Source organism: Gossypium hirsutum, chromosome A09, assembly GCF_007990345.1.
Source record: "Gossypium hirsutum isolate 1008001.06 chromosome A09, Gossypium_hirsutum_v2.1, whole genome shotgun sequence".
NCBI lineage: Eukaryota > Viridiplantae > Streptophyta > Magnoliopsida > Malvales > Malvaceae > Gossypium > Gossypium hirsutum.
The window spans coordinates 4,572,615-4,640,630 of NC_053432.1; the positions used below are offsets into that span (position 1 = coordinate 4,572,615).

General features: G+C 34.3%; 3 protein-coding genes and 2 long non-coding RNA genes across 9 annotated transcripts; 1 reads left to right on the forward strand and 4 right to left on the reverse strand.

The window, feature by feature from the left end:
- Positions 1 to 18,175: 18,175 nt before the first annotated feature.
- On the reverse strand, positions 18,176 to 21,852 carry LOC107888606 (uncharacterized). Of its 4 annotated transcripts, none has more exons than XR_005901517.1 (6): positions 21,500 to 21,844; positions 20,695 to 20,752; positions 19,732 to 19,809; positions 18,944 to 19,052; positions 18,788 to 18,858; positions 18,176 to 18,678 (listed from the first exon to the last, which is right to left on the reverse strand). It is a non-coding gene; the product is annotated as an uncharacterized lncRNA (long non-coding RNA). The 4 variants fall into 4 exon arrangements; XR_005901516.1 differs by having other exon boundaries at positions 19,732 to 19,927; XR_005901515.1 differs by lacking the exon at positions 20,695 to 20,752 and having other exon boundaries at positions 21,500 to 21,852.
- Positions 21,853 to 27,770: 5,918 nt separating this feature from the next.
- On the reverse strand, positions 27,771 to 32,990 carry LOC107888607 (wall-associated receptor kinase-like 22). 2 transcript variants are annotated; one of them, XM_016812774.2, is made up of 3 exons: positions 30,687 to 30,887; positions 29,423 to 29,597; positions 27,771 to 29,126 (listed from the first exon to the last, which is right to left on the reverse strand). In XM_016812774.2, the coding sequence occupies exons 2-3, from the start codon at positions 29,595 to 29,597 to the stop codon at positions 27,934 to 27,936; spliced, it is 1,368 nt and encodes a 455-aa protein (XP_016668263.1). In that variant the 5' UTR covers positions 30,687 to 30,887; the 3' UTR covers positions 27,771 to 27,933. The 2 variants fall into 2 exon arrangements, with proteins under 2 accessions (XP_016668263.1, XP_016668262.1); XM_016812773.2 differs by lacking the exon at positions 27,771 to 29,126 and adding an exon at positions 32,032 to 32,990 and having other exon boundaries at positions 29,443 to 29,597; positions 30,687 to 31,490.
- Positions 32,991 to 43,002: 10,012 nt separating this feature from the next.
- On the forward strand, positions 43,003 to 46,513 carry LOC107888610 (uncharacterized). The gene is made up of 2 exons (XR_001681421.2): positions 43,003 to 43,459; positions 43,753 to 46,513. It is a non-coding gene; the product is annotated as an uncharacterized lncRNA (long non-coding RNA).
- Positions 46,514 to 47,982: 1,469 nt separating this feature from the next.
- On the reverse strand, positions 47,983 to 49,743 carry LOC107888608 (wall-associated receptor kinase-like 1). The gene has a single exon (XM_016812775.2). The coding sequence runs from the start codon at positions 49,637 to 49,639 to the stop codon at positions 48,509 to 48,511; it is 1,131 nt and encodes a 376-aa protein (XP_016668264.1). The 5' UTR covers positions 49,640 to 49,743; the 3' UTR covers positions 47,983 to 48,508.
- A 3,103-nt stretch (positions 49,744 to 52,846) lies between these two features.
- On the reverse strand, positions 52,847 to 53,656 carry LOC107888609 (wall-associated receptor kinase-like 17). The gene has a single exon (XM_016812777.2). The coding sequence runs from the start codon at positions 53,652 to 53,654 to the stop codon at positions 52,860 to 52,862; it is 795 nt and encodes a 264-aa protein (XP_016668266.1). The 5' UTR covers positions 53,655 to 53,656; the 3' UTR covers positions 52,847 to 52,859.
- Between the last annotated feature and the right edge of the window lie 14,360 nt (positions 53,657 to 68,016).

Below are 68,016 nucleotides of genomic sequence, written 5' to 3' on the forward strand. Positions count from 1 at the left end.
TTCACCTCAAACAATTTCATGCTTTATCTTTAATTATCCAAATAAATAAATATTTACTTAAAAAGTCATATGAAAAGTGTTACTCTAAGTAAATTTTTTAATTCAATAATTAATATAAATCTTATGGTTGAATTTGATGTGATTCAATATTTCTAATGAAAGATACTTGCCCTTCAAAAACCTTCAAGGTATAAGTTTTTTAAGTAAAAACTTTTAGGTATTAATTTAAGTTTTTGAAATACAAAACTTTTTAGGTATAAATTTTTGAAAAAGGAAAATATTAAAATACAAAATGAATGATTCTAAAGACTGATTTTAAACAATTAGCAAAATCTATACATTAACTGAATTAAAAGAAGAAAAATGAAAGCCAAGCAATTGAAATGGAAGCGCGTGACTGACCTTCGTTACCGCAATAGGTGGAATTCCAGTTGAGCGCGGCAGGAACATGCGTGGTTCCAATGTTGATGCCAGTGGGTAATGTGTAAGCATTAGGGGATAAGAACTTGTAAAAGAAGAAACCAGATGCGCATCTGTTGCTGTCAGGATACATGGCTGTCATGTTTACAGTATAGGAAGTGAAATTTCCCGTAATTTGAGTAAAGCAGCCAGATTCAGAAGCGCCATCGTCACACCTTGGTTGAACGCAGCCGCCAAGTGAATCAGCTTCGTTACGTAACATAGTAGCCAAATTTCCGCAACCTACTGACCCGTAAAAATTCATCTCACTTGAGAAGAAAAAGGGAGTGCCTGAGAGATTCACACTCACACTAGCCTCGTTTATATTATCACAATTAATGTGAGTAACTGGATTATGGATGACAATGGTGTCTAAGTTTACATATGCGGGTTGAACTACCTCCAGATCGATGCCATTTATGTTTATGAATGGCTTTTCCCCATTAGGGGTTGGTTTGCAAGTCAGTCTAAACCAAGGTTTAGTATATCAGCTTTTATTGATTGCAAAAGGGAGAAAAATTGTAACATTTCCGCATAATTCTTCTCCACAGGCAGGTTCTTGAGATTCTGCTGCTTGTAATATTGGGCATAAGAGGAAGAGGAGTAGGAGGATGAAGTGAAAACCCATTTCCGTTGTTTAAGGGAAATGAAAGAAGATTTAGATTGGGTTACTAAAGAAGTCAGATTTTAAAGAAACAGAAGCAGAGTTAAGTAGCATTTTCTTTTCTTTTTAAAAGTTTTCTTAAACGCGTACATATATATATATATATATTTTAATTTTTGATATGATGTAGGTTCCCAAACAAAAGTCCAACACTTTTATCAAATAATTGTCCACAAATATACATTTTCATTCATTTTATGATATAATATAAATTACAAATATCCTATACTTTATAATTCAATAAACAAATGAAACTCCAAAGACAAAAATATTTAATATTTAAAATTATTGCACAAGATACAAGAATATTAAATATTTATTAAATACTGCACATATCACAATGCACCATAAAATATTAATCCCATAGTACAAACAAAAGGTATTCATACTTTATAGCTCATCCTTTTTAATATTTGAGCCGTTTATGGACTGTAGTTGGCCATCACCATTTGGACAGCAACGTGTGAATATATTATGGATAAAGTATTCAATTTACTTATTTTTTTAACCACTATAAAAAATTACAAAATAATAATTCAATTATTAGTATTTTTTTATCATTTAATTATAAAAAATTATAAAATGGTCATTCAACTATTTTATTTCATTTTATTGTCACCAACCGGCTAACGTAAAACTAAAAACACCCAAAAATTAAAGATAGTTGGATGACCAAACAAAAACAAAATTGAATAATTTAGTGACTATTTTATATCTTTTTTAAGTTGGGTGAATAAAAAAAACTTCATAGTTGGGTGACAACTAATGTACTTTACTCATGTATTATATATAACGTGTAAAAGAACCCTATTTTCTAAGAGTCAATTTTTTTTTGTCCTCCATCCCCTCTATTAGGGGTGTAAATGAGATACTAATACTTGCAAGATTACTCGAGTTTGAATCGAAAAAATTCGAATTCGATTCAGTAATTATTTAGATGAGCTTGAGCTATCAGTCCAGCCAAATTCTAACTTAGCAATACTTGACTTAAATAGCTTGGGAGTCTTAACATGTTTTTCATATTTTTTTATATTATTAAGTTATGTTATTGCCCTTAATTATCGAGTCGAATTAGAGTACAAAAATTAATAAATAAACTTAATCGAGTTTGAGTTCAAATAGCTCAATTATATCTCAAGTGAACTCGAACTTAATAACAGGTGTTCGATTAAACTCAAACCAAATATCAGGTTCTAAATTTTAAGTTGAGCTTGAGAATATTCAAGTTCAATAGACCCCTACCCTCTACAAGCTAATCAGTATAACAAGTATCTGCCCCATAAATTGTGCAATGCACCTCATTTGCTCTCGTGACATCTTCTTTTCTAATTAAATATACATTAGAAATTTCCAAGAAAGATTTGCAGAGGAGGGCGATAAAATGAAATCTGAAGTTTATTGACTATTTCCTCACAAGCAAGCTAAAGTTTTCCAATTCAAAATCTCATCACATACAATCTTTATTATATGTAAGTTTTTTTTTCGATTTCAATTAATTTTGAAAAACCAGCAAGAACAATAAACAATATCAAATTTGTTCCCACGATATTTGTGGACCTGCTGCTGTAATTTCATCTTAAATGTTCAATATTTCTTGCTTAAAGTAATAATTAGGAGTTTTGTAATATTTATGATGGGAAACAACTCAGAAACCTTCTTTCAACTTAGTTTTTTTTTTTAAATAATGCACTTCAACAAAACCTAGTACATGATCCACGCTTTTTCACTTTTTAGCCAACTTACTTTTTTAGCTTTTAGATACCAACAAAACATGATTAATTGTTGTTAGTAACTGTATTATTGTGAATAACAAAGAACAAATGAGGAAATTGAAAATACTGAAATATTGCTTAGTATGTATTCTGCTTGGATAAGTACACAGATAGAATTTATATACTTGTATATGCCTAACCGCTGCTAACCATAATACTAACAGCATATTAGTCTGGATAACAAATTAGTAATAAACTAACAGACAGACTTTATACTCTAACATTCACCCAGCTTCTCAATAGGTAAGACCCGAAGTAACAGACTAACAGACTCTATACTCTACCTGGTCACAGGCCGGCACTTCGCCGACAACTAAGGAACCATTAGCCACCTTTTTGCGAACAAAAAATAAATCAAGCTCAACATGTTTGAATTTGGAGTGTAAGACCGGATTGGCGGCAACTGCTACTGCACTGAAATTGTCACACCAAACAGCAGGTGGATCGGTAGAACAAATTTGTAATTCCGTTAGCAAAGAGACTAACCAAGTAATATCACTGGTAGCTGCAGTTAAGCTCCGATATTCAACCTCAGTTGTCGTAGACCGGCAGTCATCAAAATCCAGTCCCCAGTTGGCATCAACATAACCAACTAAGGATAGGCTGTCGAATGGACGAAAAACTAGCCCATGATTAATAGTGCCATGTAAATACCACAAAATTCGTTTTAACGCTACCAGATGTACTATAGTAGGTGTATGCATGAATTGTCACACACGATTTACTGCATAAGCAATATCCGGCTGAGTTAAGACCACATATTGAAGAGCATCGGCAAGGCTTCTGTATTCAGTAAGATCAGCAAGACGATCTCCCTCATCTTTAGACAAAGTAAAGGAACTGACCATCGGCGTGTAAACACTTTTTGCATTAGCCAAGGAACTCCTATCAAGCAGATCTCGAATGTATTTGCGTTGGCATAAGTGGAGACTTCCAGTGGAAGACCGAGTGACTCTAATACCTAAAAAATAGTGAAGGCCGCCCATTTATTTAAGAGAAAACTCATTATGTAGTTGCTAAATAAAACTGTTTATTCCGTCAACCGAACTTCCAGTAACAATAATATCATCCACATAGACTAGAATATAAATGATGGATTTGGTCGTAACTCGAAAAAATAAGGACATATCAGGTTTAGATAAGATAAACCCAGTAGACACAAAGAACTATTTCAATTTGTCAAACCATGGGTATGGAGCTTGCCGTAATCAGTACGACACCTTTGTCAAACGACACACCAAGGGTTCGCCATTCAGTCAATACTGAACATAACCCAAAGGTTGCTGCGTGAACACTTCATTAGTGAGATCACCATTTAAAAAGGCATTATTCACATCGACCTGACGGAGTTGCCAACCGTTGGAGATAGCAACTGATAATATGGTTAGGATAGTAGCAGGTTTGACCATCAGACTAAATGTTTCCTTGAAGTCATACCCGAGTACCTGTGAACAATCTTTTGCCACCAACTGTGCCTTATGCCGAGCAATCGTCCCATCAGGATTCTTCTTGATTTTGAAAAGCCACTTGCACCTAATCATTTTTCGACTAAGAGGTAAAGTAACAAGCTCCGAAGTAGAGTTAGCCATTAAGGTATCAAATCCTGCTTGGACTGCTAAGTTCCACTCCTTGTTAACAAGTGCCTCCTTAATTGTGTGTGGCTCAAAGTCGACTGTCGAAACCATTTTAAATCGAGTTTTGGAAAATGGGAATCGACTTTAAAAAACGAAAACGGGAGTCGCCACCAATCTTTTTAGGTGTGATTGGATCACCTTTAAAATATATATTTTTTAAATCATTAGTTCTGGTCTACGAAACAAAAGAACGGGTTCGAGAGTCGGTTACGTAAAAGGAAGGATTAGCACCCTCGTAACGCCCAAAAATTGGTACCTAATTAATTATCAAATGTCTTTAAGGTCGGAAATTTAAAAATTTTAAGATACAATCCTCTTTAAAATATCTTGATTTTGAAAATTGAGATTCACTTGTATCAAACATTGACACTAAGTTAACCTTTTGGAAATCCCTATCTCGAAACGACAAATCGCCACATCCAATAAGTTAGGACACAACGCTTTGAAATTCCAAGACAGTTGCTAGTATTTCAGAAATCTTAAAAACTTAGAAGGGTACTTGACTATTCGAACTCAACGAGAAAAGTTGCAACCCAATAAGTTAAGGCACTACTTTTCTCGAAGCTTCCAAATACTAAGCATTGCCTTTTTTATTTTCGAAAACTTTGAAGTCTCTTTTCTAGAACCGATACATGATGGAACATATTATCATTATGGAATAGCGTATTGCAATAATGAGTGAATAAAACATGCATTTAAATGATACAATGGCAGTAATACAAAAATCATATACTAGATACATACATATTTAAGATTACATAACATCATATATACAAAGATATTCATAGCATATATTGAAGATGAATAAACACAACATACAAACATACATAGTAATAATTAAGAAATGATGCATGATACACAATTAAAAGGTAATATAATATCAATGTACATGTTCATAAAATATAACATCAAATTATAAAATAACATTTAATACATACATATATATACAAAATATATAAAAGAATTAGTATATATAAAAATATAAAATAAAGTGAGTAATTGTTAATGAAATATACAAATAAAAAATGGTAGTTAATAATAATTTTAAAATAGTATTTAATATACAATATATAATACATAATAACAAAAATTTATAAAAGGATAATAATTTTATAAAAAAATGTATTGGTTTAGAAAAATAATGTATAAAATACCTAATATGTAAAAGAATTTATATTTATAGTAAAATAATTATATAATATATATGAATATAAGTATAAAATAAGTAATTAATGATAAAATATATGTATTTTACCAATTATAATGTTATAATATTTTCAAAATATATAATAATAGAATATAAGTAAAGTAATTATTAATATATGAATAAAAATAAGTATATAATACAATTAAAACTTTTAATGATAATAACATATACATAAAATATTTTATAATGGTATAAAAAATGACATAATATAAAATAATAATAATTTATAATATGAAAGTGTATATATGTAAAAATAATATATAATATGTATAAATAATTAATAATTATACAATACAAGTAAAAAAATATAGATAATAATGTAAAATAATAATAATTTATAAAAAAATAATACATAATAAATAATAATAATATGAAATAAAATATTGTTACAATGTAAAACAATATAATAGTATAAAGATATATAAACATTATGTGATAAAAATATACTATATATTAAATAATAAGTAATGATATATGTTAAAATATATATTAATATAACAATGGAAAAAACATGAAGTAGTATAATATAATAGCATATAAGTAAATAATTACAAAATATATATATAATATGTATGCTTATATTAAAATAAAATAAGTTATAAATAAATTAAAATGGGTAAAAGGGACTAAAATATTACATAAACAAAAGTCAGTGGTTGATTTAATAAAAACTGAGATCGAGCCTAATTGAAACGGCTATTAAAAACCCAGGGACTCATCGAGAAATTTTCCCTTGTCCCTAAACGGCGACATTTTAATCCAAGACTTAAAACATTTACTACAAGGATTAAATTAAAACTGAAGCAAATATCAAGGCTAAATCCTAAATAAAATAAAACATAATTGTAAATAAAAAAAATGGAAGGATCAATTGGGTAATTAACCTGATCCTCAAAAACACGCAAATCCTCCCCGGGTAATCGGGTCAACGCGCGGATCCTGGGGCCTTAATATGACGTCGTTTTAAGCTTATTGGATTAAGCTAAAATGGCGTCGTTCAGTTAAGGCTATATAAGCCAAAACCTTTGGTTTTAAATCATTTTTAAATTTGTTCTAAAAAAAAAGAAAAGATTCTCTGAAAAAGAGTTAGGGAGGGGTGTTTGAAGGGTCATCAGACCTCCATCCAGGGGTCTACACACGCTCACGTGCCCCTGTCATCTCCATCGCGCACGGTGGTCTGAGGTTTAAAAACCTCCCCTTTCAACGCCGACTAAAGGTACCACTTTCTTTTTTTATTATTTGCAGTATATATATGTACATATATTTAAAAAAATTTCACCTTTGTATATTCAATCGATTGAGATGCTTGTTATGTATATGTGTGCGAGAACAAATTCTTTTGTTGAATCTCTAAATTTTTATTGATTCTCTCTGTGTGTATTTTTTCGTAATTCTTTACAGATTTGCGAAAGGCTTTATAACCTTAAACTACTGCCTATTTTGGAAAGAAATCGGAAGATTTTTTTCCATTTCCTGTTCTAGTATATCTGCTGCCTTTTTTTTTGCTTTGATTTCTTTCCTTTTCTTGCTCTGCTTTTTTTTGTGTATCTACTGTTTGTTTCCTTTTCTTGCAGGTGACTTGCGAAGATTTCGGTGGCTGGGCTTGCTGTCATGGATTCGAATCTCGGCAGATACCCATTTGTGCACTGATGACCATGAGATAGTCTCTTTTGCGGAGATTTCGGTGTCAATGGTGGTACCAAGGTCGGAGATGAGGCCTGAGATCACGGTGCTGGACGGTCGTGAGAGAGACAAGCTACTGGACAACGCATTGATGGTGCGTTAATGTGCATTGATGGCCTCGATTTGGGAAGTTTAACAGACGTTCCCCAAGGCTTCCAGAAGCTGCTGCGGCGTTGTAGTCTTCAAGAAACCCTAGGGTTTCCTGTTTCCTTAAAGTTACTTGGGCTTTTGGGCCGTTTTTGATTTGGGTTTGGTTTATTGGTATTCTGTTTGGGTTAAGGGTGCAAATGGGTCTGCTGGGTAGTTTTAGGCCTGCTGGGTAGTAACTGGGTACACGGGTAATGGGTCTGAGGTATTTAATTTTGGGCCTACTGTTTAGGCTTTGTAACCTGGACTTTGGACTGTTTAATAAATAATTATTTATTTATTTATCTATTTTTATTTGGTTTCAAGGCCCGGTTAAATTTGGGCTATTACATCGACAGTTTCAACAGAGGTTTAAAAATACTAGCCTTAGACTGAGTAACCATAGTGTGAGTATTCCCTAGAGGAACAGACAAAGTAGTTAAAGAAATTATGGTTGGACCGAACGGACTAGCCTCATCTGACGAGGTTAAGAGATGATGCTCTTTACGATCAGATCTTGATCTAGCCGGCGAATCAACTAAAACGAGCTATATGGGACTAAGGGTGAGCAAGATCTGATTTGATTCGAAAAACTCGATAAAAAATTCAAATTTTGAATTAAATAGTTTGAGTTATTTGAGTTAATCAAGTTATTCGGATCCACTCGAATAAAAAATTAAGTTTTTCGGTTTAACTCGAATATAAATTACACAATTCGAGTTATCCAAAAATCCGAATAAGAAAAGACAAAACTACGTAGTTTTGATAAATGTTTACTTTATTAAAAGTTAAAATTCAAAATAATTAAGTTAAAAGATAAAACTACGTCGTTTTGATAAATGTTTACTCATTAAGTTAAAAGACTAAATCATTATATTGTTCATTTAGTTAAATAATCTTGTACTTCGTCTACTAGTTAAATAATCAGTCCATCTAAACGCAACATTAAGTATAAATAATAGAATTCGTTAACTTGACTCGATTTGACTCGAAATTTTTTTACTCGATTCGATTCGATTCGAAAAAATCTCAAATTGAGTTCAGTTGCTAAAATCGGATTTGTCAACTCGACTAACTCAAAAATTTTTGACTCGATTCGACTCGACTCGATCGAATACTCACCCCTATATGGGACTACAAGTAACCGGTGACTCAACTGATACAGACTGCATGGGACTGCAATTCAGAGCAGAATGCGAATGCATAGTGGGGGAAGGAACAATTGTTCTACTGAGCGCTGCTGTGGATTGGGAAGATGAAGGCTGAACGATAGGAACATATGTGGTGATACACGAATGGGACTGAATGGTGTCCGAAGCAGACGAAGGAAACAAGAATCGACGTTCATAAAAAACATGACGAGAGACAATAACCTTACCATCTGGTGTGAGACAATGATAGCCCTTATGTTGTGAACTGTACCCCAAAAACGTACATGGTTATGAATGAAAATCCAACTTGTAATGCACAAACGGATACAAATACGGAAAACAACAACCAAACACCCTCAAATGATCATATGTAGGTTAACAACCATGAAAAACCTGATACGGGGATTGACCTTTCAGGACCGAAGTAGGAAGACAATTTATGAGATGAATGGCAATGCGGAACGCATAACCCCAGTAATCCATAGGTAGATTGGCTTGGGCCAAGAGTGTAAGACCGATCTCAACAATGTGTCTGTGTTTACGCTCAGCAACACCGTTTTGTTAGGACATATGTGGGTAGGAAAGACAATGAAGAATCCCATGACTAGTCAGAACTGATGCGAAGGCACAGAACTCACCACCCCAATCACTTTGAAATTTTTTATTATCCTTCCCAAACTGAGTTTTGACCATCTTCTGATACTGAAGAAAACACTCAACTGCTTGAGATTTACGTTTAATCAGATAAATCTAGGTAAACCAACTACACATGTTAATAAACGAAACATAATACAAATTACTCCCACAAAAAACAGAAGCTGGTCCTATAAATCAGAGACAACCAAGTCAAAAAATCCATATATTTATTAGTAGAGTGTGAAAAATGCAATTTATGTGATTTCCCTTTCTAACATGCAATACAAATATTATCAAGACATTTTTTATTGGAAACAATTTGACACCTATCAAGAACAAGTTTAACAACTGAGGCAGAAGGGTGACTAAGTCTTTATGCCACAATGTAAAAACATCATCATCTGTAGAGCAATCTTGGATCCTAGCGTTATGAATAGAAGGAGTTATATCAGATGGAGCAGACAGACCAGTTGAAAATTGATAGAGACCATTACGAGTTTGGCTCTGCAGTAGAATTTCTTGCGTTTGGATGTCCTTAATAACACAATAAGATGGATGCAATTCAAAAAAGACATTATTTTCATTATCAAACTGAGAGACAAGCATAAGATTTTTTCAAATACTCGACACGCACAAGACATTAGACAAATGTAATAACTTCTTCTTTGTAGGTAAAATAAAATTTCCAATAGACGAGGATTTAGTGGGGGGCCCATTACCCATTTAAAGAGAAGAAGTGCCTGAGTATGGAGTGACTCATTTAAACCAGAGGTATTCTAACAAACATGATGAGTAACCCCTGAATCTGGATACCACGACGATGTCCCTATTGTTACAAGAACATAAAAATTATTATTATCAAAATTGGACTCATACTGAGTGGTATTAGCATTGGACCCAGAAGCAGCCAAAAAATCAAACGCATGAAAATTAGGGATATGGGGTAGCCCAATACACGATGACTCAAAATCAATAACATGTGCTCGTAGTTTAGTCTGCTACGGAACTCTGGACCCATTATTTTGCATAGAAGATGTGCGACCAAAACCTTGGCCAGGTCCAAGAAAGTCCTCAAGACCAACATAGTTTGTAGTTGGCCAAAGAGAATTTGTCCAAGATTTGAATCAGCAGTGACTTGCCCACTAGGAGAAGACCCAATATTTTGGCCTGCATCAAGCGGCCTGTGAACACCAGCAAAAGGCCCAAGACGCTGGCCCAAATCGTGTTGCATGGGTTGTTTGCCATATGGACCATGATATAGACTTGGGCCACTAGCAGACCCAAACGTATCACCGTTTGGGCCACTAGCAGACCCAAACACATGACTAACCTCATCAACATTATTATAGGCGAAGGGATTTGAAGCCCTAGTTTGCGGCAGAGTGAGACCAAAATTCTGCAATGATGGGTACCCTCCCCACGATGAGCCACTAGGAAATTGCACCGATGCTGCCTCTGACGAGCCAGCATGCTACCCAGGCCCACCAAAACTAGCAGATCGACCAAACATATCATCGTGCGACCATTGCCCATCATGAGGAGAAGAGAATAGGGTCGTGGTCGGAGCAGATGGACCGCCATAGTCACAGTTGAAGCGGTAGAAGCAACGCTGCATCAGATGGCTATAACAGTAGCAGATCTGACACATTATTCAAGGTCGAAAACCATGCCCAACTGAACCAGATGCTGAACAACCACTACGATCAGACTCAGCCATCGTTGTAGTCGAAGGAACCTCAACCATATGGGCATGCAACGACACATCAAGTATCGTATGTGTCTATTAGAATATACCCCATACATTGCCCATACCTTTCCCATACCTACCCATACCTTGGAAAGGTCAAAGCTATGGACACCAAATATTTATTTAGTGTTGGGCATGGGATAATAGCAATTTTTGGTCCCTAAGTGAATAGGGACTTTGCAAGGTGGCCCTTGAACCTCAACTATAAATAGGCCAACCATTGCTCATTCTCATCATCCCACATTTTCCATTCTCTACTTAAGGCATTGTTCTCTCTCCCTATTTGTAAATTTTCACTTGTATTTTGGAGTGAAATATATTTGGTAGTGCTCGAGGACATAAACAAGATTTGCTGAACCTCGTTAAAATTCTGGTGTTCTTTACTATTTATTGTTCATATTTTGTGAGTGTGATTGTAGTGATTTATTGTGCTATTAAATTACGATAGAGGGATATTCTGGCTAGGAAAGACTTGATACTTAAGTGATCCTCGTGATCCACCTCTCTTTCCTGGGAATTGAACTTAGTGTGATTTTTTAGTACAATAATTTTACTCTTTCACACGCTTCCGCACAACAATTGGTATCAGAACCAGATTCGTACTTGGGGAATACGACCGTTTACGGTACTATTCACGTATACGACACTATTTACATATATGGCACTATTTATGTATACGGTACTATTCACGTATACAGTAGTTGGGATTGAGGAGAAAATGGCAGTAGCATCGTCATCAACAAGGACTACTGTGACAAATGCAAAATTTGAAGTAGAGAAATTTGATGGTACCAATAATTTTGGTATGTGGCAATGTGAGATCTTGGATGTTTTATGTCAGCAAGAGCTAGATATAGCTCTTAAAGAAAAACCTGACAAGATGGATGACAAGGAGTGGGCCAAGATCAATAGACAGGCGTGTGGTACAATCCGCCTATGTTTGGCCAAAGAGCAGAAGTACTCTGTCATGAGGGAGACATTAGCGAAGAAGCTATGGGATACACTGGAAGAAAAGTTTCTAACGAAAAGTCTTGAAAATAAGCTTTATATGAAAAAGAAACTTTATCGATTCACGTATGCACCCAGTATGTCGATGAATGACCATGTAAACTAATTCAATAAAATTTTAGCAGACTTGCTAAATTTGGATGAGAAATTTGAAGATGAAGACAAGGCATTATTGTTGTTGAATTCCCTTCCTGATGAATATGATCATTTTACCACCACATTACTTCATGGGAAGGACACGATCACATTTGATGCAGTCTGTAGTGCGTTGTATAGATCTGAGACTCGAAAGAAAGATAAAAGAGATCACAGAGATGCAACTGTAGAAGTCTTAACAGTAAGAGGTCGTTCACACAGCAGCAAATCTGGTAGAAGGGGAAAGTCCAAAAGGAGACCCACCAAAGATGAATGTGCCTTTTGCCGTGAAAAAGGGCATTGGAAAAAGAATTGTCCTAAGTTACAAAAGGGCAAGACTATTTCTAATGCATGTGTAGCGGAGCATGATGATGAGTCAGACTTTAGCTTGGTTGGCATGGCAATGGCATGTCAAACGAATGAGTGGATTTTGGATTCAGGATGTACTTACTATATTTGTCCTAATAAGGACTGGTTTTCTAGTCTTAAAGAGCTAGAAGGTGGAATTGTTCTTATGGGCAATGATAGTGCCTGTAAGACAATGGGAGTGGGTACAGTCCAATTGAAGAATCACGATGGCTCAATCCAAGTCTTGACATATGTTCGCTACGTACCTAACCTGAAGAAAAATCTCATCTCATTAGGGGCCCTAGAATCTAAAGGGCTCACAATCACTTTGAGAGATGATTACTAAAAGTAGTAGCTGGGCAATTGACGCTGATGAAAGGCACAAGAAGAAATAACTTGTACTTTTTAAATGGAAGTACAGTTATTGGATCAACATCAACAGTTTCTACAAAAGATGTAGATTCAGAGGCTACCAGATTATGGCATATGCGATTGGGACATGCTGGTGAAAAAGCTTTGCAGACATTGGCGATGCAAGGCTTGTTGAAAGGTGCAAATTCTTGCAAAATGGAATTCTGTGAACATTGTGTTCTGGGCAAGCAGAAGAGGGTAAAATTTGGTCTAGCAATTCACAATACGAAAGGAATTCTGGACTACGTTCACAGTGATATGTGGGGACCTACCAAAGTGGCTTCTTTGGGAGGTATGCACTATTTTGTTACTTTTGTTGATGATTATTCAAGAAAAGTATGGGTGTATCTAATGAAAAGAAAAAGTGAAGTTTTGGATGCGTTTCTAAAATGAAAGAAGATGGTGGAGACTCAGACTGGTCGAAAGGTCAAACGACTTCGATCAGATAATGGTACTGAGTACAAAAACGATCCATTTCTACAAGTATGCCAAGATTAGGGCATTGTGCGACACTTCACTGTTCGTGATACACCACAGCAGAATGGGGTGGCAGAATGCATGAATCGAACTATACTGGAGAAAGTTCGATGTATGTTGTCCAATGCTGGATTGGGCAAGAAATTTTGGGCTGAGGCAGTTATATATGCGTGCAATCTAATTAACTGTTTGCCATCAGCTGCAATAAATGGAAAAAATCTTATGGAGATGTGGACTGGTAAATCTGCTACTGATTATGATTCTTTACATGTATTTGGTTCCACTGCATATTATCATGTAAAAGGATCTAAGTTAGACCCAAGAGCAAAGAAAGCATTATTCTTGGGTATAACTGATGGAGTAAAATGATACCGTCTCTGGTGTCCTAATACAAGGAAGATTGTTTTCAGTAGAGATGTGACTTTTGATGAATCAACCATGTTGAAGTACAAGGATTCATAAAAGGATGACAAAACCAGTAGTACTTTGCAGCAGGTGGAGCTTGAAAAGGTTAATAATGATCCAGCTAATATTAGAGGGACAAATGATGAAGAGGTTCCTACCCAAGAACCTCTACAACAACAAGATTCAATTGCATATAGGAGGCCAAGAAGAGAGATTCGTAAGCCTGCTTGCTTTGATGATATAGTAGCCTATGCACTTCCAATTGTAGATGATGATGTTCCTTCTACTTACACAGAAGCAATAAGTAACCCTGATGGTGTAAAGTGGAAGCAAATAATGAATGAAGAAATGCAGTCTCTTCATAAAAATAGGACCTGGGAGTTGTTGACACTGCCCAAGGGAAAGAAGGCAATTGGTAGCAAAGGGTTACGCTCAGAAAGAAGGAATAGACTACAATGAAGTGTTTTCTCCAGTTGTGAAACATTCATCTATTCGGATTTTACTAGCCTTGGTTGCGCAATATGATCTTGAACTAGTTCAGCTTGATGTGAAGACCGCGTTTTTACACGGTGATTTGGAAGAGAAAATCTATATGACTCAGTCAGATGGATTCAAGATTGCTGGAAAAGAAAATTGGGTTTGCAAACTGACAAAGTCGCTTTATGGATTGGAGCAATCTCCGAGGCAGTGGTACAAGCGATTTGATCAGTTCATGAAAGGGCAGAGGTACACAAGAAGCAAATTTGATCATTGTGTGTATTTTCAGAAGCTACAAGATGGAACTTTCATATACTTGCTCTTATATGTTGATGATATGCTAATAGCATCTAAGAGCAGAGTTGAGATTGAAAGATTGAAGACTCAACTCAATCTCGAGTTTGAGATGAAAGATCTAGGGGAAGCTAAAAAGATTCTCGGCATGGAAAAATGGAGAGATAGAGCTCATGATAGAGTTAGCTTGTCTCAGAAGCAGTATTTGAAGAAGGTACTACAGCAGTTTGGCATGAACGAGCAGACAAAACCTGTAAGTACCCCGTTGGCTTCTCATTTCAAGCTTTCTGCACAACTATCTCCTTCGACGAATACGGAACAAGAATACATGTTGCAAGTTCCGTATTCTAATGCAGCGGGTAGCTTGATGTATACAATGGTGTGTACAAGACCCGACATTTCACAGGCAGTTAGTATAGTGAGCAGGTATATGCATAATCTTGGAAAAGGACATTGGCAAGCTGTGAAATAAATTCTACGGTATATTCAGAAGACCGTGGATGTTGGAGTACTGTTCAAGCAGGATAATACACTTGGTAAATGTGTTATTGGGTACGTTGATTCTGACTATGCCAGTGATTTGGACAAGCGAAGATCAACCACCGGTTATGTGTTTACACTTGCTGGAGGACCAATAAGTTGGAAGTCTACATTACAGTCTACAGTTGCGTTGTCAACCACAGAAGCCGAGTACATGGCTGTAACAGAGGCTGTAAAGGAGGCTATTTGGTTACAAGGTATGGCTAAAACCTTGGGGTTGGTTCAGGAGCATATTAACGTGTATTGTGATAGTCAAAGTGCTATTCATTTAGCAAAGAATCAAGTCTATCATGCACGTACAAAGCATATCGACGTACGATTCCATTTTGTGCGGGAAATTATTGAAGAGGGGAAAATTTGTCTTTAGAAAATCAAAACTGCAGATAATCTCGCAGATATGATGAACAAGGTGGTAACAGCAATCAAGTTTGAACATTGTTTGAACTTGATCAATATCCTGCAAGTTTAACAGTTGAAGAAGGCACTATCAAGTATTGTTGTCAAAGGCTGAAAGAATTGTGTGAAGATAAGATTATCCTAATCAAATCTTCAAGGTGGAGATTATTAGAATATACCCCATACCTTGCCCATACCTTTCCCATACCTACCCATACCTTGGAAAGGTCAAAGTTATGGGCACCAAATATTTATTTAGTGTTGGGCATGGGATAATAGCAATTTTTGGTCCCTAAGTGAATAGGGACTTTGCAAGGTGGCCCTTGAACCTCAACTATAAATAGGCCAACCATTGCTCATTCTCATTATCCCACATTTGCCATTCTCTACTTAAGGCATTGTTCTCTCTCCCTATTTGTAAAGTTTCACTTGTATTTTGGAGTGAAATATATTTGGTAGTGCCCGAGGACGTAAGCAAGATTTGCTGAACCTCGTTAAAATTCTGGTGTTTTTTACTATTTATTGTTCATATTTTGTGAGTGTGATTGTAGTGATTTATTGTGCTATTAAATTACGATAGAGGGATATTCTGGCTAGGAAAGACTTGGTACTTAAGTAATCTCTTTCCTGGAAATTGAACTTAGTGTGATTTTTTAGTACAATAATTTTACTCTTTCACACGCTTCCGCACAACAGTGTCTGACGGCTTTCGAACTCCAAGAGGACATCAACTATTTTCTGGAATGGAAAAGTTTTCGACGAGAATGACGCCAGAGTTAGCACCGCATCATAGTCCGACGAGAGACCGGCAAGAATGACCTCTACCTTTTCGACCTCCGAAACGATAGATCCAAATGCCTTGAGCAATACGCAGGTATTCTGAATCTTGGCAATATACTACTTGGCAGTTAACACTCCTTTTTTGATGGAGTGCAGTTCATGCTTAATACATGACAACTTAGCACTAGTGGCAGTGGAAAAAAGATAATTCGCAGTGCTCCAAACTTCACATGCCGTTTTAGCAGCTATAAAACAAGATAACAATGAAGCACTAATCATAGAAAGTAACCAAGAGGCGAGTAACTTGTTGAACAACCAAGGACGCGTCAAGATTCGGAGTCAAAACACCATCTGGAGAAGCCACAAATCTAGGCAGAGCAGGTAACGTACCCTCTAAAAAACCTTGCAACTCATATCCTTCAATGATTAATTGAACATGTTACTGCCATTGCACAAAATTTCCTTCATCTAACTTTACGGTGTCATGACAAGGAAATGACTGAACCAAATGCGAGCTGGAAAAAGGGAGTACTAGTATGACTAGCTGAAGTAGAATTTGTGGTCTATGGATCTGCAGAGGAAGCAAGCACCAAGAAATCAAGTGACTGATACCATGTTAGTGACCGTATTATTGTGAATAACAAAGAACAAATGAGGAAACTGAAAATACTGAAATATTGCTTAGTATGTATTCTGCTTGGATAAGTACACAAATAGAGTTTATATACTTGTATATGCCTAACTGCTGCTAACCATAATACTAACAACATACTAGTTTGGGTAACAGATTAGTAACAGACTAACAGACTCTATACTCTAACAATTGTTTCTTAAACTCGTCTAATTAAACGCGGTTTACACGATATGATAATAAAGAAATTCTCTAATTTGATCCACTTTTTTTTTGCTTTCTTTCTATGTAAAAAAAATAGTCAATATATTAAATTTCACCAAATTCCTATAAAATACCGCAACAGTTTATCGACAATTAAATTTTTTATAGCGAATTTCATATGGAAAATTCTAATTCAATACTTTTGAGAAGTCATTGCTGGGCTTTTGGTAGTTAATAGGTGGGCTTTATTAGTTAATAGGTTTTGAATGAGCTTGGGTTAAGTTGAAAAAGAGGAGAAATTGTGTTAATTGAGATTTTTGGACCAATTTGCAAAGGAGATATTCTCCATAATAGCCAAAATGTTACTTCATCTACCATGGATTGATAGCCAAAACTAGTGAGATATTAAGGGTTGTATTCCCGGTACATGGAGATAGTTGTTTCTTTTCTTTGGATTAAGTAGTTGAAAATTTTGTATTTACTCTACAAGCATCCACTACAGGAAAATAGACTTTTAACGGCGTTTTTTTTTTGCCTTTAGCAGCGCTTTCTCAAGCGCCGCAAAAAACGTCGCTATATGCAACACCGCAAAAATTAGTGGCATTTTTCCGAAAAAAATGCCGCTAAAGACCATGACCTTTAGCGGCGCTTTTTTGGCAAACGCCGCTAAAGACCACGACTTTTAGCGGCGCTTTTTTCACAAACGCCGCTAAAGATCATAAACTTTAGCGCCACTTTTTCGCCAAACGCCACTAAAGGTCATGAAATTTTAAAATATATATATTATAAAATATTATAAAGGTCATGAAAAATTAAAATTCATTATCAAATTAAATTTTCTATGAAAATTTTAACTTTAAAACTAAATATAAAATTTGATGAATTCAAATTTAGAATTTAAAATAATAAATTAATAACACAATTAAAATTTAAAAGTTAGAACTCAAGTTATTAAATATTAAAATAAAAATAAAAATATAAAATCAAAACTAAAATAAATAATAAAAATTAGATTAAATATAAAGATATAAATAAAATACAGCAAGTCCAAATACAGCATCTTATTTATTAATAAAAAAAACAAAACATCTAAACGTTGCAAGACAATTTACAATCAAATATTAAAGCTTTGTTTATTTTCTCAAGCTGTAGTCCGTGGGCTAGAAACACCTGTAGCAGAAATATGTTTAACGCAATGCCAAAAGTTTTTAAAAAAAAATCAACATAAGAAAAGGAATTAGGAAGCTTCTATAGCATTAGTGACAAGATCAACAGTTACATCATGCATGACCGACACATCACCTATTTAACCACCAATCAAATACACAATCAGAGATTTTAAATTTCCACTCCTCACTAAATTTAAGTAATTAACTCGATAATCACTAAATTCACACTCAAATTAAATTGCCTAACTAATAAACTCATACCGGTTCCATGAACTTTCGTGAAAACATTGATATCAAAACCACCGGAAAACCTTCCTCCCTTGCCTTCGTCAACCAATTAAAAAAAAAAAAACAAAAAACAGAAGTCAGCGAGCTAAATTCGAAGACTCAACATGCAATAAAATGATGATTCGATTAAAAACTCGAGACTCACCGTAAGAACAATAGCTTTAACATCGTTTCACCTCGTTGCCTCAGCGAATTTCTCCTTCAATCCATCAATGACTGCAAAATTCAAAAAAAAAATCAAATCACCGAATCATTAATAAAAAATAAAGAAATGAAAAAAAGGGTAAATCAAAAGCTTTACTTGGAATAGCTAGAACAACGGAATGTCTAGAACGATCACCTTATGACCTTTTATCCAAAGCTTGAAAATTTCTAAAAATATGCCAGAAGATATATAGGGAGCCAATAACCTACGAAAAGAAAATTAACCAAATTAAGGAATCAATACAATCCGCAATTTCAAGGCAAGGTAAATGACAGATATAACTTCCAACAGCCTTTAAATCGTTAAACACGGCAATCTAGTTTTAATTTTTAATTTTTAAGAAATTACAAGATAGTATAATGGTATAATTGCACTTTTTCCACTAAAATTTCCATTCATTTGTAACCCCTAAGATAATTTTTTGACTTTGCCTTTGGTATCAAGTATTTCTTTTTCCATTCAAAGCATGAACTTGTCTACATTCCATAGTCTTTGAGAAAAATCATTTGGAGGGATATACGCATCGAAAAGCAGGAAGACATCTAAATCATTTTTTTTAAGTTCACAAGTACAATTATAGTTATAAAATTATACATATCTGAATAGACTATAATCAAAATCAAGCATCACAAAGCACAATGAAAATAGTAATTAGAATTTATCTTGAACCAAATCTAAATAACTTTATAAAAAGGGCACAGAAAAAGATTTAAACCAAAATAAATTTGGTGAAAACACTATTAAACCTCATTGGCAAATCAAAAGCAATTTGAATACACCCAACTATGTGAAAAGAAAATCATAAAAGCAGCAATGAAAGGTTAGGAGAATCTTTGAAAGTACGAAAAGCAAATCTCTTTTAAACGTCAGCATATTTGTCATACCTCTTCTGAAATTGCTACGAAAGTTTCAGCTTCTCCATGACTATGACCAATAAGATCCTAAAGCAAATTCATCCATCTCTACACAAGGAACAGAAAGTCAATTATTAAAGCAATCTGGCAGTTCAAACTCATCCGGATGTCCAATTTGCTTCATCAACTTATTGAATGCATAGCCAATGTGACTGCAATCAGAACTCTGGTAAAGGGGAAAATCCAATAAGAAAATTCAACATATCTTGAAAAAATTCTACAGAATAGAATAACCGAAAACCAGATCACAAGCTTTCTTGACATTTTATCAAAAAACTATATAAGAAACAGGAAGGTCAACGAGAAAGTCTAAAGGTTAATAAACATATCCATACTTATATAAAAGATTAAAACCTTAATACAAGTTAGTACAACAAAAGGTTTTAATAAACAATCAATTTAATTGCATAAAAATCCAATAGAAAATTAGATATCACAGTAGAAAATGTACAGAACCACAATGTACTGACTAAGATTAATACAAGTAAACGTTGTAACTCTTACACAGCCAGGTAAGTTCTTCTTAACAATGACAAGGAAAAACAAAAATAAGTATCTAATCGAAGCACTTTCAATATCGCAAATCCCAAGAAAAACTGTAAAAAGTAAATCCACTAAAGTTTAAAACAAAAATTCAGAACCATTAGAGCAGGAAAAAGAAGAGAGATTTTTTAATACAATACATCTCAGACACCATAGGATCACATTCAAACTATTCTATTGCATTATAAAAACACTGACTAGTATATATTCAACAAGAGAAATATTCTTCTAAAGAAACAAAATTATTCAATGTAGACAAAATTTCATAGCACGCACCTCAAAAATTTTAACAAACAAAAAGAAAAACAATTAAAAAAAAGGAAAAAGAAAACCCTGAACTACTAGAATTAAAGAAACCTATAGCAGGCAGAAAAATGTAAAGCAAACTACTTTGTAGCAGGCATGGCCTCAAGTATTATAACCACAAAGAATATCTGACAACAATTGCCTACACCAAACCAACATGGAAATCAGTATTTGCAATTCCCACAACAAGTTGGGTTAATTTTATATGAAATAGTTTCCCTGCAGAAATCTAGCTTTTTGGACTTGTAAAACAACAAATCCAAACGAAATGACTTTAGTTTAAATTACGGCACTCTCCGCCATTCAGCCAATAGTGTTTTTTAAACATATACAAGTAAAGAAAAACAAACTGAATGAACAAGATAGGGAATGACAAAGCCCATGAGTAAAATAATGCAAAAAATAAAAATTCAGATAATAGTTGAAACAGAACTAACGGTTCTTGGATAAAATCTAGTTTGTTTTCTAAGCACAAAGATCCCTTAAGTTCCCAAATAAACACTTCAAAACCCTAATTCTACGTTTGTTTACCAAGCACATGCTTAAAATCTCACGATTCAGAAACTTAAAACTGAGATTTTGAAAAAAATACACTAAACCCACCATATCACTAAAACCAAGAGTTACCCAAAAGAACATGAGATCCCATAATTTCCCTTCAACTTTCTCACTAAACAAACAATAACCCATTTTTTGTTCTTTGAAAGGAAACAAGTAAACTTCCAAAACCCAGATCCAGAACAACCAAAATCGTTGAATTAAAAAAAGGAATCTATCATGAATACTAAAAAAAAATCGAATGCTTGAAAAAACAAATTGGGATCTTTAAGAAGAATCAACATAAAACTAAAAAAATGGTTTTAAATATAGCTTTTAAAAGAACTCAAACCTCAAGAAACCTCCGTTGTTAAGCTTTGGACTATGAGGAATAGTTTTTTCTGGTGACAAGAGACGAAAGCAAGAGGCGATAAACAAGCAGATCTATTCGGAGATGGGTATTTATGCTTAGATCAATTTTGATTGAAAGCTCTAAATCGAAGAGTGGGAAAGTGAATTCAGTGCAAAAATGAAAAGGAGTAGCTATGGTGGGTGAATTTAGTGCAGTGAAATGAAAAGGAAAAAGAAGTGTGATTGGTGTAGGTGTATTGAATTGGTGTTGCTGGAAATGGGATATTTGGGGGCAAATTTTAAGAGTAAAAGGAAATGAGAAGAAGATGAGAAGCGGGTAACCAAAAAATTGAGAGCGGGATTTTAAAAAAAGGATAAAAAATAATGGTCTTTTGTGGCGTTTTTACCAAAAACGCCATTATAGAGTTTAATTTTTTGTGGCGTTTTACCTAAAAACGCCACTATTGCTCAATTTTGATTTTTTTTCATTTTTAACATATTTTTTTTCTATTTTTTCTTTCAAAATTTTTGTGCTGAGATTATCATTTTTTGAATTTTTTTTAAATTCTGAATATTGAACTTTTTAACTGAAATATGGACTAAAATATTAAATATTAAATTTTTAAGCTTTTTATTTAATATATAAGAGATTATCTAAACCTTAAACCCTTACTTATAGTCTTCAAACCCTAAATCATAAAACATAAACCATCAACCTTAAAAGAATAAAAAACACTCTATAAAACAAGTTGGAACTAAAACAACACTTACTTAAAAACAAAAACAAAAAAAGGGTTGCAACTTTTTAATAAGAAGATTGATTTACGAATAAAGGAAAATTCACTATTTTATAAAAAGAAAATGAGTTACAATTAAAAAAATGTGGAGACACAAATGAGTGCAGAGGATTTTCGTTCGTATAAATAAATATATATTTAAATTAGTCAGTATAGATAAATATTAAAATCGTATAAACAAAAAACTATTAATAAAATTTAAAGGTAAACTTATCATTTAAAACGTTTTCCACAAAATATCCCTTCAATCCATTAAACAATATAACACCTTATTAATATATAAAAAATATTTATTTATCAAAATCAAGATATCTATTATCGATAACAATAATTAATTATAGGGTTTAAGATTTAATTATTGAATATGATTCACTTGAGATTAACATGTAAAATTGATTTTCGACGAAATGAAAAAGACATATATGGTAGAATCGTAACCATAGAATACGACCCTAATCGAAATGCATACATTTGTCTCATACACTATGGGGATGGTGAGAAGAGATATATTTTACATCCCAGAGGGGCTATAATTGGAGATACCATTGTTTCTGGTACAGAAGTTCCTATAAAAATGGGAAATGCCCTACCTTTGAGTGCGGTTTGAACTATTGATTTACGTAATTGGAAGGAACCAATTAGGTTTACGACGAACCATTAAACTTAAACCATAGAACCCTAAACCATAGACCTTAAACCTTAAATATTAAACCCTAAACCCAAAAATAAATTTAATCAATATTAAGTATTTCTTCCATAATTTATTATGAACATAAGCTTTTACATTAATATCAATGTATATACACATCAACATCCATATGATATTTTTTGGGGTTTAAGGTTTTAAAAGTTATAGTTTAAGGTTTAGGGTTTTTAAGGTTTAGAGGTTTAGTGCATTAGGGGTTATAGATTAATGTTTATGATTTTTTGGGGGTTTAGAGTTTTAGGCGTTATATGACTTTTAGCGGCGTTTTACCGAAAGCGCCGCTAATGCTCTGGTTTTTAGCGGCGTTTTACAGAAAGCGACGCTAATTCTCTGGTTTTTAGCGGCGTTTTACCGAAAGCGCCGCTAATGCTCTGGTTTTTAGCGGCGTTTTACCGCTATTGCTCTGTGTTTTACAATTTTTGCAGTGTTTTTTGATGAAACGCCGCTAAAGCCCTATTTTCCTGATCATGGCTGCTACAATGTTTACACCAATTAAAACATTGAAGATTAAGCACAAATTGCGGATTTTAGCTTTCACATACCGTTGATTCTATACTTGATGAGTAGTAAACTCTTGTATCATTTTTTTAAGAAAAAGATTTGTGTTTTTTTTTAAATAAACAATTTATTTTGGGAGAAGTCCAATGAAGTTAAATTTGCTAAATTACAAATTTCTTCAAGAATAGGATCTTTCAATAGATTTGAACCAAGGCTTATGTACTGCACCTTCGATAAACAACCAATACAAGAAGGGATTGTGCCACTTAATTTGTTTTGGGAGACTAAAATGTACTCCAATTTCATCGAATGACACGAAGCTAGAGGAATTTGACCAATGAGGGATAAAAGGTTGATGTTCTTCAAATCTTCAAAATTTCAAAATCTTGAGGGATTGAACCTTGAAGTTGGTTATAATAAAGGTACAAAGTTTCCAAATTGGTTAATTGGTATAGAGTAATGGGTATTGAATTGACAAGTCTATTGTCACAGAGATCCAAATTTCTCAAATATCCAATTTTTGAAAGGATAGATCTATTTATTTTGTTGCCCCAAAGAATTGAATATTGGAGATTGAATAATTGACCCAAAGCAAAAGGGATTGGACCAACAATTCCACATTGAGTTAAGTGTAAAGTCACAATACCTCTCAAATTCCACAAATTTTGAGGGATTATATTATTACCATCATCAATCTGATACCTATCCGAACGTAAATGCTTAAGACTGGTCAAAAGCCCAAGAAATGAAGGAATTTGTCCTGTAAGATTGGTCAAACTCAAATTTAAGCTAAAAAGTTTCTTTAGATTCCCTAGTTGTAGAGGGATGGAACAATTAATTTTATAATTAATATTATAATGATTGAAATGCTAAGGTAGTCTAATTAAGCTAGGTTTCCTAAAGGAGGAGGTAACTCACCGGATAAACCACATCTAGACAAGTCGAGTTATTTCAATTCGAATAGATCACTTATTTGATGCGGGATATTTCCATGAAATTGACAACCACTAAGATCAAGAAGGACAACATTTGGAAATGAAGGGAAATTTAATTTCCCAAATCTATCTCCAACCTCGGTAATGAACTCATAACATCTATTAATTTCGAAGGTGCTTCTAGCAGTGTTGCATGATATACCTGACAACTTGTAAGGTTGTGGAGCATTGCTGCCATAGGTACTCCACCACGCACTTTCTACCACAACCATCACTTCGGAGTCCAATGGCGACAAATATGCTGTTGACACAATTGCAACAAAGGAAATTAGAAGGATGGAGACCTGCAGCATCCCTAGAACAAGGGAAATGGTTAAGGGTGAGGCCATGTTTAAATTAGCTAAGCTTTTTCACCTGTTTTCCAATTTTTATTAGTCTTAGAATTTAGATGTTAGGTTTTTAATAGATTTAATTTTATTTTTTTGTATAAAATTTGGATTCCAAAGGTCTTTCAATTTATAGGTTTTAAATTTTCATTTTTCTATATTTTAGAATTTTTAAGTTCTTAAGGTTAGATTTTAAAATATTAGAATTTTAACTTTAATTCAGCTTTAGTTTAAGAATTTTACTTTTTTTTAGTTAACTTTGAAATTTAGACAATAATTGTAGAATTTTGAATTTTTTAGATATTTGGATATCTTCACAGTTTCCTCACAATCAAGCTAAAGTTTTCCAATTCAACTTTACTCACAATTTCCTCACAATCAAGCTAAAGTTTTCCAATTCAGAATCTTTTATGGAAAAATCAACTCTCCTCATCACATACAATCTTTATTATATGTAACCCCCTTTTTTTTTCAATATAATATATGTGATTTATGTTGAATATATTCAATATATTTTGAAATACCAGCAAGCTAATAACCATGTATACATCATTAGCAAGAAAAATAAACAATATCAAATTTGTTCCCACAGTATTTATGGACCTGCTATATGATGAGAAAGAACTCAGAAATCTTTTTTCAACTTAGTTTTTTTTAACAATAATAATACACTTTAGAATTATTTAGAAAACATCCAAGCAAAACTTAGTCCACGATCAATGCTTTTTCACTTGTTTTTTATTTTTTATTTTAGTCCTACATTTTAGATGTTAGGATGTTAATAGATTAATTTGATTTTAGTCTAAAATTTTGATCCAAAGGTCTTTCAATTTATAGGTTTTAAATTTTCATTTTTCTACATTTTAGAAATTTTAAGTTCTTAATGTTAGATTTTAAAATCCTAGAATTTTAAGTTTAATTCTGCTTCATTTTTAGAATTTTACACTTTTTTTTAGTTAACTTTGAAATTTAGACAATAATTATAGAATTTCGAGTTTCATTTAGTATTATATATTTGGAAATAATTTTTTCCTTTAGATTATAAGTTTATTGGGAGTCAATACTAGAATTTCAAAACCTTAAACACTAAGTTTTGTAGGATTATTTTCGAATAGGTTTTGTGAGGGTACTTTTATCTTTTCTACACGTAACTATACTCTTGAATCCAGATTTGATTATGAGATCGTTGCTTAGTTTTAAGATTTTCCCTTACATTTGTCTTAGGATTAACCTTAAAACTTTGGGTGATAGGTGACTAATCAACAAAACTTGAATTGCTTAATGCCAACTTCACTTTTTAGATTTTCATGTCTAGCTTGTTAAGTTCATCCTTAACATGTTATAACAACTTAGCGACTCCACTGTGGACTTTGGTTTCGAGAGTTGATCTACTTTAGGGCTTGACTTTAAGGTTTTTGTTGTAAGTTGTATATGTGACTTTATTGATCAATTGATGTGAATTTTTCTTTCTATTACTTGTGATTATATTTGCTGTAAATTGTCATTCACTTTACACATGAATTTGATTCTATTCCCTATATGTCCTATTAGGAAGAGAGGTCTCAAGCTTTCATGTGGTCATTTCCATACTATAAATTGTATTTTTAAATCGATAGTAAATTTACCATTTATTTATTTATTTCTTGAAGCATTTATACGTCTATATATATAATTCATTAAAAGTAAAATATATATATAGTCTTCAATGGTTCAAATATTTTTTTAAAAAATCAATAGTACAAAAATTATAATTCAATTTTGTTTAAATCATATTGGATTGTCCGGTTGGACTAGGAATTGATCAAGATATTGATTTGGAAAGGTAAAAAAAAATTATCTCATATGTAAACTGGGCTAAAAAAGTTGAACTAGTTGAATTGTATTTTATAATTATTAATGTTTTTATTTTTATGATTTTTAATAATTTACTTTATTTGAACCGAATATACTGCAAATCGATGGCCTAATTGATTCGATCACTGATCTGATAACAAAAACGTTGATATAATATTCAACTTGAATTGTAAGATTTTTTTTTTGTTAAATTAATTGTAAGCTTTTTGAAATTATGTTCAAATTTAATTTACTCCAATTTAATTTGGATTCTTCGACTTAAAAATAACCAAGCTTATTTAAGCTAAACCTAAGTAGTTTACGTCTCTAGTATTTAATATTATTAGCTTCTAATGTCACAAGTATTACATGTGATTTTACGGATTTAATATTTAATTAATTTTTAAAATATTTTATTATTAATTACATTAATTAACATAAAATCATATTTCTTATTTAAATTATTGGATATAATTAAAATATATTAAATTATTATAAAAAAATATATTTCTTAAATTATTTTTTGTTAATAACTTAATGTTACACAATTCTATATATATATATACACACACATATATGCCGGAAGTAATGGATGCTCAATTATCTGTCAATATGCAGCCTTGATTGGATTTGTGTTTTTGTGTGTTTCAAATATAATTTTTGTTGGTTTTTCTCTATTTGATGTTATTTTCTTATGGAATTGGATGTTTAATGCTCGTTTGTTTATTTGCAGGGGAAATCTGAAGAAGCATATGAACAATCAGAGGGGTTCCGAGGATAGGAGTTGAAATTGAAGGTTCGAGAGTTGTGGATAGAGTAGTAATGGCGTCGGAGAAAAATGGCTATAAGGGTATATTGGATTCTGTTAATATCCCTTGCTTTATTTACTTGTTCTCGCTCAATGAAGGCTTACTATTACTATGAAGAGTTAATCACCTCTTCTTATTTCATCTTCAGATATCAGAAGAAGAAGAAGAAGAAGGTCAATGATGAAGAAGAGCAAAAGGAGATGTGGATAATTAGGGTTACCTTTCTTTCGATGTATGGTATCCTTGGATTTTGTATCCCTGTTTGGAGGTCTTTTTTATTAATGAATTCATCGGCTTAGCAAAAGAAAAAGAAAACATATCAGAACTTGTATAATAAATACCTTCAAGAGGTCAAATAACATTGAGTGTAACAAGTATGAATTTTTGGGCACTCCACCAATGTGACAAATAGAGAAGCTAAAGGCTATCAATCAAGAGAACTTGTTTTAGGAGTTTTGGAAACTAGAAAGATTAATTTAATGGAAAAGTTACACTGTCGGTTGTAATTGTCCTAGACATTGAACAACTAGGATTGGTCTCCCCTGAATGGATCATGTCATCTATTTCAGATTCTTCATCACCACATTCTTCAATAACATTTCCACCTGAAGCTTTAACCAACTCTAGCTCCATTGCTACTTGTTTCATGGTGGGTCTTTTCTTTCCATTAAGATTCAAGCATCTTTTTGCTAGCAGAGCCACTACTATAATCTCCTGTTCTGGACCATCCTTTACTACCATTGGATCAATAATGTTAAACAAGGAATTCTCCTGCATTGAATCCAAAAAATAAGATACCAAGCTTCTCACTGGCTCTGATTGTTCTGCGGAGATGGGTTTTTGTCCTGTTAAAAGCTCAATAAGAACAACTCCAAAGCTATAAACATCACTCTTCTCTGTAAATTGACTTGATCGAAAATATTCGGGATCCATGTATCCAAAAGTTCCTTGCACCCGAGTGGTTAGATGCGTCTGTTCAAGTGTAACTGATCTTGAAGTTCCAAAATCTGATACTTTTGCCCTATATTTATCATCCAAAAGTATGTTACTAGATTTGATGTCTTGATGATAAATAGGAGCAGAAGCAGCTGAATGCAAATAGAACAAGGCATTGGCAATTTCGATCGTAATTCGTAAACGCATTTCCCATGTCAATGGTAATTCTTCATTTTGGTTACGAATGAGATCGTATAATGTACCATTTGGGATGAACTCATACACCAATAGAGGAACTTCAGCTTCTAAGCAACACCCTAAAAGCTTAAACACATTCCTGTGATTAATTTGAGATAAAATTATTACCTCGTTAATGAACTGTTCAACCTTCTTTTCAGCAAATTTCTTTCCTTCCACCATTTTGGATTTCTTAATAGCGACAATGCTTCCTTCTATTAGCATTCCTTTATAAACAGTTCCTTGACCTCCTTGACCAAGGATTCGATTCTCATTATAATTATCTGTCGCCTTTTCCATCTCTTTTGAAGTAAACAACTTAATTTTTTCAACATTACCTTCATTGCTAGACAAATGTTGTTGCAGTAACAAACCTCCATTCCTTTTGAAGTATTTCTGCTTCAACATGATTTTTTGTTTTCTTTTGAGGACTTTGTACATACTCCATGTTGCGAGTAGTAAAAATAGTGTACCAACACTAGTGCTGCAACCTATATAGATATAAAAGTTAAAGGTGAATTTGAAAATTAAAATACAGGCTAAAAAACCATGAAAATGTTTCAATAAAGTTTTACTCATATTTGATAGCCATTCATTTTAAATGAACAATGAGAGAACCTTATTACAGCATCCATTACTTTGATATTTAACTTTTACAAATTTAATGATAAATGATTGTTACTGTATCACACATTCAAAAGGAAATAAATCACTACTTTGAATTGACATAATCCAATAATCAAAATGATTCTACTTTAAAAATAAAATATGTAAATTCATCACGTACCTATGATAATGCTTTTCAAGCTACGAGTGTTTTGAGTCCGTATTTTGCGCTCACAATAAAATCCCGTACTATTGTATTTATAATGAGGAGGGCAAGATTCTGACAAGCAATAGTTGCTAGGGGTATTCAAACAAAGGAGTTCGCAAAGATAATGCTCACATTTCCCATCTGTCATCTATGAATTGAAAAAAAATGCTATAGTCATATAGTTCACTTAAAGTATCTGAACGGTCCTTATACTATATGGACTAGATTAAATTAGTCCTTCCATTATTAAATGAATTAATTTAATCTCTATACTATTAAAAGAAATTAAATAAGTTTAAGTTATAACAATGTTAACATTTACTATATAAAAATTCATTTAAATTTTTTTTTCAATTGCTATTGAATTTCAAACAAAATATTTCATTTACAAAACTATAAAAAATTTAAAAATAATTAACAAATGTTAACTCTATTCTTTGACTTTTTTTATTCTTTTTTACGGCACAGGGATTAGGTTAATTAATTTAATAGTAGAAGGATTAATTTAATCAAATCCCTACAATAGAGGGACTTTTAGATGCATTCACCCATATAATTCAATAGATATTAATTAAGTAATGCATGCAAAAATAGAAGTTATTTTGATATCTAATTTCATTTTCATTTTGTTGGTTCAAATTATGCTTAGGGGTATTCTAGCAATATGTATACAAAACCCTTATTTGAAAAAAACAAAATTTAACATATGAAAAAAAAAATTCATTGAGTTAAAATATTAGCTATCATGCTGCTTTGTTGAAACTTAGTTATATTCCATTTTTTTTAGATTTTACATAAAATATAAAATGACAAAATCTCTCATAATGATATTTGTTCTTTTATAAAAATAATAGATTTTCATAATTTCTTAACTGAGTCGAGACTTAGTTGACGAGTAATACCAACTCAATTAGCCCTTTAAAAAATAATACGAATTTAAGGCACACTCATGATGAGTGGAAAAAAGTTATGTAATAAACATATTTATTAAAAGCTTATATAAGTATCAAATGAATTCTTGGTTGAAATGATAAAGTTAAAATTTAAAATTTATTGTGTGAAAAGTTTCTCACCATGTTAGATTTATTATGGATATAATATAAAAATGTAAAAAAATCAAAATACCCTTAAAATAATATAACTTAATTTGTATATAAAAAAGATATTTTAATAAATTTTCAATTGAGATAATATGGATGTAAGAAAAAAAAGTTCTCTAAAAAAAGTTAACTCGTACCTTTGCATGACTTCAAATAACTGATATCATTGATAACCTTGCACGCACATAGATGATTAGAGCTCAACCTCGACCAACAATATTCACCATTGGATGTACAAGAAGTGTCTGAACTATCATTCAAATAGCACTCTCCAAACATTGGTGTGCCCCATTGCAGTTGCGTTGGGATATGCGTCCTTTTACTTATATCAAAATCATCTAACTTGGAGGTTAGATCAAAACTAAAAGAAATCAAGGAAGCAAATTCGCATGATCTTTTCCTCCTATAATCACTAGAATCAACCCTACTACTCATGTTTACAAAGAATGAACTGAGACCCTGAGGAATAGGAATAGAACAGCCAACAATAGAGGAAGTCTTGTTGTGAATCCTGCAACTTGGTTGCAAACATCCGCCTATAAGATTATTTGTTTCGTTGCCAAAAACAGTAACCAAATTACCGCAACCGGAAGACCAGAAGACATTGAAGAAATTTGAGTAGTAAAAGCCAGTGCCTGTTAAGTTGAGACTCATCCCACTGTGATGGTTTTTTGAACAGTTTAAGTAAGTTATTGGATGGTTGACCTTGACGATGCCATCCAGAAAACTAAAGTCAAGTATTTGCAGATTCATGCCATTTATGTTTAATAAAGGCACTTTTTCCCCATTGGCGGTTTTGTTGCAAATTACCTTAAACCCGTCATTGGAATTATCTTGGCCCTTCATTCTAAAAGGATAGAGAAACGTAACATTCCCACATGAATCTACATTGTAGGTGTTGATGTTGGTATGTCCTAATCTTGGTCTTCGTCTTGTGCATCCTGCGGGCTTAGCAAGAAGGAAGTAAATTGCAAAATCTACTAAATTTATGTACATCCAATTTTTGTAGGAAATAAAAGCAATGTGTCATTAAAAAAATTTATAATTATCTAAAAAGAAGGTACATATGCTAACAATCTATTCGCCTAATCACAAAAATATTATATTGTAGATATGAAAGTTTAGATTTCATCTCAAACAATTCCATTCTTTATCTCTAATTATCAAAATAAATAAATATTTACTTAAAAAGTCATATTTAAAGTGTTACAAATTTTAATAAAGGATTTCTTATTATCTTATGGTTGAATTTGATGTCATTCAATATTTCTAATTAAAGATACTTGCCCTTCAAAAACCTTGAAGGTATAAGTTTTTTATGTAAAAACTTTTAGGTATAAATTTTTGAAAAAGAAAAATATTAATATACAGAATGAATGATTGTAAAGATTGATTTTAAACAATTAGCAAAATCTATACATTAACTTAATTAAAAGAAGAAAAATGAAAGCCAAGCAATTGAAGTGACAACGCGTGACTGACCTGGGTCGCCGCAATAGGTGGAATTCCAGCTGAGCACGGCTGGAAAATGCGTGGTTCCAATATTGATGCCAGTGGGTAATGGGTAAGCAGGAGGGAAAAAGTTATTGTTAAAGATGAAAGCAGATGCGCATCTTTTGCTGTCAGGATACATAGCTGTCATGTTTACAGTATAGGAAGTGAAATTTCCAGTAAATTCAGTATAGCAGCCAGATTCAGAAGCATCATCGTCACACCTTGGTTGAACGCAGCCGGCAAGTGAATCAGATTCTTTACTTAAAATAGTAGCCAAATTTCCGCAACCTACTGACCCGAAATTATTCCTGTTACTTGAGAAGAAAAAGGGAGTGCCTGAGAGATCCATACTCACACTAGCCTCGTTTAGATGATCACAATTAATGTGAGTAACTGGATTACTGATGAGAACGGCGTCGGCGTCTGCGTCTGAATATGTGGAATCAAGTACCTCCAGCTCGATGCCATTTACGTTTATGAATGGCTTTTCCCCACCAGGGGTCGGTTTGCAAGTCACTCTAAACCAAGGTTTAGTATAGCAGCTTCTATTGATTCCAAAAGGGGAAAAAATTGTAACATTTCCGCACACTTCTTCTCCACAGGCAGGTTCTTGAGATTCTGCAGCTTGTAATATTGGGCATAACAGGAAAAGGAAGAGGAGTAGGAGGATGAAGTGAAAACCCATTTCCGTTGTTTGAGGGAAATGAAAGAAGATTTAGATTGGGTTACTGAAGAAGTCAGATTTTAAAGAAACAGAAGCAGAGTTAAGTAGCATTTTGTTTTCTTTTTTAAAATTAGCAGCACTACATCTGAAAATAAATTATAATTTTTTAGATGTAAAAATAAACAAATAATTCCCAAAACTGCTATCAAATAAATGTCCATACATCTTCATTTCAAGATATTATATAAATTACAAATATCCTATACTTTATAATTCAATACACAAATCAAACTCCATAGATAAGAATATTAAATACTAGCATTTAAATGCACAAGATACAAGAATATTAAATATTTAACAACATACTGCACATGTTACAATGCATTTAAATGTCACCATTAAACATTAATCTGAAAGTACAAACAAAGGTATTCATACTTTATAGCTCATCGATTTTATTGTTTGAGCCTTTTTTATGGATTGTAGTTGCCCAACACCATTTGGTCCGCAACATGTGAATATATTATGGATAAAGTATTGTAATGCTGATTAAATTACTCAATTTTTAAAAAATTACAAAATAGTCATTTAATTATTAGTAAATTTCTTTTTTGTTATTCAATTATGAAATGTTACAAAACGATCATTCAATTATTTAATTTTATCTTTTTGGTCGTCATCTGACTAATGTAAAACTAGAAACATCCAAAATTTTAAGATAGTTGGTTGACCAAACAAAAACAAAATTAAATATTTGAGGACCATTTTACATCTCTTTGAAGTTAGGTGAATAAAAAAAAAATCATAATTGGATGACAACTAATGAACTTTACTCATATATTATATTATATTATACATGTAAAATAACCTTATTTGCTAAGAGCCAAGTTTTTTTTGTCCTTCGTCCCTTCTATTAGGGGTGTAAATGAGACATTGATACTTGCAAGATTACTCAAGTTTGTGTTAGGTGTGGGTCCCACTATGTGGGAAACCCATATTTTCTGTCACAATGTTTTGCCTTCTTTTTTGATTTTGTCAAAAGCCAATTTTTTGGCCTTTTAACGTGGGAGTGGGCAGCATTCTTAATTGAGAGCAAAAATTCTCAATTACATCCAGAGAGAAACAGAGAGTGAGATTGAAGCTCGTTGGAGAAAAAGAGAGAATAGAAAAAAAATCAGTTTTTCAAGCTTGGTGCAGCAGTGATCAACTCCTCAAACGAAGGTCCATCCGTGGTTCGATTGAGCTGATTTTTGGACAACAGCTAGGTGATAAGGTGTTCTTGACTTTGTACGGTCGGATTTTTCATCAGAGACTTGTAGCGTCGGAAATACCCATTTTTCAGCAGCTACGTTTTTGGTGATGTTCTCTCATTTTTCTCTCTTTTGCTAAAGATTACATATTGTTAGCCTTGTCGGAGTTGAATGCTTGTTGTAGGCTTGATATTGTGATCTTGTAGTCGAACATTTGATGATAGTAGAGCTCTTTATCGGACTCTAAAGTCCCGTGGTTTTTACCCTTGATTTAGAGGGGTTTTCCACGTAAAAATATCGGTGTCTCTATTTATTTTTGTTGTGGTTGCATTAGTTGATTTGTGGTTGATTAAGGTTGCTAGAGAACATATCTTGTGCTATTGTGCTTGCCATAATTTTTGACAGGAGTTATAAGGAGAGAAAGAACATCGGTTGTGCTTTCGCTTTGTTTCGGTTGTTCAGTTTCTTCCCAACAAACTGGTACCAGAGCTTGGTTATTGTGTCAGGTAATTATGGAAATTAATACGAGCAAGATGATTATGTTGAATGGCACAAATTATCAACTTTGGCGTAATAAAATGAAGGACTTGTTGTTTGTGAAGGCTTTGCATCTTCCGGTCTTTACTACTCAAAAACCCGATTCGAAAAGTGATGAAGAATGGGAATTTGAGCATCAACAAGTGTGTGGCTTTATTCGGCAATTTGTTGAAGAAAATGTTTACAACCACATTGATCAGGAGACACATGCTCGAACATTGTGGGAGAAGCTTGAAAGCTTGTATGCTTCGAGGTCGGGCAATAACAAGTTATTTTTGCTGAAGAAAATGATGGCGCTGAAATATAAAGAAGGAATGTCTATAGCTGACCATGTTAGTGAATTTCAGAGTGTGATGAATCAGTTGCTTGGTATGGGTGTCAAATTTGATGACGAGATTTTAGGACTTTGGTTGTTTGCTACTCTACCAGACTCTTGGGAGACCTTTCGAGTCTCACTCATTAATTCTGCCCCACAGGGTATTATTACTTTGGATTTGGCTAAGAGTGGTGTGTTGAATGAAGAGGTTAGAAGAAGATCTCAGGGTTCTACATCACAGTCAGAGGTGTTGGTTATCGAGAACAGGGGGAGAAACAGAGACAAAGATGGAAAGGGTAGAGATAAAAGCCGAAGCAAGTCAAGATCGAGATACAAGAATCTTGAGTGTCATCATTGTGGTAAGAAAGGTCATATCGAGAAATATTGCTTCAAGTGGAAGAAAGAGAACAAAGGTGGTGGTGATAAACACGATCGAAATGACGATAAAAAATCTGAGCGTGTTGCTACTGTTACTCGTGAAGATCTGTTAGTTATTTGTGATGAGAATTTGGTCAACCTAGCATGCGACGAGACTAGTTGGGTGATTGATACTGGTGCATCACTTCATGCCACGTCGAGGAAGGAATTCTTCACATCTTATACTCCTGGTGATTTTTGGGTATTGAAGATGGGTAATGATGGTTTGGTTTCAGTTATTGGTATGGGAGATGTTAGCTTGGTAAGTAACAATGGAACAAAGTTAACTCTCAAGGATGTCAGACATGCACCGGATGTCCGTTTGAATTTGATTTCTGCAGGAAAACTTGATGATGAGGGATTCTGTAACACCTTCAGTGAAGGGCAGTGGAAGCTGACTAAAGGCTCATTGGTTGTGGCTCGAGGAAAGAAGAGCTCAAATTTGTACTTGATGCAAGCTTTGACTTCTCGAGAGACGGTGAATGTGACACTGAATGACAACTCAACTGAGTTGTGGCATAAACGACTCAGTCACATGAGTGAGAAGGGGCTTAGCTGTTTAGAGAAGAAGAATCAACTTTCGGGTTTAAAGAATGCTACACTGAAGAATTGTGCTCATTGTCTAGCAGGAAAGCAGAAAAGAGTTTCATTTAGAAGCCATCCTCCTCATAGGAAATCAGAGTTGCTAGAGTTGGTCCATTCAGATGTTTGTGGTCCGATAAAAGTAAGATAACATGGTGGTGCACTTTACTTTGTGACTTTCATTGATGATTGTTCAAGAAAGCTATGGGTTTACACTTTGAAGTTTAAAAATCAAGTCTTTGAGGTGTTTAAACAGTTTCAAGCATCAATTGAAAGGGAAACTGGGAAGAAGTTGAAGTGCATTCGTACTGATAATGGTGGCGAGTACACAGGGTCATTTCATGAGTATTGTCTACGACAGGGAATCAGACATCAGAGAACACCACCAAAGACTCTACAGTTAAATGGGTTAGCTGAAAGAATGAACCGAACATTGATTGAGAGAGTCAGATGTTTGTTGTCAGATGCAAAGTTACCAAGATCATTTTGGGCTGAAGCTTTGAATACAGTGACACATGTGATAAATCTGTCTCCTAGTGTTCCTTTGAAAGGTGATGTGCCAGATAGAGTTTGGTTTGGTAAAGACGTGTCATATGATCACCTACGTGTGTTCGGTTGTAAAGCATTTGTTCATGTTCCAAAGGATGAAAGATCCAAGTTGGATGCCAAGGCTCGACAATGCATTTTTATTGGTTATGGTCTAGATGGTGAGTTTGGTTATAGACTCTATGATCCAGTTCAGAAGAAACTCGTGAGAAGCAGAGATGTTGTCTTCATTGAGGATCAGACCATTGATGACATTGATAAGACGGAGAAAGTGGATTCATAAGGTAGTGGTGACTTGATCGATGTGAATCCGGTTCCCCTAGACTCTTCATCAGATCCTATCCAGGATGATGTGCATGGTGATGTTAGTGGTGACCATCAGACTATAGGTGACTTTGATACTCCCATGGATGATGTTGTGAATGATCAACAACAAGCACCTATAGCTCCACCAACAGTTCCACTTCGAAGGTCTTCCAGAGATCGACGATCTTCTGTCAGGTATTCTCCTGATGAATATGTTCTTTTGACTGACGGGGGAGAACTTGAATGTTATGAAGAGGCTATGGAGAGTGAATGCAAAGATCAGTGGGTTGAAGCGATGAAAGACGAGCTTCAATCCTTGCATGAGAACCATACTTTTGAATTGGTGAAACTGCCTAAGGGCAAAAGAGCTTTGAATAATCGGTGGGTTTACAGGTTGAAGCAAAAAGAGAAGTCTTCATCTCCACGATACAAAGCTAGATTGGTCGTCAAGGGTTATACTCAGAAAAAAGGGGTTGATTTTGAAGAAATATTTTCTCCGGTTGTGAAGATGTCCTCTATCAGAACTATACTGAGTTTGGTAGCTTGTTATGACCTAGAGGTTGAACAAATGGATGTGAAAACTGCTTTTCTTCATGGTGACTTGGAAGAAGAGCTTTACATGGAGCAGCCAGAGGGTTTTGTTGCACAAGGGAAAGAGGACTGTGTGTGCATATTGAAGAAGAGCTTGTATGGTTTGAAGCAAGCTCCAAGGCAATAGTACAAGAAGTTTGAGTCTGTTATGGGGGAGCAAGGCTACAAGAAGACTACTTCTGATCATTGTGTGTTTGTTAAGAGATTCTCTGGTGATGATTTTATTATTCTTTTGCTCTATGTTGATGATATGCTTATTGTTGGTCAGAATGCTTCTAGAATTGAGAAGTTGAAACAAGAGTTGAGTAAATCCTTTGCAATGAAGGATTTGGGGCCAGCAAAGCAAATTCTTGGCATAAGACTGACACGTGATAGAAAGGCCAAGAAATTATGGTTATCACAAGAGAGGTACATTGAGAAAGTACTTCAAAGGTTTAGTATGGACAAAGCTAAAGCGGTGAATACTCCCTTTGCTATGCACTTTGATTGAGTGTTAAGCATAGTCCTTCCACAGAAAAGGAGAAGGAAGAGATGCAGAAAATTCCTTACTCTTCAGCCGTGGGTAGTTTGATGTACGCAATGGTTTGCACGAGACCAGACTTGGCTTATGCCGTTGGTACAGTTAGTCGGTTTCTTTCTAATCCAGGCAGAGAGCATTGGAATGCAGTGAAGTGGATTATGAGATATCTTCGTGGCACTTCCAACATGAAAATTTGTTTCGGTAATGAGAAACCTGTTCTTGTTGGGTATACAGATTCAGACATGGCCGGAGACATTGACTCGAGGAGATCTACTTCAGGTTACTTAATCACTTATACAGGGGGAGCTGTGGCATGGCAATCGAGACTGCAAAACTGTGTTGCATTGTCCACCACCGAATCAGAGTTCATTGCAGCAACCGAAGCGTGTAAGGAGATGCTTTGGATGAAGAAGTTTGTGCATGAGCTTGGTTTTACTCAGGAGAAGTATGTCCTGTACTGTGATAGCCAGAGTGCTATTCATCTTGGTAAGAACTCAACTTTTCATGCTAGATCTAAGCATATTGATGTGAGGTACCATTGGATACGAGATGTTCTTGAAGCTAAGCTATTAGAGCTTGAGAAGATACACACTAATGATAATGGTGCTGATATGTTGACGAAGGCCTTACCAAGAGGAAAGTTTGAAGCATGTTGTTTGACCTCTGGCATGGAGGCATTCCCCACATAGTTGGAGGGGGAGATTTGTTAGGTGTGGGTCCCACTATGTGGGAAACCCATATTTTCTGCCACAATGTTTTGCCTTCTTTTTTGATTTTGTCAAAAGCCAATTTTTTGGCCTTTTAACGTGGGAGTGGGCAGCATTCTTAATTGAGAGCAAAAATTCTCAATTACATCCAGAGAGAAACAGAGAGTGAGATTGAAGCTCGTTGGAGAAAAAGAGAGAATAGAAAAAAAATTAGTTTTTCAAGCTTGGTGCAGCAGTGATCAACTCCTCGATCGAAGGTGCATCCGTGGTTCGATTGAGCTGATTTTTGGACAGCAGCTAGGTGATAAGGTGTTCTTGACTTTGTACGGTCGGATTTTTCATCCGAGACTTGTAGCGTCGAAAATACCCATTTTTCAGCAGCTACGTTTTTGGTGATGTTCTCTCATTTTTCTCTCTTTTGCTAAAGATTATATATTGTTAGCCTTGTCGGAGTTGAATGCTTGTTGTAGGCTTGATATTGTGATCTTGTAGTCGAACATTTGATGATAGTAGAGCTCTTTATCGGACTCTAAAGTCCCGTGGTTTTTACCCTTGATTTAGAGGGGTTTTTCACGTAAAAATGTCGGTGTCTCTATTTATTTTTGTTGTGGTTGCATTAGTTGATTTGTGGTTGATTAAGGTTGCTAGAGAACATATATTGTGCTATTGTGCTTGCCATAATTTTTGACAGGAGTTATAAGGAGAGAAAGAACACCGGTTGTGCTTTCGCTTTGTTTCGGTTGTTCGGTTTCTTCCCAACAGTTTGAATCCAAAAAAATTCGAATTCGATTTAGTAATTATTGAGCTGAGCTCAAGCTATCAATCAAGCCAAATTCTAACTTAGTAATACTTGACTTGAATAGCTTGTGAGTCTTAATATGTTTTTCATATTTTTTATATTATTATGTTATTGCCCTTAATTACCGAGTCAAATTCGAGTACAAAAATTGATAAACAAATTTAATCGAGTTCCAGTTCAAGTAGCTCAATTATATCTCAAGTGAGCTCCAACTTAATAGCAGGTGTTCGATTGAACTCAAATCGAGTATCAAACTCCAAATTTTAAGTTGAGCTTACCAATATTCAAATTCGACTCGGTTACACCCGTACCCTCTACAAGCTAATCAGTATAGCAAGTATCTGCCCCCATAAATTTTGCAATGCACCTCATTTGTTCTCGTGACATCTTCTTTTCTAATTCTGTACACATTAGAAATTTCCAAGAAAAATTTGCAGAGAAGGAAGATAAAATGAAATCTGAAGTTTATTGATAATTTCCTCACAATCAAGCTAAAGTTTTCCAATTCAAAATCTCATCACATACAATCTTTATTGTAAGTAAGTTTTTTTTTTCGATTTCAATAAAACCATCAAGAACAATAAACAATATCAAATTTGTTCCCACGATATTTGTGGACCTGCCGCTGTAATTTCATCTTAAATGTTCAATATTTCTTGCTTAAAGTAATAATTAAGAGTTGTGTGAATGACTAACTTTACGTGTGGGGTTTTATGATGGGAAACAACTCAGAAACCTTCTTTCTGTTGGTGTTAAGCACAAAGTGCAACCAAGTTCAGCTTTGACTTGAGCAGCAAGGCTCGAGACTTGCAGAAGAGACAAAAACAGAATTCAAGAATGGAATTGAAAGCAAAGAAAATAGATGGAGTATGCGGATGAAATCTGATTGATTTTCATTAAAAACAAACAAAGGCATTAAGCCATTACATATACCAGACAAGATCGTCAATACAAAACAAGTTTTCACCTAAACAAATACCTAACACCACTAAATTACATTGAAACTTGCTAAATTAACTTATACATGTTGCATTGCTGAATTTTCAGTCAATCAACACCTAATTACATCAAGAAAGAGTTACCAACTAAGTTCAATTCTAACTTGATTACAAAAAATATGACTTGAAGTAACAAAACAAGTTGAAATTGGACAGCAACATTGAACTTCAGCTGCTGCATGCATGGCTCGAGTGCATGTGCTGCTCCTTGGCTGCATGTGTTGCATGGAGACCAACTTCAACACTTTCAACTTAGGTTTTTTTTTTTTAAAAATACACTTCAGCAAAACCTAGTCCATGATCAACGCTTTTTCACTTGTTTGCCAACTTACTTTTTTAGCTTTTAGAGACCAACAAAACATGATTAATTGTTTCTTAGACTCATCTAATTAAACGCGTTTTGCACGATATGATAACAAAGAAATTCTTAATTTTGATCCATTTTTTTTGCTTTCTTTCTATGTGAAAAACAATAGTCAATATGTTAAATTTCACGAAATTCCGATAGAATACCGCAAAAGTTTATAGACAATTAAATTTTTTATAGCGAATTTCATATGGAAAATTCTAATTCAAGAGTTTGATAAGTCATTGCTGGGATTTTGGTAGTTAATAGGTTTTGAATGAGCTTGGATTAAGTTGAAAAAGAGGAGAAATTGAGTTAATTGAGATTTTTGGACTAAATTGCAAAGGAGATATTCTCCATAATAGCCAAAAAGTCGCTTCATCTACCATGGATTGATGGCCTAAACTAGTGAGATATTAACGGTTCTATTCCCGGTACACGGAGATAGTTGTTTCTGTTCTTTGGATTCAGTAGTTGGAAATTTTGTATTTACCCTACAAGCATCATTGCTGCTACAATGTTTACATCTATCAAAACATTGAGGATTAAGCACAAATTGCATATTTTAGCTTTCACATACCGTTGATTCTATACTTGATGAGTAGTAAACTTTTGTATAATTTTTTAAGAAAAATAAATTTTTTTTAAAAACTAAACAATTTATTTTGGGAAAGGTCCAATAAACTTAGATTTGCTAAATTACAAATTTCTTCAAGAATAGGATCTTTCAATAGATTTGAACCAAGGCTTATGTACTGCACCTTCGATAAACAACCAATACAAGAAGGGATTGTGCCACTTAATTTGTTTTGGGAGAGTGAAATGTACTCCAATGTCATCAAATAACCCAAAGCTAGGGGAATTTGACCAATGAGGGATAAAAGGTTGATCTTATTCAAAATCTCAAATTTTCAAAATCTTGAGGGATTGAACCTTGAAGTTGGTTACAATTAAGGTACAAAGTTAAGTATAAAGTCACAAGACCCCTCAAATTCCACAAATTTTGAGGGATTATATTATTACCATCATCAATCTGATACCTATCCAAACGTAAATGCTTAAGATTAGTCAAAAGCCCAATAAATGAAGGAATTTGTCCTGTAAGATTGGTTAAACTCAAATTTAAGCTAAACAGCTTCTTTAGATTCCCTAGTTGTAGAGGGATGGAACAATTAATTTTATAATTAATATTATAACGATATGAAATGCTAAGGTACTCTAATTAAGCTAGGTTTCCTAAAGGAGGAGGTAACTCACCGGATAAACCACATCTAGCCAAGTCAAGTTACTTCAATTCGAATAGATCACTTATTTGATGCGGGATATTTCCATGAAATTGACAACCACTAAGATCAAGAAGGACAAGATTTGGAAATGAAGGGAAATTTAATTTCCCAAACCTATCTCCAACCTCGGTAATGAACTCATAACATCTGTTAATTTCGAAGAGGCTTCCAGCAGTGTTGCATGATATGCCTGACACCTTGTAAGGTTGTGGAGCATTGCTGCCATAGGCACTCCACCACCCACTTTCTACCAGAACCATCACTTCGGACTCCAATGGCGACAAACATGCTATTGACACAATTGCAACAAAGGAAATTAGAAGGATGGTGACCTGCAGTATCCCTAGAATAAGGGAAATGGTTAAGGATGAGGCCATGTTTAAATTAGCTAAGTTTTTTCACCTGTTTTCCAATTTTTATTATTCTTAGAATTTAGATGTTAGGTTTTTAATAGATTTAATTTTATTTTAGTTTAAAATTTGGATTCTAAAGGTGTTTCGATTTATAGGTTTTAAATTTTCATTTTTCTATATTTTAGAATTTTTAAGTTATTAATGTTAGATTTTAAACTATTAGAATTTTAACTTTAATTCAGCTTTAGTTTTAGGATTCTAACTTTTTAGTTAAATTTGAAATTTAGGCGGTAGAATTTTGAATTTCATTTAGTATTATATATTTAGATATCTTCTTTCCTTTAGATTAGGTTTATTTGGAGTCAAGATTAGAATTTTAAAACCTTAAATATATTAAGCTTTGTAGGACTAGCTTCAGATAGATGTTGTAGGGGTACTTCAACCTTTCCTACATATAACCGTACCCCCAAACCTAGATCTAATTATGAGATCGAGCCTTAGTTTTAAGATTTTCACTTGGAATTGTCTTAGGATTAGTCTTAGAACTTTGGGCGATTAGTGATTAACTGACTATGTAACGCGCCCCAAAAAAATTGAGTTTTTGATTTGTAATTTTTTTTAAAGTGAAGTGATCTAGTTCAATGGTTATGTGTGTTGCTTGTGTGTGTGTGAGGTTCTAGGTTTAAATTTCCCTCTTTGAAATTTTTGTTATTTTTTCCCTATCTCTATCCTTGAACATCTGACTTAAATTTTATTCTCGCGCAAGTTTTAATAAGAATAAGTTTGTTAGTTTAAGGGTAAAACTTTTAACTTACTCTTTGATCTTGTGTTTAAATTTTTGTGTGAGCAAAATGGAATTATTTTTTGCTAATTTTTCTACGTGTAGTAGTATTTGAGTAGAATTTAAACTCTAGAAAGAAAAAAAAATCTATTTAGATAAGGATCATTTTAGCGGATAAGGGGGTAGTTTAATTTTATTCCCCCATTACTGTCGTCCACTATTTTCCCTTCTATCACGTCTGTTACTTTCTTTTCTTTCTTTTTATTTTATTTTATTTCCTTTCTGCTTCTTCCTTGCACCTTTCTTGTGATACAATCTCTATTTCCCTTTCATTCTTTTGCTCGTATTACCTTCGTGCTGGAAATCTGCCTTTCTGTGTTCTACCTTCAGCACTATTAATCTTCCGTGCAATTGAGCGTAAGTGTTTTGCTACTGGATTTTTTAGAGGTTTTTGAAGGATAAATTTGTTACTTTTATGTGGTATATATTTAATATGTGTGAAGCTTTGTTTAGGTGAGGATCTTGAGACAAACGTTTCTCTGATGAATTAATTGTTATTGGGAGTTGTTGCTCGTTTTGGGTATATAATCATTAATTGAGCTTGTGGTTAATTGGTGATGTTATTATTATCAATTGGCATTTGTTGTTGATTTGACGGATTAGTTTTAGAGAATCGTTATTGAATTGAACGCTCTAAATGTCGATTTCAGGTTCTAGTATTCGCGATGTTGGTTTCGTATCAGAAAATATTTAGGTGAGTGACTCGAGCCCCACTATCGACGTCGCACGGCTGTGTGGCAAACCATGTGAGTCACATGACCTTATGGGAAACCGTACGAGTAACACGATCGTGTGCTAAGTCATGTGCTAGACCATGTGGACCACACAGTTTAGATTGTTTAGGTCGTGTGGCCCACATAGACATGTATGAGGTTGTATGGATCACACGGGCTGGGCTAATTTGGCCGTATGGGCCACTCAGGTGTGTGGGTCCATTTCCTGAAAATGTTGCTTAATTTTGTACTACTGTGTTATTCATATTTAGCTACTCCGTAGAGTCCATATTGAACAAATATGACTCGAAAATATGGCATCCAATAGTATATTATTGTTAGTAATATGGGCTTGGTTTGTGAAATATGTTGACATGATCTGTATTCTGATGATGTTGATAGCATGATTTGATGTGAAAAATATGCTTGACATAAGCATATTTAATTTCTGTTAGTATGTGCATGTGCATTAGGGTGGAATATGATGTGTCAGAGGAAGTGCGATAGTTAATAAACTGCCTAATATGGTGGTTTTAACCATATATATCAGTTCTGGTGGCTTAGCTACATTTATCTGTTTCTAGCGTTTTACCGTATATTATATTTGCTAGCTGGTCCGCACTATTACGAAAAGTGGCATATGCTCACTTATAGGTGTGTGGGGTTGAATGGGTATTTAATACCCTATTTGGTGTGTAGGGATGGAGGGAGATGGTGTGTAGCAGATGAGAGTAGGATCTGATTTTTGCATCTAAATATGTGAATATGATTATGAAGATATATCTAAATCTGTTTTTGATTGTGCATATAAAAAAGGTATCAGATAAATTATATATGTATGATCTGTTGTTCGAAATATGTTACACACTGAGCTTATAGCTCACTTTTTGTTTGTTTTTCCCTTAGGTAACCTATAGACTTAGGGCGGATGGTATGGCTAGAGCTTGGTTGAAAATCATTGTTTTTTTTTCTAATTATTCTATTCAATTTAAAAAGTATTCACCATTGGACTATTTTTGGACTTTTGGGGATTTTTTATGTTTTTTTTGAATTGCTTTAATGTTTTAGATTATTTCAATTCAAACTGCAATGCACTAAATTTTCAAAATCAAATTACTATTTTCAAAACTCTATTTTAACTTAAGATTTCCATTGCAAAATTTAAGTAATGTATATGTGTACTTCTGGAATTAAAATGAAGTAACTGGAATTAAAATGAAGTAACCGAGTAAGGTAATTCTACTCTAAAAATTGGAAATATCATTTATAAGTATTGTTTTAAGAAACGCTTTAGAATTTTAAGTTTCTGGTTATCAAATGAACGTTTGTAATTTCTCAGAATTTGGCCATAACGTTTAGGCCAGGTATAGGGTGTTACATTTGGTGGTCAAACTGTTGGAGAGGACGCATTATCCTAAGCTATGTTGAGAGTGCTTAAGAGGGTCACTGGGGCCTATACTGGATCTGGTAGGTGAGGGTTAATAAGGGAATGAATTTGGTCTAATAGAGTGGAATTGTTTAGGGGTGTTGTTGAAGTAATATGAGCTTGGTTTGTGAAATATGTTGACATGTTTGTATTCTGATGAATTTGATAGCATGATTTGATGTGAAAAGTATGCATGACATAAGCATATTTAATTTCTGTTAGTATGTGCATTGGGGTGGGATATGATGTGTCGGAGGAAGTGCAACCAGTAATAAGCTGCCTAATCTGGTGGTTTTAACTTTATATATCAATTCTGGTGGTTTAGCCACATTTATCTGTTTCTGGCAGTTTACCGCATATTATATCTTGCTGCTGGTCTGCACTACTATGAAAACTGATATACTCTCACTTATAGGTGTCTGGGGTTGGATTTGATTTTATATGAATCTGATTATGAACATATATTTGAATTTGTTTCTTATTATGCATCTGAAAAGGGTATATGATAAATTACATGTGTCTGATTTGTTGTTCGAAATGTGTTACACATTGAGCTCGTAGCTCACTTTCTGTTTTTTTTTTCCTTCAAGTAACCAACAGACTTAGGATGGATAAGGTGTGGCGGGAACTTGGTTTAAAATCGTTATTTTATTTGTAATTATTCTGTTAATTTTAAAAAGTATTTTCCGTTGGACTATTTTTGGACTTTTGGGGACTGTTTATGTTTTTAGGATTTTTTTCGTTTTGAATTGTTTTAATGTTTTACATTATTTTAATTCAAACTACAATGCACTGAATTTTCAAAACTAAATTACGATTTTCAAAACTTTGTTTTAACTCAAGGTTTCCACTACAAAATTTATGTAATGTATGTGTGTTTTTTTCTGTAATTAAAATGAAGTAACCAAGTAAGGTAATTTTGTTCTAAAAACTGGAAATATTGTTTTCAAGTATTATTTTACAAAACACTTTCAAATTTTAAGTTTCTGGTTATCAAAGGAATTTCTGTAATTTCTCAAGATTCGACTATAACATTTAAGCTAGATATAGGATGTTATAAACTAAGCCAAAATTTGTTAATGACAACTCTATTTTTTAGATCCGTGTCTATTTTGTTAGGTTCATCCCTAGGCTGTTATCATAGTTTGGTAACTCCATTGAAGACTCTGGTTTCGAGAGTTGATCTACTTTAGGGCTTGGCTTTAAGCTTTTTGTTGTAAGTTGTATATGTGACTTTATTGACCAATTAATTTGAATTTTTTCTTTCTGTTACTTGTGATTATATTTGTTGTAAATTCTCATTCACTTTGCACATGAATTTGATTATCTACCTTGATCCGCTTTATTAGGAAGAGTGGTCTCAGGCTTTCATGTGGTCATTTTCACTGCATAAGTTGTTTATTTAAATCGATAGTAAATCTATCATTTATTTATTTATTTATTTCTTGAAGCGTTTGCATGTCCATGTATATAATTAAATAAAAAAATAATATATAATGTTGTATGGTTCAAAGTTTTTTTTAAAAAAATCAATAGTAAAAAAATTATAATGCGTTTTTTAAATCAGATTGGACTAATCAATTGGACTGGTAATTAATCGAGATATCGATCTAGAGAAAGTAAAAGATCAATTGATTTACGAATTGAGCTAAAAACAATTGAATTGATAGAATCCTATTTTATAATTATTAATATTTTATGTTTTTAAACAAATTTTTTGATTTGAAGTGAACAGACTAAAAATCAACGACCTAATTTGTTTGATCATTGATCCAGTTCAAAAATATTGATATAATATTTAACTTGAATTGTAAGCTTTTTGAAATTATGTATTAAGAGATTCCAATTTAATTTGGATTCTTCAACTTAATGATAACTGAATTTATTTAAGGTAAACCCAAGTAGTTTACAACTCTTGTATTTAATATTACTAGCTTCTAGTGTCACAGGTATTGTGTGTGATTTTGCACATTTAATATTTAATTAATTTTTTAAATATTTTATTTTAATTGCATTAATTAATATGAAATAATATTTATTATTTAAATTATTGAATATAATTAAAATATATTAACTTACAACAAATATATATTTCATAATATTAGCACAATTTTTGTTTCTGTCAAATATTTTTTACTAATAATTGTGAATATAATAATAATAATTAATTATTATTATTATTATTATGTTTAGAGTTCTATTCAAGTAATAACTCTATTATGAAATTAACACAATTTTTTAACTAATAATTGTAATTTAAATTCTAATTATTTTTTAATATGTGATTATTAGAACTTCTATTAAATTATAATTATTTTTAAATGTATAATTATCGCAACCTCAATTTTATTTTAATTTTTAATTAATAATTCTAGATTAAATATTATAATTATTTTTAAAAGTGAAATTTAGTAATACCTCGTCAAATCGCAAATTGAATAATGTAGGTTCTATAAATGGAGAAAACTGCAAGGAATTAGCTGGATTAGCATATTTGGATGGTTTTTATGGTTGGTGGAGCTTCTTTGAAGGCATTTTCTTCATATTTTGCACAACTATGCTTAAGTTATACATTTTGTGTTTTTACTTCTCTCGATCAGCCTGAGCTCATCGATATCATTTCGTTTAACATCCACAAGGAGCTGGTAATGCATAGTTAAAACTCAAGGAGCTTTGTTGTCGGAAATTTTGATAAATTCTTATTGCAAGAGAAGAGACTAAGCTAGTTTGTTTATTTGCAGGGAAAATCTGAAGAAGAATATGAACAATCAGAGGAGTTCCGACAGGATTTGAAATTGAAGGTTCGAGAGTTGTTGAAAGAGCAGTAATGGCGTCGGAGAAAAATGGCGATGAGGGTTTGATGGATTCTGTTAATATCTCTTACTTTCTTTAGTTGTTCTCGTTCAATAAAGGCTTACTATTACTATGGTGAGTTAATCACCTCTTCTTATTTCATCTTTAGATATCAGAAAAAGAAGACGAAGGTCAAGGATGAAGAAGAGCAAAAGGAGATGTGGATAACTAGGGTTACCTTTCTTTCGATTGATGCTATTCTTGGATTTTGTATCCCCGTTTGGAGGTTTTTTTATTAATGAATTCATCGACTTAGGAATAGAAAAAAAATACCTTCAAGAGGTCAAATAACATTGAGTGTAACAAGATATATGTATGCTTGGGCAACCACAAGACTCCACCAATGTGACAAATAGAGATGCTAAAGGCTTCAATCAAGAGAAATTGTTTCAGGATTGTTGGAAACTAGAAAGATTAATTTAATGGAAAAGTTACACTGTTGGTTGTAACTGTCGTAGACATTGAACAACTAGGATTGTTCTCCCATGAATGGATTATGTCATCTATTTCAGATTCTTCAACACCATGGTCTTCCATAACATTTCCACCAGAAGCTTTAATCAACTCCAACTCCATTGCTACTTGTTTCATGGTGGGTCTTTTCTTTCCATTAAGATTCAAGCATCTTTTTGCTAGCAGAGCCACTACTATAATCTCCTGTTCTGGACCATCCTTTACTACCATTGGATCAAGAATGTTAAACAAGGAATTCTCCTGCATTGAATCCAAAAAATAAGATACCAAGCTTCTCACTGGCTCTGATTGTTCTGCGGAGATGGGTTTTTGTCCTGTAAAAAGCTCAATAAGAACAACTCCAAAGCTATAAACATCACTCTTCTCTGTAAATTGACTTGATCGAAAATATTCTGGATCCATATATCCAAAAGTTCCTTGCACCCGAGTGGTTAGATGTGTTTGTTCAAGTGCAACTGATCTTGAAGTTCCAAAATCTGATACTTTTGCCCTATATTTATCATCCAAAAGTATGTTACTAGATTTGATGTCTCGATGATAAATAGGAGCAGAAGCAGCTGAATGCAAATAGAACAAGGCATTGGCAATTTCAATAGCAATTCGTAAACGCATTTCCCATGTCAATGGTAATTCTTCATTTTGGTTACGAATGAGATCGTATAATGTACCATTTGGGATGAACTCATACACCAATAGAGGGACTTCAGCTTCTAAACAACACCCTAAAAGCTTAACCACATTCCTGTGATTAATTTGAGATAAAATTATCACCTCGTTAATGAACTGTTCAACCTTCTTTTCAGCACATTTCTTTCCTTCCACCATTTTGGATTTCTTAATAGCCACAATGCTTCCATCTATTAGCATTCCTTTATAAACAGTCCCTTGACCTCCTTGACCAAGGATTCGATTATTGGTTGCCTTTTCCATCTCTTTTGAAGTAAACAACTTAATTTTTTCAACATTACCTTCATTGCTAAACAAATGTTGTTGCAGTAACAAACCTCCATTCCTTTTGAAGTATTTCTGCTTCAGCATGATTTTTTGTTTTCTTTTGAGGACTTTGTACATACTCCATGTTGCGAGTAGTAGAAATAGTGTCCCAACACTAGTGCTGCAACCTAAATAGATATAAGAAACATAGTTAAAAGGTATATTTGAAAAATAAAGTACATGTTAAAAAACCATGAAAATGTTTCGATAAAGTTTTATTCATATTTGATAGCCCTTTATTTTAAATGAAAAATGAGTGAACCTTATTGCACTATCCATTGCTTAATCATAATGATTCCACTTTAAAAATAAACACGTACCTACAATAATGCTTGTCAAGCTATGATTATTTTGAGTCTGTATTTTGCGCTCATAATGAGGAGAGCAAGACTGTGAGGAGCAATAGTTGCTTGGGGTATTCAAACAAAGCATGCTGCAGTACTTATAATTCCCACATTCCCCATCTATCATTTATGAATTAAATAAAAAAATGTTATAATCATATAATTTGGTTAAAGCATATGAGAGATCCTTATATTATATAGATTAGATCAAATTAATTTTTCTATTATTAAATGGAGTAATTTAGTCTCTATATTATTAAAAAGAATCAAACAAGTTTAAATTATAACTACATTAACATTTACTATATAAAAAATGTCTTGAAATTTATTTTTTTTCAATTTTTATTCAATTTCAAACAACACATTTCATTTACAAACCATAAAAACTTTAAAAATAATTAATTCTATTCAAGAGTAAATAAGTATAGTACTACTTTAAGACACACCCATGATGTGAGCGGAAAACATTAATAAACATATTGAATTAAAGCTTATATAAGAATTAAATGAATCCTTGGTTGAAATGATAAAATTAAATTTTAAAATTTATTGTGTGAAAGATTCAGATGTCACGATGTTAGATTTATTATGAATTTTATATAAAATTATATAAAAAATGAGAATACCTTTAAAATAATATAACTTAATTTGTATATAAAAAATAGTTTAATAAATTTTCAATTGACGTATACCTATAAGCAATGATAATATAGATATAAGAAACAAAAGTTCCCTACAAAAACATTAATTCATACCTTGGCATGCACTCGAATAATCGATATCATTGCTGTAGCACACACATAGATGATTAGAGCTCAACCTCGACCAGCAATATTTACCATCAGATGTACAATAAGTGTCCGAACTATCATTCAAATGGCACTCTCCAAATGTTGGAGTGCCCCATTGCAGTTGTGTTGGGACATATATACGCCTTATTACTTATATCAAACTTCAGATCATAGTCATAAGAAATCATGGAAGCACATCCGCATGATCTTTTTTTCCTATAATCACTACTACTCATGTTTACATAGAATGAACTAAGACCCTGAGGAATATTAACAAGACAACCATCATTAGAGGAAGTTTCGTTATTAATCCTACAACTTGGTTGCAAACATCTGCCTATAAGATTATCTGTTTCGTTGTCGAAAACAGTAACCAAATTACCGCAACCTGAAGACCAAAATTTGTTGTAGTAATTCGAGTAGTAAAAGTGGGTGCCTGTTAAGTTGAGACTTATCCTGTTGTGATGGTTTTTGCGACAGTTAAAAGTAAGTTTTTGGATGATTGACCATGATAATGCCGTCCGAAAAATCAAAGTGTAGTATTTTCAGATTCGTGCCACTTATGTTTAAAAAAGGCCATTTTTTTTCCATCGGTGGTTTTGTCACAAATTACTTTAAACCAGTCTTTGGGATCATCTTGGCCCTTCACTCTAAAGGGGTAGTGAAAAGTGACATCCCCACATGACTCTACCTTGTAGGTGTAGAAGTTGATAGGTACGCATCCTGCGGACTTAGCAAAAAGGAAGTAAATTATAAAATCTATTAAATGTATGTACATGAAATGTTTGTAGGAAATAAAAGCAATCCGTTAAAAAACAAAAAAAAAAAAACCTTAGAATTATCTAAAAAGGAAAGTGTTACTCTTAACGAAAAATTTTAATTAAATTTTTGTGTTATTTATGACATTAAATTCAATAAAGACTTTCTTATTTTTAATATAAATTTTATTGTTGAATTTGATGTCATACAATATTTTTAAATAAAAATAAGTTTAAGGGTATAAAAATTTCTAAAATTTTTTTAAAAAAAGTAATTAAGCTTTTATTTTTTTGTACTTAATTGGGTATTTGAAATATCAAAATGCATCAAAAAAAGTCATTTAACTGTTAAAGTTAATTGCTCATATTTTTTTCAATTAAAGCTACCACGTGTCACAACCATGGCGGGATATGTGGTAAAAAAATAATAAAAAAATAAAAATCAATAAAAGATAAAAAAATTATTAAAATTTAATAAAAATATTTAGAAGTTATTAAAAATTAGAAAAAAATTGTAAAAAAATTATAAAATTTTATAAAAATCATAAAAAAATAAAATATATAGAAATATAAAAAAATTATAATTTTTTTATAAAGTTGTAAGAAAATTATAAAAATGTAAAGAAATATAAAATTTGTGAAAAAGCATAAAAATTGTTGTGTCTCAATTTTATAGCTATTAAATTTTAATAATTTTTTATTTTTTTATCATTTTTGCTACCTGTCACGCCGTGTTCCAATACATCATAGCTTTAACTAAAAATAAAATAAAATTGGGAGCCATTAACTTTAACAGTTAACGGTTAAAGTTAACAGTTAAAAGACATTTTTAACCCATTTTAACTGCTTAAGAGCTTAATTGCTTTCCTTGATAAAGTTTGAAGTGCTTTTTATGGAACTAACGATTCAATTTTTAAAGTTATACTCTTAAACTTTAAAAATGTAAAAAATAATTCAATTCCGATTCCTCTTTTTACATAATAATATTCTAAATATTAAATTCTTATACCAATGTATAATTCAACTAATGATTTCAATTTTTTTTTATGGAACTAACGATTCAATTTTCAAAATAAATGAACTTTCATTTAAGACAAAATCTCTATAAACTTTGTGTAAATTATGAAATGAATCCAAACATAATAAAAAGTATTTTTATAAGTGAACAAATTCGTAAACTATACCTTTCTGCCTCTCTCAAAAGAAATAATAATTTAACATAAACACTTTAACCCTTCAATAAATATATAATTTACATTTTTAACTCCTCTAATAATTTAATTTAATTAATTAATTTAATCTCATTAAGTATTAATTCAAGTTTTTGGAATACAAAACTTTTAGGTATAAATTTTTGAAAGCCAAAAATATTAATATACAAAATGAATGATCCTAAACACTGACCTTAAACAATTAGCAAAATCATCATTATATTAGCTGAATTAAAAGAAGAATAATGAAAGCAAGCAATTGAAGTGACAGCGCGTGACTGACCTCCCTCACCGCAATAGCTGGAATTCCAGTTGAGCACGGCGGGAACATGCCTGGTTCCATTATTGGTGCCACTGGGTAATGGGTAAGCACTACGGAAAGAGAAAGAGTACTGGCTAAAGATGAAAGCAGATGCGCATCGTTTGCTGTCAGGATACATGGCTGTCATGTTTACGGTATAGGAAGTGAGATTTCCATTAATTTCAGTAAAGCAGCCAGGTTCAGAAACACCATTGTCACACCTTGGTTGAATGCAGCCGCCAAGTGAATCAGCTTCGCTACGTGAAATAGTAGCCAAATTTCCGCAACCTACTGACCCGAAATAATTCATATCACTTGAGAAGAAAAATGGAGTGCCTGAGAGATTGACCCTCACACTAGCCTCGTTTATACTATCACAATTAAAGTAAGTAACTGGATAGCTGATGAGAATGGCGTTTGAATATATGGTTTTTCCAAGTACCTCCAGATCGATGCCATTTACGTTTATGAAAGGCTTTTCCCCATTGAGGGTTGGGTTGCAAGTTACTCTAAACGAAGGATGAGTATAGCATCTGCTATGGATTCCAAAAGGGGATGGAATTGTAATATTTCCACATACTTCTTTACCACAGGTAGGTTCTTGAGATTCTGCTGCTTGAAAAATTGGGCATAACAGGAAGAGGAAGAGGAGTAGGAGGATGAAGTCAAGCGCTAACTGAAAACCCATTTGCGTTGTTATTTTGTTTGAGGGAAATGAATTAAGATTTAGATTGGGTTAATGAAGAACTCATTAATAAATTTTAAAGAAGGAAAAGCAGAGTTAAAGTAGCAGCACTAGATGTAAATTATAATTCTTAAAGTAGCACCAGTAGTGTTTTTCTTTTCTTTTTAAAATTAGCACGTTAAAATAAATTATAATTTTTTTTTGAATTTAGTAATATGATAGAGTTTTTTTTTTTAATTTCGTGCCTGAAGTCCAGTAGAAATGTGAATATATAATTTATAGTACAATCAAAGGTACTCATACTTTATTTTGAGCCGTTTTTTATGGACTGTAGTCGCCCAACACGATTTGGTCCATCACAAGTGAATATATTATGGATAAAGTATTATAGATTTCACTAAATTACGGTTTAGCCACCCAATTATGAAAAATTACAATATAGTTCTCCAATTGTTATTAAATATTTTTCAATTACTTAACTATGAAAAGTTACAAAATGGTTATTGAACTATTTAATTTACAAAACGGTTATCGAACTATTTAATTTTATCTTTTTTTGTCATCAATTGGTTAACATAAAAATAGAAACACCTAAAAATTTAAGATAGCTGAGTGACCAAATAAAGACAAAATTGAATAATTGAGTGACCATTCTGTAACTTTTCGAAGTTGGGTGAATAAAAAAGAAAAAAAGAAATCCATGGTTGGGTGACAACTAATTTACTTTACCCATATATTATATTATATTATTGTTTTAGCCCAATTTTGTCCCATTTACCCGGAGCCCAAATAAACCCACTGACCCATTTACATTAACCCTAAATTAAACCCCAAAACAGATCAACTAAACCTACCCAACATACATCAAACCCAACTACCATGGCCCAATTTTAACCTAACCCATCCCCAATCAAATCAGAAAACCCTAATCCCTATGTTTGGCGCCGCACCAACTCTCTGCCTTCTGACACCAGCCCTTGCAACACTCCACCATCATCACCTGTTGCACCGGTCACCAGCTTCGGTCACATCCCACCCCTCAACTGCTCCTGCAAGAAGAATACAATAGAAATAATAATAATAATAATGCATGTAAAGACTATAAAAGCCATTAAAACAAATGTAAAAGGGTTCAACAAAAAAATATAATACATACACCACATTTTCGAATAGATAGCAAGTGATTCCAAGGCAAGAAAAAACAGCAAATAGAGGGATCTAAACAACAAGAACCAAATTCAAGCACAAGTTGATTTTATTTTTTTAAAAAAAGAAATCGAATCTTTTTTTTCTCATCAACTACAAGACTGTATATATATATTACAAAATAAAAGTAAAAAAAAACTAAAAAAAAATTTATCTTTTCCGGCCACCATGCACTGTGGCTTGCGCCTGCGCCGACGACGGTCCGATGACCGGACGGTGGCCGGACTTCCCACCGGAAATCCCCCTCCCCCTCCCTTCGTTTTGGGGGCTGCCCTTTAACCCTAAAACAACATCGTTTTCGCTTATGCCCGACCCGTCCGACCCGACCCGCTAGAGGATCCGCGTGTTTTTGATTAATGGGTTATTTATGCGAGTAGTCCTTCCGCTTTTTCACTCTTGTACAATCAAGGTTTTTTTTTATTTTTAATTTGACCCGAAAATTTGACCTGCTTTACAATTTAGTCCCGCTCAATGCTGTGCGTTTTAGAGGCTTGGGAAAATTGCCCTTTAGGCCCTTCGTTGTTCCACGCGCGTTCAAATAAGTCCTTTCTTTTTTTTATTGCGAATTCGCCCCAAACTTTTTGTTTCAATTTCGATTTAATCCTTTTTTCATTGTTTAGCTATTTTGTCATTAAATTAGTTAATTTTATCATTTTTGCTATTATTTATATTACTATTTCCTATTATTATTATTGTTACTAATATCAATCTATTACTATTATTATTATTACTATGTAGTAGTGTATACTTTTTATGTACGTATATGTATATATATATTTATATATGTTGTTATTTTATTACTTTATTTTAATATCTTTATTATATTTGCTTTTTATATTTTACTATTATTATTATCATGATTACTATATATTAGTGTATAATTTTTTATATATGTATATATTTTTAATATATTTATGTATATACTTATGTAGCACTATTATTAGTCGTTTTTATTCCTAATATTTATGAATTATGTAAATATTTTAATATTATATTATGTATATCTGTTGACACCATTTTTTTTCGATGAAAACGGGGGTCGACTTGGATTTAAAAAAAATAAAAACGGGAGTCGCCACCAATCCTTTTTTGACGAGGTGTGATCGGGTCACCTCAAAAAGTGGTTGTTTTTAATAAATGATTTAATTTTATAAAAACAGCGATTTTGGTCTACGAAATTCAGAAAAATGAGTTCGGGAGCCGGTTACGCACGAGGAAGGATTAGCACCCTCGATACGCCCAAAATTGGTACCTAGTTGATTAATTAGTGTTTTAGTGTCGAAAATTGAAAATTTGAAGAGTTTTAAAAAATGCGATCCTTAAAAGAAAATCTGATATCGTGAATTGAAACATAAGATTCTCTTGTTCCGAAGGAATATCACATCCAGCACGTTAGGACACGATACTCTAAACCATCGAAACCAAGATCACCTTATAGTTTAATGAAACCATACTTTGAAGCTTTAAGAGGATATTTGGCTATTTAGTGAAACGAGAAATCGAAACCCAGCACGTTAGGGCACGTTTTCTCGAGTTTCCAAACGCGAAATATTGCCTTATTTAGAAAAATTTTCCTTTTGGTGTTTAGTGTCAATGCTTGACAAAACAATAACGAATGCGACAAGGTGAGCAAAGTAAAATGAGTAACAACAATGCAATAGGCAAAATGAAATGACGAGGCGATTACATAAACAAAGCATACAAATAAATAAATAGAACTAACATTTTAGAAAAAGCACAAGTGTACATGGATAAATAAGCAAACACCAAATAACAATGATGACAATAAATACAATTATGTAAAATGTATATATATGCATGTATAATTTAAAACCATAACATAAGAAATATATATAAATTACAGAATATGAAAACATAGATAAGTATGTACACATATATAAAATCGGTAAATATTATAAAAAATGTAAATGTGTATTTATATATTTACAAATCGTGATAATATAAAATATATGTATGTGAATTAAAAAATATGTGAAATATACAAAAAGCATTTTTAAGAGTATAAAATATATAAGTATGTATATGATGTAAAATATGCATAAATATATGTAAGTATAAGAATCATGAAATGTGAAAAAATATGTTTAAGTAGGTATAAGTACGTATATCTACATATATATGTAAAAAATATAATATTAAAAAAGGGGGTATATATATATGCGTAATATATATAAATACATATATAATATAATGTTAAAATATTCACATAATATACATAATAATAATGTTGAAAACATCTATTAATAATAAATATATACTTATATGTATTAAAGATATATTCATAAATACAAAAACATATACTAATAATCACAATAGTAAAGATAAAAAATGTATACGTAACATAATGCGAAAATATATAAATGTTGTGATATCTAAAACATATACATAAAAATGAAAGAAATGTATGACGAATAATGCAAAGATATTTGTATGAGATAATGGGAAATATACGAATAGCACGATATTTACAAGTGTATGCTTAATATAATTATTTAAAAAAAATGATATAAATAAATGAATACATGAAAATAATACCATATACACAAAAATACCTATATATATATGTAATGAAATATGTGAACAAATATTAATATTAATGAATATATAATATATGTATATAATAGTAGAAACGAAACAAAATATATATATATAGTTAAATATAATACAATAATGATAAAACAACAATGATAATAATATTATATATATAACAATTAATATTTAAAATTGAATTAAACAGCAAAAATATTATAAAATTTAAGGTAAAAAAATAGATGAAAAAGGGATGAGATTGGATTAAAAACCAAATCTCTGGGGCGAATTTTGAAAGAAATTAAAGGAGAATGGACTTATCAGAACGCGCGTTAAACTATGGGGGATCAAATAAGTAATTTATCCAAACACTTGAAACGACACCGTTGGAAGGGGGACTAAATCGCAAAGTGTAATGGATTTCGGGGTCAATTTATAAACAACGAATAACTTAATTGCGAAATATAAAAATGCGGAAGGGCCAATTGCGCAAATAGCCCTTCCGCTCAAAAACACGCGGATCCTGCCCTGGTGCGGGTCGGGTCGACCCACCCCACGTCCGAAACGACGTCGTTTTATCATTAAACAGGGGGACCAAAACGGTGCGTTTTGGTCCCCTATAAAAGCTAAGTTTTTTTGAAAAATTCATTTGAGACCAGGTGAGGGAAAAAAAAGAAAGAAAGAGGGAGAGGGAGGGCACGGAGCGATTTCCGGCCAAGGGGGGGTCACCGGACGGCCACCGGAGGCTCGCCGGCGCCGGCGCCGGCCACCGCACGCGGTGGCCGGAAAGGTAAAAAATTTTTATTTTTTTTGCTAACTCCTTTTTTGTAAACTTATGCTATGTAAAAATATATAATAGATGAGTTTTTGAACAATAAAATGAAAAAAAACCTTAGATCTGACTGCCTTTTCTGTTTTTGGTCTTTCTTGCTTGAATCTGCTTTTACTCTTGTATTCTTAAGTAGTATTACAATTGAAAATGAAAGGAAAAAAAAAATCCCCTTGTTCCCATGACAGATTTCGGCTTTTAAAGCCAATATATTTGTTTTGTTCCTTTTGTTTATTATTTTTCCCATCATTCGCATGCTTTCCTTGCTGTTGTGTTTGTTCTTGTTGCAGGTGGTGGGCACGGTGGGGCAGGTGGGAGTGTCAGAAGCGTGAGCGTCGTGGTGGCCAAGGCTGAGGCGTGCGAGTGGCGACCGGTCAGAGGCGTGCATGCGTGAGGGGGGCAGACGAGGCTGAGCGGCGCGCCCTAAGCATGCTGCGCCTAGGGTTTTCTGCTGCAAACATTTGTTTTTTTTTATTTGGGCTAGGGTTTCTGCTATTGGGCTAGGTAGTGGGTTGAATTTTGGGTTTGTTATTTTGTAATTGGACTGTTGTTTATTGTTTTAATATTCGGGCCTGGGCATAAAATTGGGCCTTACAGCTGCCCCTCTTTGCTTGTTATCGTGTAACGAGAACAGAGCAAAGACTAAGAAAGGCCAATTTTGCCCGGGCTCATCGAGTTTTGACTTCTTTTGGTGCTTTCTTTCTTCAAGTAACCTCATTCTAGTCCACTGCGTCTTATGATTCTTCGATCTGCTCTATTGCAACTTCAGATACGCCTTGTAGCTTCAATCTACTCTGCTACGATTCCATGGGGATGAGATTTGTGTTTTTCTTCGTCTGCTCAATTACTGCTTAGGGAGATAAGATTTGTGCTCTTCACTCTATTCCACTGTTGAATGTAGGGAGATAGAGTTATTGGCTTCAATGTACTCCACTGTAGTCAGGGAGGTAAAATCTGCCATCGTCGATCGGCTTTCTTCGATCTACTTCACCACCAGTATGGGAAGACAAGATCTGTATCTTGGATCCACTTCCTATCAATATAGGAAGATAGGATCTGCTACCTTCGATTTACTTCACGCCAATACATGAAGACAAGATCTGCTTTCTGCGATCTACTTCGCCACCAATATGGAAAGACAAGATCTGCATCTTCGATCCACTTCCTACCAATATAGGAAGATAGGATCTGCTACCTTCGATCTACTTCATGCCAATACATGAAGACAAGATCTGCTTTCTGCGATCTACTTCGCCACCAATATGGGAAGACAAGATCTGCATCTTTGATCCACTTCCTACCAATATAGGAAGATAGGATCTGCTACCTTCGATCTACTTCATGCCAATACATGAAGACAAGATCTGCTTTCTGCGATCTACTTCGCCACCAATATGGGAAGACAAGATCTGCATCTTCGATCCACTTCCTACCAATATAGGAAGATAGGATCTGCTACCTTCGATCTACTTCATGCCAATACATGAAGACAAGATCTGCTTTCTGCGATCTACTTCGCCACCAATATGGGAAGACAAGATCTGCGTCTTGGATCCACTTCCTATCAATATAGGAAGATAGGACCTGCTATCTTCGATCTACTTCACGCCAATACATGAAGACAAGATCTGCTTTCTGCGATCTACTTCGCCACCAATATGGGAAGACAAGATCTGCGTCTTGGATCCACTTCCTATCAATATAGGAAGATAGGACCTGCTATCTTCGATCTACTTCACGCCAATACATGAAGACAAGATCTGCTTTCTGCGATCTACTTCGCCACCAATATGGGAAGACAAGATCTGCATCTTCGATCCACTTCCTACCAATATAGGAAGATAGGATCTGCTACCTTCGATCTATAAAATCAATTTTATGGACCTATTTACGTCTAGTGTTTAGGATGACATGATCAGAGTGGATCAAATGCTCCTAACTAGATGTGTATGAATGATATTTGTAGAATGTCATGAGAATGGTCCATTTTTAATGCTTAGGTTATCATTCCTCATTGTTCATCAAGGTTCCATCACTGATGCCTTCTTGTTCAGCCAGTACCTTTGACAGAAAACCTAAAGAAATAGACGCTATTTAGACTATCATTTCTCAAATGTTTCCAACCCTTAGGTTTGGTTAGTTCTAAACAATAGTCCTGTTTCAGGTCCTCGTATTATTTAGAAACTTTCAGAGTAATATGCAGAACTCCTTCTGCATGTGTATTGTCAGTCCATTAATCATTATTTCAATGAAAAATGCTTGAAAAAGATTATCAAAATGGACAAAATGAAATTTTGTTGAGAGCAAATCTCTAAACAAACAAATCAAGATAGCAAATTTTGCTGAGATACGAGATGAATAAGATGAAAAAGATTATCACAATGAATAAGATGGAACTTTATTGAGAGCAGAGCTTTAAATGAACAAATAGCAACTTTTGCTAAGATGTAAATAAGATAAAAAAAGATGCCCCAGATATCGCAGCATGAGCTTCTCTGCACAAACTCTGTGTTTAGAAGTCCTAAAAGACTTTGTTGATGCCCCAAGATGCAGCATCTCTCCTTCTTGTTAATTCGGATAAGACAAAACTACTCTATGCCTCATCTTTGATCGAAAATTTGAATTGCCCATTCCTGGGTTTTCAATTCAAAGCCCCTTTGGTCTCAAGGTGCCCTTTGCGGGTTTTCGCCTTGGCCTCTCCCTTTTTTTTTTTTTTTTTAGGCAAAGTACCTCTTCACTGAATCCGAATTCACAGGATTGGGCAAGCTTTTGCCATCCATCCCAGTTAAAATTAATGCCCCTCCTGAAAAGGCCTTTTTTACTACATAAGGTCCCTCCCAGTTTGGCATCCACTTTCCTCTGAAGTCCTTTTGTATGGGAAGGATCTTCTTCAGTACCAAGTCCCCTTCATGGAAGTTTCTAGGACGAACTTTCTTATTGTAAGCTCGCATCATTCGTTTCTGGTACATTTGACCATGACGGATAGCTCTTAACCTCCTTTCTTCAATCAAGTTCAGCTGATCATATCGGGCTTGGACCCATTCTGCTTCGTCTAACTTTAGTTCTGAAAAAACTCGGAGAGAGGGAATTTCAACCTCAATTGGTAGCACTGCCTCCATTCCATAAACCAAAGAGAATGGTGTTGCCCCGGTAGAAGTCCTGACGGATGTTCGATAAGCATAGAGGGCGAATGGCAACTTCTCGTGCCAATCTCTATAGGTCTCAGTCATTTTCCCCACAATCTTTTTGATATTTTTATTGGCTGCCTCCACCACACCATTCATCTTCGGACGATATGGCGATGAGTTGTGGTGCTTGATCTTGAATTGATTACAAACCTCTGCTATCGTGCTATTATTCAAATTTAATGCGTTGTCTGATATGATCTTTTCAGGCATTCCATACCGACATATGATTTCCTTCTTTAAAAACTTGCTGACAGCTGTCTTTGTGACGTTGGCGTAAGAAGTAGCCTCTACCACTTAGTAAAGTAGTCAATCACTACAAAATGAAACGATGTCCGTTTGAAGCCTTCGGCGATATCGGCCCAATGACGTCCATGCCCCACATGGAGAAAGGCCATGGGGAAGTCATGACGTGAAGAGGTGATGGAGGCACATGAATTTGTCTCCGTAAATCTGGCATTTATGGCAATTCTTAGCATATTTGATGCAGTCTCCTTCCATGGTAGACCAATAATATCCAAATCTCATGATCTGTCTGGCCATTGTGAAACCGTTAGCGTGTGTTCCACAAATACCATCATGGACTTCTTCCAAGATCTGCTTGGCCTCCACAGCGTCCACACATCTTAACAGCACCTGGTCTTTTCCTCTTTTGTACAGGATCTCTCCATCTAAGACATAACCACTGGCCATCCTCCTCAACATTCTCTTGTCATTCTCAGTTGCTTGGTTTGGGTATTCACGATTTTTCACGTATCGCAATATGTCCTGATACCAAGGGTTGTCGTCCTTTTCTTCTTCCTCGTCAATGTTACAACAGTGGGCTGGAGCATCATAAATGCTCATTTGGATAGGCTTCACATCCTCTGGTCTATTTACTTTGATCATGGAAGCCAATGTAGCTAAAGCGTCGGCCATCTGATTCTCGTCTCGTGGGAGGTAACAAAAAGTGATGTCGTCAAACTCCTCAATCAATTCTAGGACTATCCTTCGGTAACTAATCAACTTAGGGTCTCTTGTTTCCCATTCGCCTTTGAGCTGATAAATTACCAATGCTGAATCCCCATATACCTCAAGTACCTTGATTTTGCGTTCCATAGCCGCGCGGATTCCCATGATACATGCTTCATATTCCGCCATGTTATTTGTGCAATCAAAATCTAGTTTACAGGTGAAAGGATAATGATCACCGTTTGGAGATACCAAGACTGCCCCAATCCCGTTGCCCATGGCATTTGAGGCTCCGTCAAAATTTAATTTCCAAGTATTGCCTTCTTGTGTGCTCGCTTCAGTAGTTGCCACATACATCAGATCCTCATTTGGGAAGTCAAAGTTCAAAGGCTCATAATCGTCCAGGGCTCTACTTGCTAGAAAATCTGCTATCGTGCTCCCTTTTACAGCCTTTTGATTCACATATGTTATGTCAAATTCAGATAGTAGAATTTGCCATCGGGCCATCCTTCCGTTTAGAGCAGTTGACTCCATCATGTATTTCAGAGGGTCTAACTTTGAGATTAACCAAGTCGTATGGTACAACATGTATTGTCTCAATCTCCGAGTAGTCCAAACCAATGCGCAACATAATTTTTCAATTGGCGAATATCTCGTTTCGCATTCAGTGAACTTCTTACTGAGATAATAGATCGCTCTTTCTTTTCGTCCTGACTCATCATGTTGGCCGAGCACGCACCCCATGGAATTCTCAAATACTGCCAAGTATAGTATTAGTGGTTTGTCAGGGCAAGGTGGCATCAGTACTGGGGCGTTGGACAAGTAATGTTTAACTCTTTCGAAAGTTTCCTGGCACTCCTCATCCCATACACCTGGATTGTGTTTCCTAAGAAGGCGGAATATGGGGTCACATTTCTCAGTTAATTGTGAAATGAATCGAGCGATGTAATTCAGTCTTCCTAGGAAACCCCGAACTTCTTTTTGAGTACTTGGCGGAGGTAATTCTTGTATGGCCTTAACTTTGTCTGGGTCAATTTCAATTCCCTTTTCGCTGACTAAGAATCCTAGCAGTTTTCCTGATCCAGCCCCGAAAGTACACTTGGCTGGGTTAAGTTTTAGCTGGAACTTCCTTAACCTCAGAAACAGTTTTCTCAGAACTTGCACGTGTTCCTTTTCTGTTCTAGATTTTGCGATCATGTCATCAACATAAACTTCTATCTCTTTATGCATCATATCATGGAATAATGCTACCATGGCTCTCTGATACGTTGCTCCCGCATTTTTCAATCCAAAAGGCATCACTTTATAACAAAACGTCCCCCACATCGTTATGAACGTGGTCTTTTCCTTGTCTTCAGAAAGCATCTTAATTTGGTTGTACCCGGAGAAACCATCCATGAAAGAGAACAGTGAGTATCCGGCCGTGTTGTCTACCAAGGTATCGATATGAGGCAGTGGGAAATTATCTTTTGGGCTGGCTTTGTTCAAGTCTCTGTAGTCCACACACATTCGCACCTTCCCATCTTTCTTAGAACAGGGACTATATTGGCTACCCATTCTGAGTACTTGACCACCTGTAAGAAACCAGCATCGAATTGCTTCTTGACTTCTTCCTTTATTTTTAGCAAGACATCAGGCCTCATCCTTCGAAGCTTTTGTTGGACTGGTTTGCATTCTTCCTTTATAGGCAATCGGTGCACCACGATATCAGTACTTAAACCTGGCATATCTTGGTAGGACCATGCGAAGACATCTTTAAACTCTTGAAGCAACTCAACAAGGTCTCGCCTTGTTTCCTTGGCAATGCAAGCGCCAACTTTTACCTCTCTGCCCTCTTCTAAGATCACGACTTCTACTGATTCCTTATAGGGTAGAATTTGTTTTTCTTCTTCTTCCATCATTCTTAACAAATCCGGAGATAAAACGTTGTCTTGGTCACCTTCAAAATCTTGAGGATTATCTATACTCATGTCTTGCTCAAATAAAGACTCTGAATTAGTAACAGAGTCGCTCATCTCGTTGATATCTGAAGACCTGTTATTGGAACAAATGGAGGCCCAAATAAAAGAATCTAAGAATACTTGTATGCATACTATGATTATAAAGGGAATGAAAAGAATGAAAGAATATTTGCTCAAGATGAAACTGAATGATAAGTTTTCACTGAAATTAGATTTTGGACATGTGCCTTTTACAAAAGATTCTTATCACCCCCAGGCTTAGGGCAACAAGTGTTCTGAATATTACTCTGAATTAGTTCTAAATGTTACAGGGATCTCTTCTGCAGTCCAGTTATTCAAAACACTTCCAGGTTCGTAAGGACGAATGCCCGATAAATTCCTTTCCACCCTTTCTTCCGCGGATATGGCATTGATGTCCAACCTCTCAATCCTTCCTTCTGTAACCTCATCCTTCTCTTCAGGGTGGACAATTCCCCTTGAAACAAAAGTTTTAGATATATGGGGAAAGGTTATCGGTCCCCACTTGACTTCTATCCCGCCCAAATGTGCTCTTCTCTTTTCTTGCTTTTTCTCCATCTCTTTCCTCCTTTCCCTCGCATTAGGCCTATATCCCAAACCATAACGGTCCTGCTTGTTAACTAGGATCGGTACTCCAACCCTTCCCTGGAGGTATTTTCCCAATCCTCTTCCAGGCAATGCTCCCTTTCCCATCGTTAGCTGTAAGCTCATTGACGTAGCTTTGGATATCTTAGGCTCTGGGATTTTGCTCATCTCGATGACAAATGTGGCATTTACGAATTCCAATGATCGGAATGAACATTCTATCGCTTCACTATCAGCCTCTATGTATGGCATATCATCGGTGACTGATGCAATGATGTCTTCTTCTGCGCCTATAGTCACCAATCGACCCTCTATCACCAACTTTAACTTTTGGTGAAGTGACGATGGTACAGCTCCTGCAGAATGGATCCAAGGCCTCCCCAATAGGCAGTTGTAAGATGGTTTAATATCCATTACCAAAAAGTCCACCTCGTATGTATTTGGGCCAATCAATAGAGGTATCTCGATTCTCCCCATCACTTTTCTCTCAGTGCCATCAAATGCTCTCACTATATTTTGGCATGATTTCATGTGAGAACTATCCACAGGTAACCTGTTTAATGTGGACAGGGGTAAAACATTCAGGGCCGATCCATTGTCCACGAGTACCGCCGGTAGTATACACCCCTTGCAACGGGCAGTGATGTGCAAGGCCTTGGTAGATCCCATACCACCTGGTGGGATCTCATCATCGTTGAAGAAGATGAAGTTATCGGCATTTATGTTGTTAACCAGGCGATCCAATTTGTTCACTGAGATATCTTTAGCGACATAAGTCTCATTCAGCACTTTTACCAACGCATTACGATGTATCTCTGAACTTAGAAGTAACTCGAGCACTGAGATGCGAGCGGGTTGCTTATGCAATTGTTCCACCACGCTATACTCGCTATGCTTCAAGAATTTTAGGAATTCTCTAGCCTCATTTTCAGTCACCGGTGTGTTAATTTGCGGTTCAATTCCGGTCGTCTTCGTTTTATCTTGTTCAACCACCAAGGCTTTTCCTTTTATAGGTTCCCTTTTTGTATTTCCCATGTCGTAACGTTTTCCACTACGCGTATAGAAACCTGCGTCATTACCCTCTTCTGAAGCATTTATCGGGTTCTCCTCTCCCGTGATCATCACATTGCAGTCGTAATTCCAAGGAACCTTTTTGCTATCCTTGTAAGGAAAGGCTACAGGTTTTTGGATTATGACCCTTGGCGCCAGTTGTATTCCAGATCCTGTACTCGTTGGCCTTGAAATAATCACCACTGGGTGATTTGGGGCCTTTCCCGTAGGCCCCTCCTCCGAGGCATAAACTTCTCCATTTTCAAGTCCTTTGATCTCTTCATAAAATTCTAGCTCTTTGTTGTTCATCAGATTTTGCACCATGGCCTTGAATTCAGTGCAGTTTTGAATGTCATGGTCTTCTTCAGCATGAAACTCGCAGTACGTCTTCGTTCCTTCGGGCCTTTCTTTTGAATCTTGTTTGATGAGACCTCCTTCTATCATTTGTCTCCAGACCCAACTCAATGGGGTTTTTATCTCTGCAATGTCGGTTTTGATTCTCTTTTCCTCACCTTCGATTATTGCGTTTACCCCTTTATCAGCATGGTTGGGTAACGGATTCGCTGCTACGTTGGGTCCTAATGGATTGTCAAACTTCACAATCCCCATCTTAATGAACCTTTCCACCGCCTTTTTAAACCCCGTGCAGTTCTCGATTGAGTGTCCTGGTATCCCTGCATGGTATTCACATTGGGCATTCGTGTCATACCATTTGGGATATGGAGGTTGCATGGGCTCGAGATAAAATGGAGATACTATGTGTGCATCAAATAACTTCTGATACAGTTCCCGTATGTTATTGGAATGGGCGTGAATTGAAGTCTCTCTGTGTTAGTCCTTGTGTTGGGCCTTGTATTGGGTTCCTGCCTCGAGGGGGCTTGGTGACTAGTGGTTATCATTTTTGGAGGCCAACAGTAATCGGTTTTAAATGGCTCTTGCTATATGTGCTTACGTTGTTTACTTCGCCCTCTTTTTTCCTTGGGCTGGTCTTTTAAAGTTTTCCCCCGTGTCAATTTTACCGCTCCTTACCGCGTTTTCAATCATTTCACCGGACATTACCATATCCGAGAAGCTCTTGGTAGCACTCCCCAACATGTGGTTGATGAACGGGGCTTTCAAAGTGTTGATAAACAACATGGTGACCTCTTTTTCCAAAAGGGGTGGCTGGACTTGTGTTGCATTCTCTCCATCGTTGGGCGTACTGCCTGAAATTCTCGCTAGGCTTTTTCTCCATGTTTTGTAACGTAATTCGATCGGGTGTTATATCCGTTCATGACTGTATTGCTTATAAAAGCTTGCGCCAAGTTCTCCATGAACAACTTTAGCACGACTCAGTTGGTTGTACATTTGGCTGCAGATCCGATCAAACTGTCCTGGAAGCAGTGGATTAACAGCTGATCGTTTTGACGTATCCTGTCATTCTTCGACAGAAATAGTTATATGAGCTTCAGGACAACTGTCCCATTATATTTTTCGAATTCGCATTTTGAACTTAGGTGGGAGTACTAAATCAGGGACCAACTCAGATCCTTGCGTCAACCCGCGATGATAGTCGATGTTTTCCATGACTCTAATTTTTCCTCTAACCATCTACATCGGTCTTCTAGTTGTTTTGGCAGGTTCATTCTTGTTTTTTCTGTTTCTGCCACATCATCGAGGTCCGGGACCACAGGATTAGTGGGATTATCCCGGGATTAGAACCCGAGCCATTTGAAAATGCAATGGTACCGAGGCACCAGCCAGATATTGAGGTCTAATGGTAACCGGTACCCTCTGTGGTACACCTCTGGTTGTGCTTGAATGTTAGTTGGGGTGAACCTGGAGGATAATAGGGTCATCGTGATCTTCCCCGCATCGACTACGGGTCCTTTCTTTGTTATTTCCTCCAGCCAATAATGCTTTAATTGGTTCATCACAGTGTTCTGGGATTCTAACATGTTTGCTGATTTTTTCCAGTCGTTCATGCATTGATCTTGCATCTCTCGTGCAACTGTTCCAATCTTTCTATCTTTGATCCATTGCTTTTGTTT

Bases quoted from the DNA above. Each gene is read 5' to 3' on its own strand.
- LOC107888609 (XM_016812777.2), bottom strand. From the start codon at position 53,654: ATGGGTTTTCAGTTAGCGCTTGACTTCATCCTCCTACTCCTCTTCCTC.
- LOC107888608 (XM_016812775.2), bottom strand. From the start codon at position 49,639: ATGTACAAAGTCCTCAAAAGAAAACAAAAAATCATGCTGAAGCAGAAA.
- LOC107888607 (XM_016812773.2), bottom strand. From the start codon at position 32,728: ATGGGTTTTCACTTCATCCTCCTACTCCTCTTCCTTTTCCTGTTATGC. The intron at 31,491-32,031 runs GTCAGTCACGCG...CTAAGCCCGCAG, and splicing joins CACCTATTGCGGCGACCCAG to GATGCACAAGACGAAGACCA. The intron at 29,598-30,686 runs GTACGAGTTAAC...TTCAATTCATAG, and splicing joins TTATTTGAAGTCATGCAAAG to ATGACAGATGGGAAATGTGA.